The sequence below is a fragment of the Siniperca chuatsi genome, linkage group LG1 (assembly GCF_020085105.1).
Source record: "Siniperca chuatsi isolate FFG_IHB_CAS linkage group LG1, ASM2008510v1, whole genome shotgun sequence".
NCBI lineage: Eukaryota > Metazoa > Chordata > Actinopteri > Centrarchiformes > Sinipercidae > Siniperca > Siniperca chuatsi.
In genome coordinates this window covers 33,952,124-34,024,212 of record NC_058042.1, presented here as the reverse complement: position 1 = coordinate 34,024,212, position 72,089 = coordinate 33,952,124, and the positions used below count along the sequence as shown (strand labels likewise).

Here is a 72,089-nt window from a genome sequence, read left to right as displayed (position 1 = left end):
AGTGCCACCTATAACATTTCTGTGGTATTTTCGGATAGGTCCTTAGTGCGATACAGACACAGCCGACACAGCAATAATAATAACTTAATAAAGATCCGGGCCAGAACCCTACCTCCAGTCTCAACCTCGAATCTGAAGCAGCACAGACTTTTTAAGATGGCTCTTCTCAATGTAAGATCCCTCTCTAACAAAATGTTTATTTTAAATGATTTTATCTCTTCTACTGATTTAGATTTTATGTTTTTAACTGAATCCTGGATACGTCCTGGTGATCACAGTCAGCTGGCTGAATTGTGCCCTCCTGATTTTGACTGCTTTAGTCGCCCTAGGGTCTGTGGTCGAGGTGGGGGCCTTGTTACTGTCTATAGGAAGCAACCTCATAGCTTGCAATGATTTTTCCTCCTTTGAAGTGCTCATGTTTAAACTTGGTGGCCCCCTCCCGGTCATATTTGCTATTATTTATCGCCCCCTAAACCAGCTGGCTCCTTCTTGTTGGAACTCCCTGAGTTTTTATCCAGTCTTGTGTTAAATTGTGATAGAATTGTTCTTTGTAGTGATTTTAATATTCATGTTGATGACTCCTCTAATGCCCTTGCTGCTGATTTTTTAAATATCACTAACTCTTTTAACTTTCAACATGTGTCCGGCCAAACTCATTCTCGTGGCCACACCTTAGACCTAGTCTTTCGTCTGGGCCTGAAAACCCCATCTGTGGAAATCAGGGACATGTTTCTATCTGATCACCTATGCATTGTTTTTAACTGTGAATTAGAGGCTGCTAGTACTGCCTTTGCTGCTCTAAGTACACACGCGTCCTTAATGAGCATAGTGCCATAAAATTGTGTACATTGTTCAGTTCTCTTGGCAGTGTGTTTCCTGATTCCTCCAACACCAACGATTTGGTTGATTATTTTAACTATCTGTGTTCTTCAACCTTAGATCTCATAGCTCCTCTGAAAAATAGACCAAACCCAAAGACTAGAAAACAGCCATGATTAAATGAAGCTGTAAAAAGTATTTGAAGCTGTAAAAAGAAATGCAGAAGAGCAGAACACAGATGGAAGAAATCAGGTCTCCAGGTCCACTTTGTGGCCATGAAAGAGTTATTACGCCTTTATAATAGGATGGTGAAGGATGCAAGAACATGTAATTTCTCTGCACTTATTTCGGCCCATCAGCACAACCCCAGATTCCTATTTAAGACTCTGGATCAGTTAGTTAACCCTGCCTCTCCTTGTGCCCCTGCTGAGTGTGATGCTGATTGTGAAAAGTTTCTTTTGCACTTTGCTGGAAAGGTGGAGTTAATAAAGTCTGATATCACCCCCAATCCTGCATTTTTAGATGTGAATCACCCACTCAGGGATTCTTTGGGCAATTTTTCTGCTGTTACGCTGCCTGAACTCGCAGACATCATGTCTCTTATGAGAGTGTCCTCTAGCCCTCTGGACAAAATCCCAACTAGGTTTTTATTGGAAGTTATGGATTGTATTGCACCCCTTTTACAAATTATTTTTAACAGCTCGCTGTCTACTGGCTGCGTCCCTGATTTCTTTAAAACAGCTTGTGTCCAGCCAGTCCTAAAAAAACCTGGGCTTGATCCCACCCTCCTGGATAACTATCGCCCAATCTCCAAATTGCCTTTTATTTCGAAGATTCTTGAAAAACTTGTATCTAAGCAGCTTCTTGCTGCTGTGGAAAACAATAATACCTTTGAAAAGTTCCAATCTGGCTTTGGTCAACACCACAGCACTGAGACAGCCCTCCTCAAAGTCACCAATGACCTTTTAATGAATGTAGACGCAGGCATGTGTTCAATTCTTTTGCTGCTGGACTTAAGTGCTGCCTTGGACACAATTGATCATAGCATTCTTTTAGATAGACTGAGGCACTGGGTGGGCATATCTGGCACTGCACTAGACTGGTTCTCATCTTATCTATCCAATAGGAAATTCTGTGTCAGCATTAATAACTTCATGTCATCCTTCTCCCATATCAAGTACGGTGTGCCTCAAGGTTCAATTCTGGGACCAATACTGTTCTCTTTGTACATGCTTCCTTTGGGTGATGTAATCCGCAGACATGGTATTTTTTTTCATTGTTATGCGTAGCTCAACTCAAATAAAACTGAAATCCTTGTTATTGGGCCCCAACACATCACTAAACAAATACTGCCATCTACTGGTTACCTGTCACAACATATCAAGCCTGTTGCAAGAAATCTTGGTGTCCTGTTTGATAGCAATTTATGTTTTGAGCAACATATCACTAAGCTTGTCCAATCATGTTTTTATCACCTCAGAAACATTGCAAAAATACGATCTATTTTAAATCTTAGTGATGCAGAAACTGTTGTACATGCTTTTATCTCCTCACGCCTTGATTATTGTAACAGCCTGTTCACTTGTCTTAATCAAAAAACTTTGGCACGACTGCAGACTGTACAAAACTCAGCTGCTAGGCTGTTAACCAGGACCAAGAAGTACGACCACATAACACCTGTTTTAGCCTCTTTACATTGGCTCCCTGTTGGTTTTAGGATTGATTTTAAGATCTTGTTGATTACTTTTACGGCTCTTTATGGCCTGGCCCCAGATTATATTTTAGACCTTGTAATCCCTTATGAACCTTCACGTAGTTTGAGATCTTCGGGCAGGGGTCTCCTGTCTGTTCCTGAGTCCAGGATGAAAACTAAGGGGGACAGAGCTTTTGCTATCAGGGCACCGAGGCTCTGGAACAACTTGCCCAAAGAAATTAGGTTGTCTGAGTCTGAGTGTATTCATTTAAGTCTCGTCTCAAAACACATTTTTATCTGAAAGCATATCCTGATTTTACCTAAACTGGCTGTTTATTTTACTGTTTATTTTATTGCTTTTGTGTATTTTATTTCTTTATATCTCGTCATTCACTGTGGTATTTTATTTCTCTTGTTGTGAAGCACTTTGTACTTGTCCCAGAGTTAGGTTTTATTATTATTATACTGTATTATTATAACTTCTGTTATGAATTGACGCTATATAAATAAAATTGAATTGAATTGAATTTGAGGTAATCACGAAGTAATGAGGGATTAATTAGTAACTCAGAATGCTATAACACTTTACTTGGGGTGTGCAAAAAGAGTAACTAATCATTAAGTAATGAGTAATTAATGAGTCGTAACTAGTTTTGTGCCACTCATTGACTGATTCATAGTTAAGCAGGAATGAAGAAAGTGATCAGTATGTCTATTACTCATATTAGTTCATATTTATGAACTAATAATTCATTAATATAGTATCTCCCAGTCTGTTCTCTAGTAACTCATCATTACCTTGATTCTGAGTTATTTAGGAAATAGGATACTTATCAGGTCATTCCTGATTCGTTCCTTAGTTACTACTCACAATTTTGTGAAGTCTGAGTTAATCATATCTAGTGAGGTCCGAGTTAATCATATCTAGTGGATATCTTGTAAAATTACAGTCTTTTTAGGAGAGATTTCCCTCTTTGTGTTTTCTGAGACAGTTTTTCAGTGCTGGGCTGTGGTGGAGGGATAGAAACAAAAGAGAATTTGGGACTACATATGACTTTGATGGAGACACAGTAGTGTTGAAACATTGGTCTGTTTGCACTGTTAAAGACTGCAAATCAGTCAGTGTGCAGGAGAACCCTTTTTCCTTTAAGTGCCATGGTGGCAGAAACAATTGGAAATAAAACGCAGCCCCTTCATTCATTTGAATGAGGCAACTCCATTGACGCGGTGGCAATGCCATGTTCTAGTAAAAAAAACCTGGGGCTGCAGGTGAAAAAGTTTAAGCTGGCTGAACTTTTGCAAAGGGTAACAATGAACACTGAATTGCTCTATCAGATTACATTTTTAAAATACTTCTCAGTATCCTTTCTTGTACTTGCTACAGGTGCAAATTACTTACTGTAAATTATTAGATCTATATGGAACTTCACTACAAAGTCAACTAGCAAAATCTAAAGTTCTTTATGTTAGGCTATCTGAAAGAGATTACCCACCAAATTTGTAAAATTGCACAACTCAACCCATGGCTTCAGTTACTTGGGAATTGAAATAATCACAGCTATAAATAAACTATCTGCAGATAATTACAGTTACATAATTAGTGATGGTCTAACCTCCCTATCTACTTAATTGACTGAATTAATATTATTAAGATGAATATGTTGCCTAAATTTCTTTGTCTTTTTCAGGCTATTCCTCTGCCCTCTCCATCTCATTTGTTCCCTAAAATAAAATAAAAAATGTAACAGTTTTCATTTGGAACAGTAAGCCCAGGCTTAAGCTTAATGTGTTGTATCACCCCTTTGAAAGGAGTGGGCCGAAAGCTCCTAACTTGATATTATTGGACCGCACAGGTAACAGTGGTGATGTACTGGTATTCAGACAATCCTTTTATTTATTGGGTTAAAATGGAAAACTAGCTCCTCACAGCTCCCTTTATATATTTTCTTATATTCTGATACAGTGACTTGCCTACTAAAAGATAACCAAAACCCATCTGTTAAAAACACAATAACATCTGGTACAATTGGGTTTTTGTTGCATCTTTATAATTTGAGGAAACTGCATTTCATCAAAGAAATAGAATAAGCCATTATCACGTCAGACATTTTGGTGATCCCTCTCTCTGCCCAAATTTTAAATCCAGGGTCTCTTCTACTTGGAATAAATATACATAGTGTCCCTGGAAAGCACTTCAAGTGCCTTCAAGTAAGGAATTATGCATCAGTAACAGTTAGTTCATAAACCACCTCTGTCAAGTCATGGTCATGGCCAGATATATCTGTATCAGTTAATGATGGACAAAGCAAAGGAATCCTTGGTAAACAAAAGGTTAGCTTATGCAACAATCTAAATATTGATATTTTAGAGAAAGATTTGGGATTGACATGCCATGATGCCCAATATCAGACTATCAGTACTAGGTTGAAATTGTTGCAGGATCATGCACATATCAACCTCACTCTCTTACACTGATTTAATGAAAATAATCCAGATACTTGTGTAAAATGTGTCTCAGACAAGAGGGCATTTGTACATTGTATGTGGAAGTGCCGGGAGATGCAAACTTTTTTCGCTTTATGCACTACCGGCAAAGTTACCCAACCAACTATGTATACTACGTTTATTAACTGTGCCACAGCTGCAAGGAGGTAGTTGGTCTGGATGGCGAGCATACAAAACAAAGGACTTTATCACTGGACACAGGGATTTACATCTTGAAACCCACATTTGGATATGTTTAGGCAACAACGGCACTTTGTTTAAGGTTAGGGAAAGATCATGGTTTTGGTTAATAATTAACATTAAACCAATCTGTATTAAACCAAGACCACAATCTTTCCCTTACATTAACCAAATGCTGCCAGTGCCTAAATAGAACCATAAAAAAGTGTATTAATGCTTTAGTTGCTATGAGTGGATATTGTGGGAATAATAAGTTGTACATTTTAGTGATACATTCAGTGTCAACATTTTGTGCCTTGCCAGATACATTAATTAACAACGTTTCCTTGTTGTGTTGATAACAAATGTAATACGGAAGGCATTTCATCCTTTCAAAATGTATTTGCTGTTGCACATTAGTAGCTTATAAACGTAGTAGGAGACAGGGTTGTATGATCAAATGAAACCTGACAGCCGGACTCACTGTGAAAAAACCTGGACGAAAGTGTGGACATCAGTAGCCTCTTGTTACATTTATTATTTATTTTTTTGTTCTTTTCTTGGTACCTCAGCTCCTCACTCCATGCACCTTGTGGTCAGCTATCTTGGTGTAGGCTTTTCTCTGTTCTGGCCCCAGTGGTAGAATTAACCCAACACTGAAGTCAGGACAGCAGAGTCATTGTGCATCTTCTACCACAGGCGGAAAACCACCTTTTCAGGTTGCTATATCAGTGTAGGACTGTTTTTGTCCATATCCTGCTCTCAACTCTCACCAGGCGACTCCTTGGTCCAAATTCCTCAATTAGTTCAACTCCACAACTGACACTCCTCTACAGTGTGATAAATGTGTTTTTTTAGTCAACATATACATATGTTATCTGGCCTGGCTTCTTGACTCTGCCCCCTGACCAGGGTTTAAAGTGGGTCTTGACACTGCTCTGCTTCAATATGAAAGGATGAACATGCACATTTATAACTATTGGATCATACAGGATTAAAATCTGTCATTGGAGATGCTTGTATTGTCTTGTGTTTGAGCATTGCTAATGCGATTGAATTTGCCTGCATTTACATACAGTGCAGACTGCAAGACTGCACAGAGCTGGCCGCCTCTATGTCAGTGGTCAAATCACTAGAAAAATGGACAAGGGAATATGTATTTGTTCTCACACAGCCCAGCAGCAAACTTAGAGAATGTGCTCTCATAGCAGCTGACTAACCAATCAACACAGTGATTCCTTCTAGCAATCACACACAAAGCAGTGGTATTTAAGTCAAGCCACCATGCTGTCTTGTTGAATGTGTGTAATTTTAGTTAAGTTATATGATGGGCTGTTCAGTGTAGGAAGTTTTTGTTATGTCATGGACAGCTTATCGACTTTTATTTATGTGTTGGTGGTTTCACTGGTAGTTTTCTAGACTTCTGACCTTATGTAAAATTCATATGTGGACCTATAATAACAAGACTAGATAAAAACTGTTGCAAATTAAAGGTTTAAATGCATTAAACTGATTATATCGAATGACCTTAATTTTGGAAAGAGGAAGGAGCAGATTTACAGTCAGTTCCGGCTATCTGAATGAAATCGGCGTTCATATTAAATAACAGAATTTAACTTACGTTAAATTCATTTTAAAATGGGGCACCACTCTTTTACCAGGAGAAAATCTTGATAGTCATGTATAATTAATTCATTAATTAATTATTTTAATTATCAATTTAGTCTTGATCTGAAGTTGCTACAGAGTTCTTGTCTCGGTAGTGATCGTAATATTTCATACACACAAACAAACAATAAATTAAAAGACAATAAACCTGAAGTAATTTAGCTATTATGTTGGTGGGAGATCCTAATTTTGATGTACTTAATTGTCCTTATTAAGCGAAAGCATCAACTCCAATATCACAGCAAAAGTATCTGTTGTTTCACCTTAGTTTTGGTTGAGCAGGGCAGGCGCTGCCCTGGAGGGGAGAGGAGAAGATAAGCAGTGCCCTTTCCCTGGGGCACTTGGTGGGCAATCGGTTCCGGATGAAACGCCCCGGAATTCCATGTTTCTGGTCTCTCCTTCCATAATCAGGTTGATGACGTTCGGTTGTGATGGCAATGCGGTGTGAGCATCTGCCAGTTGTTGACTGAGTTTGAACTTTGTTACTCTCCTCGTTAAGGCTTAGGTGCTGCAGCAGAGTGGAGCAGGCCTCTTAAACCTGGTAGCAGCAGTTTAGGAATGCTAATATAAGTTTCTTTGTTTAAGAGTTAAGTCTTTGAGTCTCTTTCGCTCCATTTCTCTACCTCTCTCTATTTCTCTTTCTCTGTGCCACGTGGCTAGTGCGTAGGGCCCAGGATTTCTTCTTTCCTAACTTTGTTGTGTTATCAGAATCAGAATCAGAAATACTTTATTGATCTCTGAGGGGAAACTCTTTTGTTACAGCAGCTCACTATCACGTCAGTGCACACAGGGATAGAAGTTCTAAGCAAATCAGAATATAATACACTATAATACAGGTAAGATAAATTTAGTACCAAGTGGATATGAGTACATAATTAAAATAAGTGTAAAGTACAAAGTTGATTTACCGGTTGATGATTAGTACATATGGTATAATAATCTAATGTAATAATATAAGTAGTAAGTAATAGTGCATGAACTGTCAAGTTAAGTGTAGCTTATTAAGATGAGTATGAGATGGTGGATATTGCACAGCAGTAATAGAAGTATGAATAAATATCAATAAATAGGGAATTTTGAACTGAAAAGAGTATATTGCACAGGAGTATTAAACACAAAATATTGCACAATTATTTCAAGTATTGCAGTGATGTTAATGATCAATGTCCATTTTAATGACTTAGGGTCATGTAGACACTTAAAGGGAGGAGTTAAAGAGTTTGATGGCCACAGGCAGGAATGACTTTCTGTGGTGCTCTGTGGTGCTTTTTGGGGGGATGAGTCTTTCGCTGAAGGTACTCCTTTGTTTGACCAGCACGTCATGGAGTCGGTGGGAGACACTGTCCAAGATGGCATGTAGTTTGGCCAGCATTCTCCTCTCTGACACCACCGCCAGAGAGTCCAGCTCCACCCCCACAATGTCACTGGCCTTACGGATCAGTTTGTTGAGTCTGTTAGCGTCTGCTACCCTCAGCCTGCTGCCCCAACATGCAACAACATACAGGATAGCACTGGCCACCACAGACTCATAAAACATACTCAGCATTGTCTGGCAGATGTTGAAGGACCTCAGCCTTCTCAGAAAATAGAGGCGGCTCTGTCCCTTCCTGTAAACAGCTTGAGTGTTCTTAGCCCAGTCCAGTTTATTGCCCATATGTAGTCCAAAGTACTTGTAGTCCTCAACAATGTCCACACTGACCCTGGATGGAAACCGGGGTCACTGGTGTCTTGGCCCTTCGTAGATCTACAACCAGCTGCTCATGGTTCTGCTCACACCATGAGACAAAGTTACCCACCACAGCCCTGTACTCAGTCTTATCACCACCGCTGATACATCCCACCACAGCAGAGTCATCAAAAAACTTCTGAAAGTGGCAGGACTCTGTGTGGTAGCTGATGTCTGTGGTGTAGATGGTGAAGAGGAAGGGAGAGACGACAGTCCCCTGAGGGGTCCCAGTGTTGCTGACCACGCTGTCCAACACACAGTGCTGCAGACGTATGTGCTGTAGTCTGCCAGTAAGGTAGTCAACAATCCAGGACACAAGGGGGGCATCCACCTGCATCGCTGCCAGCTTCTCCCCCAACAGGGCTGGGCAGATGGTGTTGAAAGCACTGGAGAAGTCAAAAAACATGATCCTCACCGTGCTTGCCGGCTTGTCCAGGTGGGTGTGGATGCGGTTCAGCAGGAAGATGATGGCATCCTCAACTCCCAGCCGAAGCTGGTAGGCGAACTGAAGGGGGTCCAGGAGGGGTTTGACCATGGGCCGCAGCTGTTCCAGCACCAGTCTCTCCACGGTCTTCATTATGTGGGAGGTCAGTGCCACCGGTCTGTAGTCGTTGGAGCCACTGGGATGCGATGTCAAATTGACCATCTAGTTGATAGTGCTGCAGGCTCACTGTGAATGACACTTGATTCTATCGCCCCTCTAAAAAATAAAAAAATAAAACAAAGATGGTTAGCTCCATGGTAAAACCCCCAACCCGCAAATTAAAGCAAACATCATGAAAACTTGAAAGGAAATGGCTTTCCAACAACCTGGAAGAACCTCTTTTAGTCTTGCAAGATAGTCTTAAAACATATAGGAAGGCCCTCCGTAATACCAGAGCAGCTTACTACTTATCATTATAGAGGAAAATAAAAACAACCCCAGGTTTCTTTTCAGCACTGTAGCCAGGCTGACAAAGAGTCACAGCTCTATTGAGCCATATATTCCTATAGCCCTCATTAGTAACGACTTCATGAGTTTCTTTAATAATAAAATTTTAACTATTCATCACGTCCTGCCCTCAACCGGTACCAATTTATCTTCAAACACAGGAACCTTAGAAACAACTGTAAAACCTGATATATATTTTGATTGCTTTGCTCCTATCGACCTTCTTCAGCTAACTTCAACGATTAATTCATCTAAGCCATCAACCTGTCTCTTAGACCCCATTCCAACTAGGCTGCTTAAAGACCTTTTACCCTTAGCACTTCTTTACTGGATATGAAAAATCTGTCTTTATTAACAGGCCATGTACCACAGTCAAATAAAGTAGCTGTAATTAAACCTCTCTTTTAGTCAACTATAGACCTATATCTAACCTCCCCTTTATCTTTATCCTTAAGATCCTTGAGAAAGCAGCCGCCAATCTGTTGTGTGACTTTTATACATAACAATAGTTTATTTGAGGATTTTCAGTCAGGATTTAGAGTGCATCATAGCACAGAGACAGCACTGGTGAAAATTGCAACTGACCTTCTAATTGCATCAGACAATGGACTTGTACTTGTCTTGTTAGATCTTAGTGCTGCATTTGACACCACTGACCATCGCATTCTATTACAGAGACTGGAACATTTAATTGGCATTAAAGGAACCGCACTAAGCTGGTTAAAATCATATCTATCAGATCGATCTCAGTTTGTACACGTTAACGATGAATCCTCCGTGCACGCCAAAGTAGCCATGGAGTTCCGCAAGGCTCTGTGCCGATCAAGCAAGAAGAAACTAATCAGTTAACTAAACGTCAAGCATGCCTTAAGGACATAAAAACCTGGATGACCTGCAATTTTCTGATGTTAAACTGAAGTTATTGTACTTGGCCCCAAACACCTCAGAGACACGTTATCTAAAGATATACTCTAGATGGCATTGCCCTGGCCTCCAGCACCACCGTAAGGAATCTCTGAGTTTGATCAGGATTTGTCCTTTAACTCCCACATAAAACAAACTTCAAGGACTGCCTTTTGTCACCTACGTAACATTGCAAAAATCAGGTGATCAAGAATGCTGTGGCACCTGTACTGACAAGAACTAGGAAAAGATATCTCTCCGATATTGAAATTAATACTTGTCAAATCCCGGTAAGAAACACTGAATTATTTTTTTGTCTGTAGTGATTTCTTCACAATGTACCTTAATCTCCTTGAAAATCTTCAGGGTGATTTGCTCTGCAAAACAACATAGATTATTTATAAACATGAATTATGTTTAAGTTGTCTTAAAATGACAATTAATGTGAAAATTCACAAGATGTCATACCGAGTAACAATTTCAGTCAGGCGGGATAACGCTTTTTTCCCCCCTCTTAATTTCATTTTATGGAGTTGAGAAAACAATAATAGAATGATGCCAAGTACTGTAATAGATTTTCAGACATTTTGCAGCTTAAATGACATTGCAGCATTAAAACATGGGTAAAGAACTAGAACAAGTGGGGTCATGTCTAAAGCAAACACATTATAATGAGAAAAAATAATTGTGCAAGTTTTATTTTCTGAGCTCTAAATATTGGTTATTGTCTCGCTTTGTATATTTATTAAGTATTATTGATTTAAAAAGTTTTAATATCCTGTATGATATTTTGACTGGTGTTGTCATGATTGTCAATTAAAACACTTAAAATACATTGTTTGAAAATAAGATTGTTGTAATAAGTAAATAACATCCTCATAATGGAAATAACTACTTTGATGTGCAGGTTAAACCTATTTTAATTTTTGGCCAACTTGAAAACCTTATTCATCGCAGGTAATTAGAGACCCTGCTTCCGGATGGGAGCCGAAACGTCTTGATTCTGAAAACAGTGTCCAGATGACTACGACTGAAACCTTTTTCTACTGCTATAAATTGGTTTTGTAAATATCAGATCACTGTCTACCAAAGCCTAAATGATTTGATTCTTGAGCATAGTCTAGATATGAATGGTTGATGTGAAACATGGCTGAAACCAAATGATTTCCTACCATTAATTAAGGCTTTCCCAGTTGACTATACTAATGCCCATGTGGCTTGGGCTACTAAACAAGGTGGAGATGTTTCCTCAACCTTAACCTCCAAAAGCGATATTAAATTTAATCCATTTGAAGCTCTGGTATTAAAACCATCTCCATGAACTATAAATAGTTTGTCCAGGAAAATGGATTCCACCTTGAGGTACTTTATAGACCACCTGGTCCTTAGTCTCAATTTTTTAGAAGAATTTGGAGAATTTTCTAGCTTTTCTCATAGACCTTGTTACTCACTGATAAGATCATAGTAATTGGTGATTTCAATATTCCCTTGAATAAGGCCTTCGACCCTCTACGCAAAGTCTTTTTGGCACTTATTGATATTTTTGGTTTCACTCACTTTGTACATGAATCTACTCATAGCAGTGGTAACACCCTGGACTTGATTCTCTCCCGCGGGATAGACACTAGCCTGTCCTTGTAATGTTAGTACTGATGTTTTTACCACTTGGCACATTGGCCCGCCAACTTCAACTGCACTTAGTGCACATTTGCATGCAGTCCTGGTTCCTTTCATGACAGCAACAAAGCCTGTTGAAAATTGTAATACTGACTTAAAGTCAGCCCTTTGTACCCTCCTGGATTCAGTTGCACCTCTTTCTACCAAAACTAGAGGGTCAAAAAAGGTCTACATCCTGGTTTCCTAACATTACCGTTTTGCCGACGATTACAACATAAGTTGAGCTCCTCAGCCAAAGTGCCAACTTAACATTAACGTTAGTCCCTCATGGTCCCATTTTCTTTATGCTAAGATAATATTAGCAAGGTTAGTGCTGTCATAACACGACGTAATTAAACAATTTGCTTTTGGACTTGTTTTGGAACATGAGACTAATTCATGAGATGGTGTAGACATTTAACCTAGCTAAAATGGACTTACGTTACTTATGATATAGTTAAAAGGAACGCTTGTTACAGTAGCCTAATTATGCCTATTACTGAGTAGGGGGCAAATGCCTGAAAATGACAGAAGAATGACAGAATTATCTTGTGAGTTTTTCTTTTACTTGTAGTTGTTGTGAAATTAATCTATAAAAGTCATATCTACGCCCTTCTTTTAATTGACCAATCAGCAGTTGCAATGGCTGTAAAGAGCAAAAAACACCAGCTACCCCCACACACACACTCATTTTCTCTCTCTCTCTCTCTTTCTCTCTCTCTCTCTCTTCCAAAACATAAGATAAGCTGATAAGTGTTTTCCATTTGATTTGTCAGTTGTTGTGCATATTGTATGCGCTCTCTTGACTGTTTTTCTTTAAAGTGCCCTGAATTGATGTCCCCCTTACATTACTTTTGTAGCAGTAAGAATACATAAATTCTATGGTGATCCATATAAATTCCATATATCCTCATACTAAAATCGACTGCAAAGCCACATTTTAAAGCTAATATTTAAGAATTGAAAAAAAATTAAAGAATTGAAAGCTTTTAAAAAATACATTTGCAAATATTTCTAAAAACATGTTTTCACTTTACCATTATGGGTTATGGAGTGAAGATTAATGGGGAAAATGCCAATTTTATTTATTTAAAATAAAATGTACAACACTACAAAATGGAGCCAGCTGATACCTATTGCAGATATATCGCTATCAGCGTATATGTTATCTGAAATGAGAAAATATAAAACTGTTTTCAGTATATTAGGCACAAAGAAAGGCCTATGCTAATATATTGGTATCACTACAAAGTTTATCCAGCAGAGTATACTGTCTCTACAGTGGCAAGCAGCGTAACATCAGAGTATACCAGTAAAATATAGCTGGTGTAATGAAATGTAACAGCTACCTCACTAATGATTAAAACTATAAACCAGAATAAAAAAAACAACTACCAACATAAATCACCATGTTTTGAACAGACACTTTACAAACACTAATAAAAAGTAACATTAGCATTTTGGAACATAAGGCAGCTAACTTAACAAACTGCTTTCAGCACTAGGCAGTGCATGCTGGGAAATGTGGGCCGTTGCTATCGCTACAATACTCTCCGCACCGTGCAGCACATGTAGTAGAGTGCCGTGTGCACAGCTGAGCAGACGCAGTGGAGTCAAAGCGGTGTGTTCATGGTAAGATGCTAACTAGTTTGTGAAAGTATAACTTCAACTTGTAGAAAAGTTGGGCCAACTTGACCTGAGAGAAGTAATTTAGTTGAGCCTACTTAAACTAGTTACTAGCTACAAATCTCCTACAAGATGCTTAAAAAACACCTGAATCAATACCATGACACTGTTAAAGCAGCGAGAACAAAATACTTCTCCAACTTAATATCAAATAACTGCCATAGACCCAAAGTCCTTTTTAGCACTATAAATGTTGCTATTAACCCAACTGGTAATACTATTCCTGACCCCTCCAAACCAACATGTTATGTTAACATGAAAATTTTCTCAACTTCTTTGTTGACAAGATAGTGTATTAGAAAGCAAATCTCATCCTCCTCTCTGGTACCTCTTTATCCTCCTATAGCCCTGTCTGTTTTTAATAATTTTGAGCCTGTGTCTCTCTCCCTTCTGCGGGAAGTAGTTTGTCATCTGAAGCCCACACATGCCCATCTGACTACATTCCCTCACTCCTACTAAAAGAGGCGTTTGATATTGTGGACCCCAGCATCCTGTCTATCATTAATTATTGTCTTTCCACTGGGTGTTTTCCCTTTTGTTTTAAACATGCAGTGGTCCTAAAAAATGTTTAGGCTGATTTCCAAGCTTCCATTTTTATCCAAAATTCTGGAAAAAGTAACAGCAACTCCATTCCTTTTAATGCAAGAATGAAATATTTGAAGCTTTCCGGTCTGGTTCACAATGATTTGTTGCTAACAGCAGACAACGGGGACGTTGCTATTCTTATACACTTAGACCACAGCGCAGCATTTGATACGGTTGCCCATAAGCTGCTTATTACCAGACTTGAACAATGGGTTGGATCTAGGGAGCAGCCATAAAATGGTTCAAGTCATATCTGGAAAACAGAATTTTCTCTGTTAGCGTGGGGAATGCTTCTTCCTCATCGGCCCCCTTTACCTGCTTGGTTCTTCAGGGCTCTGTTCTTGCAACTCTCTCTTTTCTTTCTTTTCTCCTCTATATGCTCCCACTGGGAGCATATAGACTAACTGAACTGAAATTTTATTTGGACCCCCTGAATCCACCAGCATTTTGTGTGAGAAGCTTGGCCCACTGTCATCCTTTGTGAAATCCTATTTAAAAAAAACTTTGATTTGACTCTGATTTTTGACTCTGCATTTACATTTGACAAACAGATAAACTCTGTGGTGAGAGGCAGTTTTTTCCAACTGCGAGCCTTAGCCAACGTAAAACCTAGAATCTGAAACTAAAACATTTGATCATATCACACCAATTTTAGCTTCTCTTCATTGGCTCCCTATGCATGTCAGATCAGACTTTAAGGTGCTTCTGATGACTTACAAAACTGTAAATGGCTCACTCCTTCATACCTGTCTGATCTCCTTAAACCTTATAGTCCATCCTGTGGGCTCTGCTCTCAGAATACAGGACTTCTGTCTGTCCCCAGAGTTAAAAAGAAGTCAGTTGGTTGCAGGGCCTCTTTTCTTCGTGCCCCTTCTTGACCCCCAAATCAGGGGTCAAAGGATTCAATTCAGTTCAATTTTATTTATTCAGCTCCAATTCATAACAGATGAGGAGAGAGACAAGAAAGCACAAAACTACGGGAGAGAGAAGATGTCAAGTTAGTAGCATGCATTAATGGGATAAGAATGCATACAGATGGAGAGTGAGAGGAGGAGAGAGGGAAGAGGTGCATCATGGGAAGTCTTCCGGCAGTCTCGGCCTATAGCAGCATAACTAAGGGATGGTTCAGGACTCACCCAAGCCAGCCCTAACTATAAGCTTTATCAAAGAGGAAAGTCTTAAGCCTACTCTTAAATGTGGAGATGGTGCCTCCCGAACCCAAACTGGGATCTGATTCCACGGGAGAGGAGCTTGATAACTGAAGGCTCTGGCTTCCATTCTACTTTTGGAGACTCTAGGAACCACAAGTAACCCTGCATTCTGGGAGCGCAGTGTTCTAGTCGAGTAATAGATTACTGTGAGCTCTTTAAGGTACAATTGTGCCTGACTATTAAGAGCTTTGTAGGTAAGGAGAAGGATTCTAAATTATATTCTGGATTTTACAGGGAGCCAGTGCAGAGAAGCTAATACTCGAAAAATACTATCTTTTTTCCTAGTTTTTGTCAGTACACGTATTGAGTCTTAAGGGACTTATTTGGACAGCCTGATGATAAGGAATTGCAATAATCCAGCCTAGAAGTAACAAATGCATGGAATAGTTTTTCGGCATCATTTTGAGACGGGATATGCCTGATTTTTTGCAATGTTACGTAGGTGAAAAAAGGCTGTTCTTGAAATTTGTTTCATGAGAGAGTTAAAGGACATATCCTGATCAAAGATAACTCAGAGGTTCCTTACAGTGGTGCTGGAGGCCAGGACAATGCCAACTAGAGTAACTATATCTTTAGATAATGAGTTTCAGAGGGATAGAGGATATGCTGTACAGATTGTAAAACCTCTGCTATGCTACCTTTATGGATGACATCATTTCCAGTGGTTATGCGGAAAAATGTGCCTGCTAAAGACCTGGCATAGAGCTATGTCAAAGTATGGTGTATTCCACACTATAATGTATACCATCCAAAGAAGAAGATCAGAGTTGTGTTTGACTGTGCTGCATCATTCCAGGGTAGATCACTGAATGGACAACTGCTGCAAGAACCTGATCTCACCAGCTCGTTGATTGGAGTCATAACCAGCAACTTCATCCCCAAGCTGTGTATATTTTGCACTTTGAAAGTGTGCAGAGGTACACAGATTCCTTCAGTTCAGACTGTCTTGCTTAAATGCCCTCTTTTTCACAGGCTATAGCTCTCTATTATGACCTTCGAGCCATTTATGCCAGAGGGGGCTTTCAGCTACAGAAGTGGATAAGCAACAGTCAAAATGTGCTGGCTGAATTGGATTTGGACTAGGACATACTTCATGTTGAAAGAGTGCAGTGGTGTGTTCAAGATTGACATCTGACTCATAGAGGAATCCTGTCTATGGTCAGTTCAATATATGACCCACTTGGAGTACTGGTACAGTGGCGCTAAAGGCCAAACAAATCTTTCAGGATCTGTGCAGGAAAGGCCTTTGGTGGGATGATACTATACATGCACCCATTGCAATGGAGTTGACAAAATGGAAACAGGAGCTATACCTACTGGAGGACTTCAAAGTCAGCAGCTGTTTAAAGCCTGTGGACTTGGAAATGTGACTTCTTCTGAGCTACACCATTTTGCAGACGCAAACCAATGCAACACCAATGCAAGTGCAGTGTCTTTATAATGAGAAGGGCCAGGGTGTATCCACTAAAGCCAATTACCGTTCCTCGACTGTAGCTAACAGCAGCAGTGGACAGATTGTGGAGAAAGGAATTGCAGATGCCTCTGCTTGACTCTCAGATTTTGAGCATTTGTGGCCAACAAGGTCTCAAAGATCCTTAAAATATCTCATGCAGCTCAGTGGAGATATGTAAGTACCTTATGCAACCCTGCAGACTTGGAGAGGAGTCATTCCTCACAGATGCAAAATTGATATCTGGCCCACAATTTCTGATGCTGCCAGAGGAGCAATGGCCTACAAATCCAGAGAACTCTGAGGTCAAATCCTGAGGTCAAAGGAATCGATTCTGGAGGAGTTTTCCAGCCTCCAAAAGGGACAGAATGTAAAGATGACAAGCCACATATAAAGATTCAATCCAGTACTTGAAAATGGTGTCTAGAGAGTTGGTTGACGGCTTAGTAGGGCAGCTATGCTTGAAGTCAAAGTATCCAGTCATACTGGCGAAAGATCTCCATAGACATCATCCTAAGACAAATGCACAAGGACGTTGGTCACAGTGGTAGAACCCACATGATGGCAAGGCTACCCCAGAAATATTGGATTACTGGTGCCAGTATGGCTATAAGAAAAATCTTGGCAAAGTGTTGTATGTCGACGGGTACAAGGAGTTCCAGGCAGTCAACAGATGGCAGATTTGCCACACAATAGGATATCTCCCGATGAACCACCTCAGTGGGAGTAGACTGTTTTGGTCCATTTGATGTAAAACGTGGAAGCAGATATGGAAAAGATATGGAGTAATATTCACATGCTTAGCCTTAAGAGCTGTACATATCGAAATAGCAGCATGAATGGATACCGTTTCCTTTATGAATGCCTTACACCTTTCTCACATCCATGAGGAACTTCTGCAGAGAGGTATTAAGTGGACATTTAATCCTCCAACTAGTTCACCACAGAGGCGCATGGGAGAGACTAATTTGCTCCATTAGGAAGGTCCTCAACTCTACTTTAAGGGTACAAACTCTTGATGAGGAAGGTCTCCACACAATGCTCTGTGAAGTAGAAGCTATTCTTAATGGCAGACCTATAACAAAGGTATCCCCAGATCCTAATAACCTAGAGGCTCTGACTCTCAACCACCTCCTGCACCTAAAAGCTCAGCCATCATTACCACCTTGTCTCTTTTATAAAGAGAACTTGTATGCTGTCTGCAGATGGAAACACGTACAGTATATGTCCAATTTGTTTTGGAAAAGATGGGCAAAAGAGTACCTGCCGCAGCTTCAGGAACGTCAGAAGTGGACCCGAATCGAGCTCATCGTGGACTGCATGGACTATGTTGGGGAGAACTTTTGAAGCTGTTCTAGACAAGAGAGGACTTGTGCGACAAGTAAAGATCAAGACCAGGACAAGCTGTCCAAGCTGCAAGATTTCTCTTTTCCAGGAAGCCGGGGAGTCCTGATGGATACTTATTGGTATGACTTGTTTTGACATGACTTGACTATGACTTTGGATGTGACTTTAAGAGCGGTGGTAAAGACCATTCTCAACTAGCCTATGTGATTGTAACCTCTGGCCTAGAGAAGTTTGAAGATATGGAGTGAAGGACATTGAAATTGGACTGCTCGCCTTGTCTTATATATATATATTCCTTGTAAATATAAATTAGTTTTCCTTTTTATGTTTTCTTTTAGTACTACTTATATAGTTTGTTCTATTATATTGCCTATTTACATTATTTATATTCTATTCTAATTTAAACATTTGAATATCTGCTTATACATTTCCTATGTGAATAGCATAAGGGGCTACAAATGCATTTCATTGTGCAATCCTGTATTGTATAATGACAATAAAGCTGAACCTTACCTTACCTTTAAGTTATGTTTAAAGTACATAATAATGACAAATAACTTTTTAATGTATGTGCCATAAGCTACAGTAGCTCATGGCACATTTGTGATCAGTTTATAAAACAACATGGAACTCAGAAATAAAAGTATAGCCTACATGTGTGGCAGCTATTCTCGGATTGTCCATTACTAAGTAAACTGACTAGTCATATTCCTTAACGATTTGATCATAAAAGATAAGTCTGGATGATATAAATGGGAGTTTCCACTGACCTTTTTTTCATATGTACACACAATTTAGGCATGCTAGCTTTATTTTCATCTTATCAAATATTTGCTGTGTAATCTTATTTTGATAAAAAAATTACATTAATATTTCTCAAAAATAAGCCAGGTCAAACCACAGGTGCTGGTTTATTGTGATTGGGTCCAAACCACCAAAGTCTCAGCACAGTTATCACTGTTGGTTAAAGGAGGTGAACGCTGTCCAAACACACTTTGATCCAATGTTGTCACATCTCAGGTTGACTCAGAAAATCTCAATATTGTGCAACTTTGTCACATTACATACAAGTCAGAGCCAAAGCTACTACTACTATCAGACACAGTAGCCAGTGTGAGACAAAATAAATATGCCAATGGGCTAATATAAAATAAAACAAATATAAAAATCTAGTCCAACAATGAAAATTTCTTAAAACTACATTATTTGTCTGGTCATTCACCACATTTTTGTCGCAAGTACATATTTCATTCTCATCCTCCATACTTTTCTCCAGTACTGACTCAGAATCCGTTGTTTCTCCCGGTCAGAAATAGTTCTCACTCCTTCCCGCCATTCCCCAGTCACCAGTCCACATCACGTAATCAGCTTTCTAGAATACATATCCTTTGCCATCCCCTAACACAATTTAGGGGTTATCTTCTTAAAACAGGACTGAAAACCTGGCAACGTTCTTATCAAACAGCTAAAAGTGAAAGATAAGGGTACAAATCTTTCACTTGGGTCAAACTTAACTTACTATTTTGTAAATTTCTTTCAAATTAAACTCTGCACTTATAGAGTGCTCTTAAGAGAACTCCACAGGTCATTTAAATTGGTCAGTAAGGAGTAGCCCAGCCCAGTATCATAGGAATTACATCCCGATTGGACCATTCCACACCTCACAATTTACATCCACTGTTAATGTAGGGAGGTGCAAAGTAAGGTGGTGGATCGACATGTAGCGAGTCAGACTTGCATGTCAGAAACTGTTTGTGTCCCATCACAAACCTGCCAATGATGCTTTTTTATTAAACATAAGCACATTTTTCCTAACCTTTTGCCCTTTCCCTTAAACAAGTGTTTTATCTTGTATCTTTCCCCAACCTTAACCACGCCATGTGGCCATGTACAGATATTGTAGAAAGAGAGAATTCTAAAAACATTGGCATGGCTCTTTATGTAAAATGTTGTAATTGAACGTATTTGCAGAATTGTCCAATATCAGCATTCTTGTCACAACACACTTGTAGGTGATAGGGCTAGTTCACAAAGTGTAAAGAGAACAAGCAATGGAATAAGCAGAGTACAGCGGAGCTTCACAGAACTTTCAATCACAAATATACATTTAAGCACATTAACTTCTCAAACTATTCTGTTCTAAAGCTGGCTAAAGTATCTGCTGGAAACAAGGAGCCACAATTAGAGTTATCACAAATGCTAAATGGACTGTACTTGTATAGAGCCTTTCTAGTCTTTCCGACTACTTAAAGCACTTCACACTACATATCACATTCACCCCATACACTGATGCTCATCAGTACAAAGAAACTAACTGATCAGTCATACAACAAAGGCACAGCCCTCAGGACTGTCTTGCCCAAGGACACTTCAACACGTGGGCTGTGGGAACCCGGGATTGACCCACCGGCCTTCCGATTGGTAGACGACCCGCTCTACCACCAAGCTACAGCCACTCCAAATAAACAAATAAAATCTGAGATACAATGAGATCGCAGATGTAAGCAACCAACAAGTTTCCTTCACAGGGTGTGTGGGCTCACACGTCTCCTGCAATAAAAAGGAGCCAGTTGAGGATGTTTATGCATTGGATTAGGATGCCTCCTGGAAACCTCTTTGTGAAGGTAGACAGACACATTCAACTGAGAGGAGATCCCAAGGCAGGGAGTGATTATATATCCATTCATAAAAGATACTGATGGTAATTAGATGGTGCATGTGTACCCACAGCTTTGGTTTCCTCTGAAATGCACATAATCCTTGACACATGTACTCCTACCCTACAGAATTTGTTCAGTGTGTTTATACATAGGGAATTTGTGGTGCACATCCTTTCTTTCACACAACACATGAAATAGATAGGCATTCAGGGTCCATGTCTTAATCAGGTTGATGATCTTTACAGATTCACTGGGGACATCACAAGGTGATTTTAATCACAGAGCTCATCTCATCTGTCATCCTGCTGACACCCACACAATGATGATGTACTGATTCACAGGCTACTGTTGTTGGTGACCAAAAGTTTCCACTTCACTATCACAAATCCTATAATAGTTAATGTACAATTTTCTGTATCACTGCAAACAAACTGCAACAAATCATTGCAACGAGACAATTTCTGACAACTCACTGTTTGTTTGTAGCAATAACTACTGTCTTATTAATGTCTGTGCAGCTAACAGAAACCCATTACTCACTCTGCAACAGGAAACAATACTTCAAGATGTCAAAGCTAAAAAAAAAGCAATTTCTTTTTTAACCCCTCCATTTGCTATCATCTCAGAATCTGACCAAATGTCCAGTTTTGGAACATAACCCACCAGTTGGGAACCCCTGCTCTTCAGTGAATTAAGCATGTCATTGTATGTAAAAGCAAAATGTTGTTGTCCAGTGAATCTCCACATGTGATGATTTTTGAGTTTTCAAATAGGTTAAAGGATAACATGCAGTGTTGCCAGACTGGGCGGTTTTCCACCCAAATGGGCTACTTTTTATTTACTGTAATTAGGCAGGTAAAATTTAATTTGGGCATGTTGAGATAATTTGAGCTACTTTTTGTACCATTTGGGCGGTTACCACCAATACAAAGTTAGGCTATTCCAGTTAATCTGTCCCTCCTCTCATCCAAATAGTATGATTGAGATTGAAAGGGCGCTGAGTTCAGTAGGCTCAGCTCGATACACAATGACTGATAACTGTTGACTATCAAAACCAAATTCATTTCAGTTTATCACAAATGTTTAAACTTCTTTTTTATTCCAAGTATTATTCCGTCATAGCGCTGCAATAACAGACTGGTAAAAGCATATCTGTTCTGTGAGTGAATGTTTTATTAAACATTATGTATATACATTATCTAAAATACTTTTATAAAAACTCATAAACTCTAAATCTATTGAACCATCTAAAAAATTCTTTGTCTCAAGCTTGAAACAAGGGTTAGTACAAGGTTGGTAAAAGGTTTTAAGTTTCATGGTGACAACCAAGTAATAACGGCTGAAAACGGTGAAAACAGGTGTGGGTGTGCTGATCATGATGTGGGTGTGTTATGAATATTACGGCTACCCTCCCCATTATCTCTGGACACAATACTACTGATACTCTGGCTGAAATAAGAAAAGAATAATAATAGTAATAATATAATAGTAATAATATAAGTAAAAAAACTCATTGTTGAGCTACAACATAATGTATGTTACTATATAAGATAAATATGGATAAAATCACAAGGTACTAAATCCATAATGATGACAGAGAATTAGGAATGTTTTAAATACTACAGAAATTACATAAAGGAATCCAAGTATGTTAAGCTCACTGTAAAGACACTCAACCTACCATAACATGAATTAGTGCCTCCATTTTCTTTTTATATTTCAGTAAAACCAGATATGGTTTCTCACCTGTTCACTACTTTCATTTTTCATGCAATTGATAATATGATAGGTCGAGTGTTCCTCTGCAGATTTGTGTCAGCTGAGGTAAATATTAGTTTGTCTGGAGGTTGATATATCTCAGTGGTGAAACAGAATTTCACAAATAAAGTTTTGTTAAACCATGATAAGGTTTATGATCAGAAGCTGAGATGGCTGGGAGAGGGAAAACCCCCACAGCTCATTATATTTAATTAGATCCCTCTTTTTAGTGTTGTTACCGCTGGCTTTGCACATACTGTGTTTCACATGCTGTGAAACTAGAGGCCTACAGTCTCACCAGTCAGACATGCCGATTCAGATACCTCAAATTACATTTGACCTCAGTAAAACGTTTTTATTTCAGAAAGAAATGATAAATAAGCTGAAACATGCATCTATGTATACGATACATTTGAGGCATTATTTTGAGCTACTGTTGTGGGTGTGATTTACAGAACCTCCTATGAAACAATAGGATTCAAACAGCATGACTGAAAACAATTGCTGATTAGTGCTGCTGTGTAGATGGTGGCTACACCCATGGCTATGCAGCATACAGCCGACCCACTTCAGCCAGCCACATAATCACATTTGGGTGGACAGTAAAACAATACTAATGGATCTGTAATGAACTGAGGTGAATTTAAGTTATCTCTGCTTTCCATTCATGTTGAGTCACTGTTGAGTCTTGCTATTGTTAAAGATGGCTGCTTGTGATAAGAAAACAAAAGACAAAAGTGTTAATCACTCAGAGATCTGAACACACCTTGAATAGGTTTAAGCTGTTATCGCTGTTATTGAGTCAAAATATGATAAAGCAAAGCATATTAAAAACACTCAGCAGAGCATTTAGTGAAGTCTTTATTTATCTAAAGCCTTATATTATACCAATCCATAATTGGTCATAATGGTGGTATATTATTCCCACAGGTCTAAATCAGATTTGTAAGTGTGGGTGTTTCCAGCTTGAACCTTGAATAATGCTTCAGTATCCTTAAGCTCTGAGCCTAGAAAGACAGAACCCTTGCTTTCCTTCTCACTGGTCATTTCAACAGGTAGAAACTAACTGAATACATCTAAAATACAATCTCAAATACAAGACATAAGTTTTGGATTTGAATTGCAGTTTTAAGTAAGGAAGTTATCCCCAAATCTTAAAGTTCCCCTCAACTCACTGTTAAATTCTACTAGGACGCCTACGTTGACGGCCGACATTACTGTCTTTCAGAGGCTGTAGCAGCCTCTACAAAATTAGACAACATTTTGGAGAGCGAGAAACTGGCATGGCCATTTTCAAAGGGGATTCCTGACCTCTCACCTCAAGATATCTGAATGAAAATGGGTTCTATGGGTACCCACGAGTCTCTCCTTTACAGACATGCCCACTTTATGCTAATCCCATGCAGTTTGGGGCAAAAATCATGCAGTTTGTTGCATGAGGTATAAATGTGTTATTTTTCCTATTCTAAAAATAGTGTATTTTAAATTTCTACATACTGGGGTGCCTTAACAGTATTGGAATTGTATCAATTGAGTATCACTGGAAAGCTGAGACTCTTGTGGATTCAATGAGCCGAATTCTATTCATGTGTGATGATGTTAGTCCCCATAGTAGCTATTTCATTGTAGTGAGACCATTTTTTGAAACTTGACTTCACTGTATAAAATGACCTATAGGTCATAGCCTCATTAAATGTTACAACCACAAACTAGAGACCAAGGGCATTCAGAGGATGAATGGCTTTCCTAGGTATATTGACAATAAGGGATTTTCTTAACAATTTCCAGTACAGAATTCTTACAGAAATCTCCAAATGTCAAACGTTTTTTATACCATATCACAGCATGAATTTTTCTATGGTGTTCCGCAAGGTCTTGGTGTCTTAATGTGGTATTTATGAGGGATTGTTGACGATTTTCATCAATTTTCGAGTGGTCAAAAATTATTACATTTTGCACCAGATCTGTAAAACAAATGGTATCAACCCAAATATTGCTGCAACAACTTATGAGACATAATTGTTGTATTAAACCGTAAATACTAAATCAACCTATCAACCTCTAAATCCACTTTGGTACATACACTTATTTTAGCTTTTATACTCATATCCACTTTGTACTTAATTTATCTTACCTGTATTATAGTATATTATATTTTGATTTGCTTAGTACTTCTATTCCTGTGTGCATTGACGTGATAGTGAGCAGCTGTAACAAAAGAGTTTCCCCTCGGGGATCAATAAAGTATTTCTGATTCTGATAATTGAGCATGGGAATGGCCATCATATACTTTCATCATAATGCATAAGCCCTTATACACTCCAAACTTTACAAATTAGGTGCCTTACCAAAACACAATGTTTACTATGAGCTGTGTCTAAAATATATCTGCAGGTTCCCAGCTTTCAGATGATGTATACCACTTCTATGTTGCATGTACTGTTGACCTGCTATCTCCCCCTAAAGATCACCTGTCCCCCCCCTATGAAAGACAAAAATGGGTCTATAGTAGGGAGGGGTGGAGTGGAAAAGGTTAAAAGGGTCAGTTCAATCAAATTACAAAACAATATATTTTCTCAATTCCTTCAAGTGGTATGTTTCCATGCTGTTTTTGCTTTATTTGTCCAGGTTTTGAAATATCTGTCTCCACCCAAATGCAATGGAGGTGATTGGAATTTAATTTGTGGTGCTCACAGCATTAAAAAAATTAACAGCATACTGTCTTTCCAAGAACAATTTCCCTCTTACTCAGGATAATCCACTTAACACACTGTCAACAGTTTTCAGAGGGACTATTTCTTTGGTAGAAAGTGGTTCCACTGAAAACTGACCACAAAAAGCTCTGTGGGTTATCCAGAAAAGACATGGTGCTGTTGAATCTGTTTTTTTAAAGAAATATTTTCAGGAGGTGGAGGCAGAAATCCCCAGAGACAGATATCTCAAAACCTGGACAAATAAAATCAAAACTATCTGCATGGAGAGATAGCACTACACGTTAGTTAGTTAGTTTTTGTATGTGTAATAAAATAATCTAAACGTAAAGGTCTGCTTACTAGGTTGTCTGCACTTTCACATCTTCATTCAGTGAATGGAGTTGGTTCAGTTGTCATCATGTGACCTAAGTATGTAACTTCAGTCATATATGGGAGGAGAGAGTTACCCATGACTCTGTTCAAGATGGTCTCTGGTGTCAATGTGAATGGTCCCTGTTGAGTTAGCAGTATCCGTTCTCATCCCGTTCTCATCTGAAGTAAGTGGTGAGTAAGTGCCCCCCCCCCGGCCTGCTGCACCTCCCCTCTCTCCATTTCTCATCACTGACAATATGTCATGCTCTGTGTAGGAGTGGGTTTCCTGTACACTGTGGTCTTTATGGGGTTAACTTATTAACACTAATTTGGTGCAATACTAAGTTGTGGTGGTGCTATTGGGTCCTATGACAAAATCACAAAGTGTACTGTTAAAAAGTACAACATTTTAGAGAGAGTGACCTTATTTCTACTTCATTGCTGTATGTTATATGGATACAGAAAGTTATCAACCCGTATGATCCAAGAACATATCAGATGGACCTAAGTAAAAACACAATGTTGGTTTGGCCATCATTGTGGACATGGATTCCACATTGGTATAGGCTGTGTCCTTTAGGTGTTTGTCTCCATCACAGATGTGAGGTGAACATCTATTTGCATGCTCTATAACCTCGCCCTTCATATCAGGTGTGTGATGGGAAGTGAACCACAGAACATGGAAAAAAATGGGATGGGCAGGACCAGCAGTCATGAATCACCATGTGAAGCAATGGGAATGCCACTCCCTCACCTGCCACATTAAGACCTTGCCCCTTGGTATAAAGAGCTGGGCCTCCCTCCCATCTTCCTCAGAGTTCCTGTGGAAAAGCAAATGGCTATGGCTAACGAGTGGCTGCTATGGCTGACCCTGTCTGCCATCGTAGCTTCTTGGCACAGTGGTACATACATTATACTCCATTAGGCAGCCTGACAAATATAACAAATGGGACTACTAATAGTTCAAATGTTTACCCATGTGTTACAGCAAAGCTCTGTGTTAATGTAGTTTGAGATTTGATTATTGATTACTTGACAAATAACTTTTACTTCTTTCAACAGAGGCAAAGTCTGCTGTGAACACATTTTCCTCCATGTCCCAGATTCCTGAGAAAATAACAGGTAAGCTTGTTGGTTGTTGGTAGTACCTGTAAACTGACTGTTTGCTTATGTAGGCAATCTGTGAGCATTTATTCATGTAGGTAAAGACAAAATGGGCAAATATGGGCACTGTTGTGGTATCACGTCCTGATCTGTCTTTGTAGGTGTGAGTCCTATCCACAACGGCCAGGTTTGCAGTACGTGGGGCAACTTCCACTTCAAGACCTTTGATGGGGACATTTTCCAGTTGCACTCCACCTGCAACTATGTTCTGACCTCTTCATGCAGGAGCAGTTTTAAGGACTTCAACATCCAGATAAGACGACAGGAGGATGACGGCCATCCCACCATCAAAAACATCATTATGAAGCTGGAGGGTTCAGTGGTGGAGCTCTCCAAGGGCTCAGTGATCATTAATGGCGAATCGTAAGTTTACTCTAAAAACCCAAAACCCTTTCCACTTTACCCGCATAATTTATTGCTTCAGACTGGATAATAATGGAATTACCATGGCAACTTTATTATGTTACTTTTGAAATCTATATGTGGCGTTTCTATAAACACTGTTGAGTACAGTGGTTAGTTAAGTAAATTAATGTTGGAAAATAAATCGTTAGAAGAAAACCTTTGTTCTATACAAATGTTTTGTGCTTTGTTTATGATATTTTATGCAACCTCATCTTGAGAATTGTCCTTTGTGAAACTGCTTGAAAAACATAATGGCCATGTAACTTCTCTTTTTTCTTTTTGCAGAGCCATCCTACCATTCAGTCAAGCAGGAGTACTCATTGAGAAAACTCCCACCTACATCAAAATCAAAGCAAAGCTGGGATTGGTTGCTATCTGGAATGAGGAGGACTCTTTTCTGGTAGGATTATGGCTGCACAGAAAAGCCTGCTATGACCATTATTGTTTAAAAAGCTTTGAATTAAAGTATCACATTGGGTTAGACTGCACACTAAACAAATTATATATGATATCCATGTTGTGGAATGTAACAAGTGCAGTGGTGAGTATAGGTAATTCTGACCACCGTTAGTCTATAGAGAGTGAAAACAGTTAACTTACAATAGACAGACTTGGTGAGTGTCACTAAGGCTGTACGGTAGGTTCTTGCTGCTGTTTAAGGTGATAGTTTTGTTCTCACAGGTGGAGCTAGACCTGAAGTACAAGAACCAAACCTGTGGTCTTTGTGGAGACTTTAATGGGGTTCAGCTCTACAACGAGTTCTACAGCCATGGTACACTTTGACCCACTTTAACAAGTCACTCAGTTTAGGCATGGCCACAGAACTGAGCTATGTTTCTTTGATATTATCCAAACAGGTGTGAAAATATCCCCTGTGGATTTTGCTATCTTCTGGAAAATGGATGGTCCAACTGAAAGCTGCTCTGCTCAAACACTGGAATCAACAGAAAGCTGCAACAACATGGTGAGGCCTCACAGTTACATGATATTCTATATATTGTATACTATATCACTATAGTATATACTATATCACTATACCATGGCCAATACCTGATTTGTTAGAGAGTGTGCATTATTTTCAGATAACTGGAAGTCTTGTGGTGTCAATGCTGAGCTGGAATGCTACTGGTTTTAGCAACTGTATTCTAGCAATGACTTTTTGTCTGTATTGGAGTAGTAAAGTAACAGTTACACGCTGTGTAGACAGACACACATATTGCCAACATAAAGTTTGTTTTGAAGTCTATTAACTCAAAACATGAGTAATGAAAGCTGACCTATATTCTGAATACAGGTTCTGTCCCATTACAGTATAACCTACACCACTGGTAGGACTGTGTATGTGTGTGACCCTGCGTGCATGCAGGAGACGAACAAAAGGGGGACCCACTCATAGAAAACAGCTCCATAGCTCTAAAACTCCACAGGGAACTGTGGAAGTCAGTCAGAGTTGGGGGTGCTGAGAGAAAATCTATATATAGTCTATATAATGACTTCATACATATGCTGTGCGACATTCATATTTTTTGCATTAATTTGAATGGCCAGGATCATTTCTATCTAATAGTTATTAACAACATGTTATACCAGTTTTAAAACGTCTTACTTTACAACAGACAACATACTTTGTTGTCAGTTTTGACATTATTGATGCAGAAGTGTTTAATATGTAGCATTGTCTTGGCTTTGCCTGCCTAATCATTTGCTCCCATTACTGTCTGTCTGTCCTGTAGAAACCGCTGTGTGAGCAGATCCTTACAGGGCCAGCCTTCAACAGCTGTCACAGTCTGCTGGATGTTGCCTCCTTCACTTCTGCCTGTGTTGCAGACCTCTGCCACTGTGGCAATGGCGTAGATGAACACGCAGACCCCTTCTGCCTGTGCAACACTGTGTCTGAGTTCTCCAGACAGTGTGTCCATGCTGGCGGCAAGCCCCACAGCTGGCGAACCAAAGAGCTCTGCTGTGAGTACACTCATTAGACATTGCTAATTAACTATTCCATGAGTAGGAGGTATTGTCTGCTCTGCCTGGGCTTTTGACCACTGACTCAAAACATGCAAGGACCAAAAATCACACTATAATTGAAAGAAATTCGAGAAGAGGCCAAATTAGGGGGAAATCTTTCATGAATGTAGAAAAAAGTGTTTCGGCTATCATAAATTCTGTGAACAGAGTAAGTAGAAGAGTAACTCCAGGCCACTCTTACATAATTTTCAGTCAACACTGAAGTTTGTACAGTAGGCATAATTCAAGCAAGTTGATCAAGAATGTTAGTCAGCATTAAGAGGAGACCATCAGAATGTTGCACCCTTAAAAAATGTGGTGTCTTGGGTTTGAATATTTCAGTCACATTAAGTTTTAAACAAGCAGATATATAGTATATAGAATATAGTGTATATGTTGCTGCATCATGCAATTTGGAATGTTTTTTTTCTCCAAATTTTAATGGAGAAGTGGGAGTTTAAGGGTTAATTCACTTTGCATTAAATAAATCATGAACCTTGACCTTGTGATTAAACCGTCAATGGCAACTGACCAACTTCAGGCCCACCCACACCATCACTGATGGCTCAACTGTTTCTCCAACCAAGAACAAGCTAGACAAGGGCAGCAACAGGGGCTGCATTCACAAAACATCACGAGGCTAAAAATATATCCTAACTTGCTAAGTTAGGAGACTTGCAAAGCTTATGAGTTCTGTGGCAGGAAACGATACTTTTGACCTGTGGGCAGGCCATGCTGGAACCAGGCTACAATTGTAAAGTTAGTGTGAATGAATGTTATCAGAGAGGTTTCGTAAGTCAAGTGGTGAGAAAACTGATGTATTCACAGGGAAGTCATGTCCCTACAAAATGGACTACAAGGAGTGTGGGAGTCCCTGTGCTGATACTTGCTCCAACCCAGAAGCCAGCCACACCTGTGACAACCACTGTATTGATGGATGCTTCTGCCCTGCAGGTACACCAGTGTCACACATACATGCATACAATTGCACACACACAGTGTGTTTCAATACAGTAATACATTGATCGCTTTCAGGCACGGTGCTGGATGATTTAAATGGAAATGGTTGTGTCCCATTGAGTGAGTGCTCCTGCAGCTACAACAGCAAGATGTATGAACCTGGAGAGTCCTACTCCAGTAACTGCAAAAAATGGTATGATATACAATACAGTATGTCTCTTGCTTCAATGCATAATTCATTTTGTCATACACTTTCTGTGTTCATTTAACCCCTGTTGTTGATGCGTGGATTTTAGCTTTTATTCTGTACCACTTGTAATGTAGTGTTTTGTATCTTCTTTGTTTTTATTGTATGTATTTAACTTTGTAACTGACATGCACTTGACATGTAACTTTGCTGCCTTCTTAGCCAGGTCACCATTGAAAAAGAGATTTTATCTCAACTGGTTTTTACCTGGTTAAATAAAGGTTAGAAATGTCAGCCTGTCTGCATGTCAATGGAACACCACACAGCATGGCAACTGTTTTTTTTTTTGCTAGAAAACTCACAGTAAAATTAAGAAATTAATTTCTGTTTTGTCAATGTGTGTCCAGTACAGATACAGTCGGTCCCAGAATACGTGCAGCCTAGTTTAGCCTAGTTTGTAAATAACACTGTTTTGGAGATGGTTGCCAATAAAATAATCAGTTATCCACTGGCAATTAAGATTAAATTGTGTGTGCTGACAGTGTGTGTGAGAGTGGCCAATGGAAGTGTATGGAGGAGAACTGTCCAGGAACATGCTCTGTGGAGGGAGGAGCTCACGTCAACACCTTTGATGGGAAAGTCTACACCTTTCATGGGGACTGCTCCTACGTTCTGGCAAAGGTAGTACATATCATCATCACTGTTGTTATACCACACACACACCCTTGCTATGGTGAGACATGCACAACACTGCTACACAAGCCTAAATACCTCAACCTCAAACCAGTTAAAGCTATTATTGATAGAAGGTTGTGATTAGTGTTGTAGATTATAACAAGGGAGTAGAGTAGTATGTCATCTCTGTATCATCCCATATATTAAATCAGTTCATTTAAATATTAAAAAAGGCTAAATCTAATAAGTGACACAAATATAACCAAAGTGTGTCTCCATCACCTAAGATCGAGGATTGGAAACTGATGTGATCTTTATTGATTATTATTATCATCCAGTTTCACCAAAATCAGTGAATAAAATTATAAAAGTTTTTTGTACAGTAATCTGTGAGGCTATGCCCTCAGAAACACTGTGGCATCTATCATTTTTCAAACATAATTTTTGTCTTATTTGATCTGGACTTGCTGGTGTGTTTTGGATCATTGTCCTGCTGCAGAACCCAACTTCACTTCAGCTTGAGGTCACAAACAGATGGCCGGACATTCTCCTTCAGGAGTTTTTGGTCAACAGAATTCATGGTTCCATTTATCAGAGCAAGTCTTCCAAAAAGTTAAACTTTTGTCTCATCAGCCCACAGAGTATTTTCCCAAAAGTCTTGAGGATCATCAAGACTTTTGGGAAAATACTCTGTGGACAAAAATGTAACTTTTCGGAAGGTGTGTGTCCCATTACATCTGGTGTAAAAGTAACACCGCATTTCAGAAAAAGAACATCATACCAACAGTGAAATATGGTGGTGGTAGTGTGATGGTCTGGGACTGTTTTGCTGCTTCAGGACCTGGAAGACTTGCTGTGATAAATGGAACCATGAATTCTGGTGTCTACCAAAAACTCCTGAAGGAGACTCCTGATCAATCTGCCTGTTAATAAAGGCAGATTGATCATATCCAGTAAAGAAGTGCTAGCTAAGGGTAAAATATCTTTAAGCAGCCTATGAAATGTTAAATGCCGTTTTCATTTTCAAATTGTTAGAATTTTATACCCCAAAAGAGAATGGTGACATGTAAATGTAAATGTAATAGACTAGTGGCGCTGTTTTTCTTATTGCATTGGAAAATTGTTCAAAGTATAGCAGGTTAAGTCTTTGAAAATGAAATGTCAAATGCAGTTTTCATTTTCAAATTGTTAGAAAATTTCATTTTAATTTTGACTTAAATATTACTTGCATAAATGGAAAATCAGGTTACATTGTTTATATTTCATTTTCAAATTTGAATTAACATTTGAATTTTGAACAGAATTTTGAAATATCAGGAAGAGGGGGATTTAGTCTGGAAGTAAGTGATTGGAAATAGTCTTCCACTACATTTATTATTACTACCTCTACTGCTATTGCTAAAACTACTACTATTACTTCTACTACTAATATCACTGCTATTACTACTTCAACCATACTACTACTGTTAGTAATACTTGTACTGGTATTGCTGCTGCTGGTACTAATACAACTGATCCACGGTTCACTTCTTCTACTGGTATTCTGTACCCTATACACTGCTATTTGCAGGTATGTTGTTTCAGTTCAGCAGTAGTTGAATAGATTTGTGTTTGTATGTTTAGGACTGCAGTGGAGCTCAGTTTGTGGTACAGGGAGACCTGTTGCAGTGTGGACTGACAGAGAGTGAAACCTGCCTCAAGTCCGTTACCTTGGGTTTGTCTGGAGGGGCTAATGTGAGTATGATACACACACACAGACACTCACACAGACAACAATATTTATTTTGCTGTTTTAACTGGAAAAAATCTGAAATTATAGCTCCATTATTTTCAGAAGATAATCCTTAAAGATAATAGATGATGTTTTACGGATGATCCTGAATCGTGAATCATGAAATACAATATTACAGATTTAATAATGTGTTTTATGAAAAAATATTTTTTCCTTCAAAATCTATTCAGCATTTTTTGCATTACTTTTGAAAGGAAATGAGGAAAACATAAAAATAGTCTTGAAATACCAAAACTGTGTTTGTACCTATCATTTTCCAAAGCATACAAAAGAGTTGGAGATTGTTGTAAATGTTTTTCTTACATTTCAGACAGCCCTTGGTTTCTACATTTATTTTATTATGCAGTGAAAATAATCTTGCAATTAGGGAGTTCGGTAATCCATCACAGTGAATATCATGTCCACTTTTATTATTTATCAGATTTGAATGCATTGCTGCATGGTAATGCACTGCAAGCAGGATTTTTTTTTCATTACACCATCATTGAACACATACCCAGAATGTAAAGATTTCAATAATAACATTTTGTTTCCTTTCATATAAAGGTGATCACTATCCAGCCCAATGGCAAGGTTTTTGTGAATGGCATTTACGCTCAGTTACCCTTTTCTGCTGGTGAGAGACACTTCCCTCTGGAAAAATATACACTATATGGCCACAGTATAAGCTACAGTACATTTCTCTATGTAATGTATACCACAAACTGATTAGCTGAATGACTGAGGAGTTCAGTTGCTGTCAGGCTTCTCTGTTCCTGAATATTTAATTGTGAGGCCCAAACTATGATATCTAATCTCTTCCTTTACTCTATCAACATCTAAATATTGTCTTAAATTTGTCCTCATGTTGGTGTATATAATACCTAATTAAAGCTGGTTTCTGTATTACATAGTTATTTAATTCTGTAAAGTGAAATACCATAAAACACAAAATCTGGCAATTGCAGTTGAACTGACCTTGCCCTATTATAGAAATCAGTAGGGGCAAAAACCAAGTGAGGAAAGGTGTGATTCAATTCCTGGCAGCAGTACCTCAGCCTTGATCATGAATTCCAGTATATTTTATATGGAAAAAATATTACAAAAAATGGGTCATAAAATTAATAAAAAATAATCAATAAAAAATTAAATTAATTACAAAAAAAACATAAATAAACAGAAATTTGGCCCATGTAGATGGGCAGACAAATATAATAATATGATATTTCATTCTGTCTCCACCCTTACATCCTTTTAACAACTCCCATTCCCAACCTTTCTCTCAACCCTTAGCTGGTATCTCCGCCTTCAGAGCGTCCTCTTTCTACCTGCTGGTCCAGACGTCTGTTGGTGTTCTGTTGGAGGTGCAGCTCCAGCCAGTCATGCAGCTCTACATCACAGTGACCATTGACTACCAGTCCAAAATCTGTGGTTTGTACACTAAAATGATCTGTATGTGCACTCTGTATATGTGAATAAAAATAAGGGAAAATAGGGATTCTGTAAACAAACACAAGTAACAATTCCAGCAAGGCATACCATCATTATTAGGGAAGCTAATATGAAAGCATGGGTTTGCAAGCTACCAATTACTTCACACTGGAAGAAGTTGAACTACAGCAAAGCTACGCTAGGGAGAAATCTAGTTTGGTCAACTAAAGCTACTTAGAAAAACAAGTTTAAATTACTTTGTAAAAATTATAACAACATATTATGCAAAAAAGTCGTATGCCAGCAAATTAGTTTATTGCAAAAAGTGGCCACTTGTTCACAGGTCATACATAAACCAAAGAAATTAAATATCCCACTTTTCATAGGAAAGTGCAAGGCATGCCAGCTTTGAATTACAGTAGAGAAGCAATAGTTAAATAAAAATAAGTAAAAGTAATTTAACTACTTGAATCACTATGCAAATATGAATGTAGTTGAACTACCAGCAAGCTACTGCAAAATATAGTTAAACTACTAGTTTTACATTTACATGTACATGTACTCCCCGACACTGCATGCCATGAACTTGTTTAAATTAAATTGTAAAAGAAAGTCAGTATTACAACATAAACAGCATTTAAAATAGCATCAAACGTAGAGGCAGAAAGTAGAAATACTGAGACTGAAAAAAGTCAAAATATGCTCATTTTGATTTAGGAAATTCTAAGATTTCTGCAATATACAGTATAACCACGAGTGCTAGAAAGGATTATGACATAAATACAGGTTATCCAACAATGTAGTACCAGTTGCCTTAATATCTTTATTTAGTAATTCTTTAGAAGCCAGAGGTGCTTATTCACTGTTTAAAATGGTAATATCAAGCTACCTTAGAACAACAGGCGTGTGCAAACATTACATTTTAATATTTCATGTATTCCAATTTTTAAAGTTTGATTCATTTTCAAACCATATAGAAGATGTACTTGTCCACATCTATGGAGGTACTGACATTTGATTAACTGTAGAAAGTTTTGATTAGTTTTATGGTTTTTAAAAATCTTATTGATGGACTTCATGATTTGCACTATGCTGTAATGAATAAAAGAATACCTTTTACCTGAATTTTTGGGAAAGTGGAAAAACCCTCGCTGATTTCTTGGAAATGTAGATAAGTAGTAGTTGCTATAGTGCCACGATATGGCTAGTTTTCCCCATATTGAATATTTATAGTTTGGAACCAGACTGGACTTCTGTATAAAATGTTCTTCTGTGTTGTGCATTTTTTATCAGCCTGTTTTAGTATGAAAGAAGAAGAGAGATATACGGACAGAAAGACAGAAAGATGATGAAGCCGTAGTGTCAACATTATAAAAATGATTTGTGTAGTGATGATTACTCACAGAATCAATCCAATTTGCCTCTAAAATAAAGGCTTAGGTATTGTTATTAACATGACTTATTATTATTATTTATTCACTGATCTACTGTATATAATTTTTTTTAGTAGTATAAAGGGAAATACAAAACTAAATCTCATTATACAACCCTGTGATGTAAAATGAATAAATATATCTTGTATTTTGTATCTTGTGTCTGCCTGCAGGTCTGTGTGGGAACTTCAACAGTAACCAAGCTGATGACTTTCTTAAGCTCAGCGGTGTTCCAGATGCCACAGCAGCTGGTTTTGTCAACAGCTGGAAAACACATGCTGGTTGCCCTGATGTTAAGAGCAACTTTGAGAACCCCTGCAGTCTTAGTGTGGACAATGGTAGGTCTGACTCGTTTAGATTCTCTCTTATCACTGTAGCTTCTTCAGAATGACTCATGTTGGTCACTTGTGTGTCACTGACAGAGAAGTATGCTCAGCACTGGTGCTCCATGCTGAGTGACCCTCAGGGAGTGTTCGCCTCCTGTCACTCAGAGATCAGCCCTGACTCTTACAAAGAGGTAAGTCTCATACCTACAACTTTTACATATTTCTGTGGACTGGACCTGGACCAGACTCCAGACCTGTGATATGACCTCACAAAGTTTTTTTTATTTTGAATCCTCATAGAACTGTATGTATGACAGCTGTAACTGTGAGAAAAGCGAGGACTGCATGTGTGCTGCAGTCTCCTCCTATGTCCATGCCTGTGCAGCTACAGGAATCCAGATCAGCAGCTGGAGGAAGACCATCTGTGGTGAGTAGTGAGAAATTGTGAAACAGAAGAGTGTTATGCATATGACATGGAAGACTCCACAGCATTCACTTGTCCAAATCATAAAAACCTACGTCATAATCTACTTCGATATGCACATATCAGTTGTAAGTTTGATAAAGCATTAGATAAACCCTTCAGAGAAATCTTTGTTTTAAACGACTTTTGGAACCTCTAAACCTGTGTTTTTTACTACGACTCCCTAGCACTTAGAGTAGTGATGGGAGAAACAAAGCTTTCTAAAGCACTGACTAACCATGAAGCAATTGTGTTAAAAATGGTTCACTGTTTCAAAGCATTTGATATAATCAAAAATGGTATGTTTTAAATCTGAAACCATGATGAAATAGTTTGTCAGAATACAAGTGGTTTTACTGCTTTCATTATTGTTATTTTTTTCAATAAAACTTGTATTAAACAGATCATATTTAGTCTACTGGAACTGTTCTAGCCTGTTCTATTGTTCTAGCCTTTCATTTACATTTTTTAACTCAGCACTGTAGTCATGGACGTGGACTGGTCGGAATCATATTTGCGTGCTGCAAACAATAACACAATAAATGTTAATTTAAATTTTAAATGTACACTTAAATTGAGGATTGTACGTCCCAGGCCTTTAGCCAGGGGCTTGACCTTTAATATTTTAGTTTCTGCTTTTTTATAAGCTCACTGAGTATTCTAACATCTTTCTTGATTAAAGGTGTTAGTTTGAACAGGGAAATAGATGTTTATTTATTTAGCTCTGTGCATAGGAGCAGTTCAATCACTTAGTTTGCCATGTATCTTAAAGTGTAAGTAAACCCCCCAACCACTTTTTTCATCTAAAAACCAATGTATGTGGGTATTTAGTAGTGTTGTTGATGGATTCAGGTCCAGATCTTAACATTTTAGTGCAAAGTATTTGAACCCCTTAGACCCCTAATTAAAAAATTAGGCAAAACTACAAACAAAATCTTGCTGTAATATTGTAGCAAATGGACTAAATTGTGCAAAAACATTGGTATAGGCCTTTAAACATCTTCATGTGGCATGATTGCAGTGCAACAGTTATTCACTGATTCTGTGGTCTGACCGCCTCAGGGAAATATGTCAGCTCCTGCCCTAGTAGCATGGTCTACTCCTACAACATCACATCCAGTAGTCGCACCTGCCGCTGCATTGGCACCACAGATCTCAGCTGTCACTTCACCTTCCCGCCCATCGACGGTTGCATCTGTGCAGAGGGAACCTATCTGGATGACTCTGGGAAGTGTGTCCCACCTCAGGCTTGTCCCTGTTATGACAAAGGCTCAGTGGTGCTTCCTGGACAGGTCATCAACAAGGAAGGGATCATGTGGTATGAAAATTATATATTACAAAAGTTTTTGATTGTGTTATTGCACAACTGAGTGTACATTATACCTCATACCTCGTATCTATCTATCTATCTATCTATCTATCTATCTATCTATCTATCTATCTATCTATCTATCTATCTATCTATCTATCTATCTATCTATCTATCTATATATATATAAATATATATATATATATAATTAAATACTTTTATTCATAAATGGCACTAAGTGTGTTTCTACGCTGATCATAATTAAAAGTACTGACTCAGCGTAGTCCCTGTGTTCAAAGACTTGTCAATTAATGCAAGAGTGACAGCAGTTGACAGGCTTTTTCTCTTTTTGTTTACATTTGGATTGCGAGCTTATAGAATAACAAGTGAATATTTGTTCTTTGACTTATTTGTGATATACTGAAAATATCACACATGTTTAAACTGTGTACTGCAAGGTTATATATGTATATTAATGTGTTTTTTATATTTCCCCACTAGCACGTGTGAGAAGGGCAAACTCAGCTGCATTGGAGAGTTTATTATACAGCCATGTAAGTTACATAATATAGAATCACCTGTAGCAGCCTTATAGTGAGTGATATATTACTTCCTGACAGTACCTTATATAACTCAAATAGCAGAGAATGTTTTTATGGTATTCAACAGCTGTACTCAGTTACTGGAAAATAGTGTCTATGAATGCTGTGAAATATGAAAGAGTAGGCCCTAATAGATTTGAGCTACATGTCCAGCTGTGACAGACTCTACTTCGAAGCCAGATCTGTCAGGTTCTTGTCTCAGAGTCTTGGACAGTTGTTGGCTGTCCACATATCTAAAATAGTTGGCTGCATTATTTCTATTAGTTTTGTATTTGAAATTATGAGAGTGAGATGTTTAGATTTGGTTTGGATACCGATCTAATGTATGTGTGTTAAGTACGGACCTGGAGTCAGGCCATGGTTTAAGACCTGAACCCGAGAGGAAACGCTAGCTTGGCTCTGTTTAAAAATACACCGACCAACACTTCTTAAGCTCATATGTTAAATCTGTACAAAAATAGCTTTAGATGTGTTGGCTTCAGCTCAGTACTTAATACACAGACAGGATGGATGAAAATACAATAACATGAAAGTCCAGGTGAAATTAACCTATAAATATACAACTTGCAGCAGAAGCACTGTAATTTGACAATGTGTAGATTAGAGACTTTGGCACAGAATCAGAAGCAACTACATTTTCTTCCATTTTTTCTACTTTCTATACTAGAAGCATTTTCTGAGCTGATTTTTCAGGAGGAAATAATTTTCTGTAACCTGTAGTGATCAGTGTGCTTTTACAACAGGAAACAGCATTGTAGTGTATGGGGACATAAAATCAAGGTGAAAATCAGTTTAAACCAACATGCTCCTTTTAAAAGATTGAGGTATTTGGGTATGGGTGAAAATTTGTAAAAAATAAAATAAAAATGATGATCCCTAGATATTTCAAACATTCAAACACATCAATTAGACCACCAGACCACTTGCTTGCTTCAGCCTTTAGCCCTGAAAGCTGTGGTGTTCCCTGCTGCCAGGGGGCGACATTTACCACAGTTCACAGTAAACATGGTCCTCTGGAGGCTAGGAATATGCCTCTAGTATCACAGGAATAAAAAGTGAAGAGAAAAATTGTCAGAAAAAGCAACAGAGCAGCTGACTCTCCTGCATCATTTAAATATGATATAACAAATATAAATTACAGAACGTTTGTTCTGCACATTGTATGTATTACTGTGATTCTCAGGCTTCAGATTCATGGGGCTTGTTTCCTTGTCAAAGAAATAAAATGAGTAAATGTCTTATAATATAAAAAGATCTGTGCTCTGAGCTCCATTAATTAAAGCACAAACTGTACTTTCTTGAATGTTACATTAAATCAGGACAACAGTGGTGTAAAATTAGTGACCTATATTTATTTTAGAAATACAGTAAAGTAATTTTTGTCTTTTCTAAGCAGCCTGTGCTCCTCCCATGGTGTTCTTCAACTGCTCTACTAATGGTCCAGCTGCAAAAGGAACCGAGTGTGAGAAGAGCTGCAACACATTAGACATGGCCTGTGTGAGTCACCTCTTCCCCAAAATAAAGGAAAATTTACATGCAAATACAGATTATTAGTTTATATCTCGAAGAAATATTTGGATAATCTGAGCTCTCAGGTAAAGATAAGCATTTTCTCTGCTGGAGCAGAAATGAGGCCTATAACTGTAAGTTGTAAGTTTGATCTTCTCTCCAGGTGACCACAGGGTGCATTTCTGGCTGTATGTGTCCATCTGGGATGGTATCTGATGGTAAAGGAGGCTGCATCAAGCCAGAGACCTGTTCCTGTGTTCACAACGGCATCTCCTTCCAGCCTGGACAGACCACCAAGGTAGACTGCAACACCTGGTAAGTGAATCCCAAGTAGAATGAAATGTTGTAAAGCTAGAAATATGCTAGGTACTTAATTATTTTGGTTACACCTCCATCTGTGACTGACATGTACAAACAAAAAGGCATGTCTTTTATTATAAGCCTGATGTCATCTAAGCTGTATCTGTTTACAGCACTTGTAAAGACAGAAAATGGCAGTGCACTACCAACCAGTGTGATAGAACCTGCTCTGTCTATGGTGATGGACACTACATGACTTTTGATCAGAAGCGCTTCACTTTTGATGGCAGCTGTGAATACATACTCACTCAGGTATGAATGCACACAAAAAACGTTGGTGAACAGAGTGTTATCAATAATGACAGTCTCAACATGCTTTGTGAAACTTACAAGAATGAGCCATCCCAGACATTATCATTGGGGGATTCAAAATAGTAAAACCTAACTCACTAAATCTAACCCTGTCCTGCTAAACGTTTGGGTATGATGCACAAAATTTAAAGGGATTCCATACTCTTGAATGTCCTTGTTTACATTTGTGCATCGTGAGTTGTTGCATGCAAGTAGAGACAGGCACTTAAAATACTATAATATACAATATACAAATTCATTAAACATGATTATTGTGTACAATTTCTTAATATTATGATTGGCTAATGGTGTGTAACAGGCATGCTCGGAGAGAAACGTCCTTTCATCATTTTCTACATATGCATAGTCCTGCTAGAGGCTGGTATAGTACTTTGGCTTGTAACAGAGTTACATTCTCCATGAAAGGATGAATATCAGTAATATAGAAATCATATAATACTTTAGAATTCACTCCCTGTTTATCACCAACTGTGACCTCAGTGCTTCAGTAACAGTATCTTTTAATTTATATAAATACCAATATCCCATTTTTCTGACAAATGAGAGAGTTGAGAACCAGCAAGTCAAGAGTCAAGCCAAGCCACTAATATTGATTATTTGCTTGTGTGTGTGTGTGTGTGTGTGTGTGTGTGTACCCTTCCTCAGGACTACTGTGGCAGTGCTCAGAGTAATGGAACCTTCAGAGTGATCACTGAGAATGTTCCGTGTGGAACCACAGGAACCACCTGCTCTAAGACCATCAAGATCTTCCTGGGGGTAAACAGTCAATATAACACCTTTTCAAAAAAACAACTGCATTGTCTGACTCAATGTGAACTGCTGGCACAAAGCTGAGATTCAAGATAGATTCACACAAATAAACTGATTTGGCGTATCTAGAAGTGCTAAGTCAAAGGCAACTGGACATGCAACTGGATGTTTTGCCTCTCATCCAAAAGACTTCTTCAGTTCTAACTTGACATTTTACACAAAAATCTTGAAAACAAAAAATGTCAGTATGCATACATATACACACAGCTGCAAAAAAGTTAAACAATTGTGGACACTGATTTAATGGCTCCAGTAACATGACATGAGAAGTTTTGATGATGAGTGAAATTGGCAGAATATACAGTATATATAGGTGAAATTGACCAACAAACACATTTTTGACCAACAATCTGTTTCTTTTTTTCTGTTTAGAGTGCAGAACTGATTCTAACAGAGGGAAGCTACCAGCTGCTTTCAAGTGGAAATGAAGAAACAGTTCCATTCCGTTACAGTACTATGGGCATCTACCTGGTAATTGAAGCCAACAATGGACTCATTCTCATGTGGGACAAGAAGACCAGCTTGTTCATCAAGCTCAACCCAAAATATAAGGTAACCCTGCAATATCTGAATGAAAGTTTTGGTTTTAATGTGAGTACAATTGATTTGTTCAGACAACAAAAGACAAGCTTTCTTTTGATATTTAAGTTGAACAACATGATATAAGGAGCTTTACTTTTTCAGGGTCGTGTTTGTGGGCTGTGTGGCAACTATGATGACAATTCAAATAATGACTTCACTACAAGATGCCATGCTGTGGTGGTCAACCCACTAGTGTTTGGGAACAGCTGGAAGGATTTACCAAGCTGCCCCAATGCTCAAAGCATCACCAGCCCCTGCACATCCAACCCTTACAGACAGTCCTGGGCTCAGAAACAGTGCAGCATTATACAGAGTGACGTCTTCTCTGCCTGCCATTCCATTGTAGGTTGTTGTTGAAGTTTTTCTTGTTTTCTTTTTACCCTGCAAGCATGGCCTAATGATGGGGATGTTAGCCATTTTGTCAGTTTCTCTGCCTCCAACACAGATCCAGAATAAGATATGTCAACTGCTGGACAGACAGTAATATGTCAACTGCTGGACAGACAGTAATATGGTCCTCAGAGAATGAATCCTTATTATTTTAGTAACCCCTCACTTTACATTCAGCACCACTGTCAGGTATAAGTCCAGGACCGATGGACATGCAATAGGTGTCCTGGGTACAGAATAGACCAACATAATGAAATTACAGTATGGACAATCATGATGACAAAATTATAAATATATTGTAATATATACTTTATCTTCATATGTGATCCTGCATACAGTGTGTACAGTCATAAATTCAGTGGTGGAAGAAGTATTCAAATCCTTTACTTAATTAAAAGTAGCAGTGCCACACTATAGAAATACTCATTCACAATAAAAAGTTCCGCATTCAAAATCTTACTTAAGTAAAAGTACAGAGTAAAAGTACTATTATATAGTACTCATTATGCAGCAGAATGGCCCCTCCAGAATGCTTACAGTATATTATTTGATAATTATTACCAATACATTAACATTTATGCAGCATTTTAATGTTGTTGTTAATGAAGTTAAAAAAAACCCTATTAAATACTGTTGGGTAGTTTAATCTCTAACAATGTATCATATTCTATAAACTGTTCATATGTTCTGTAGTAAAATCTTAATTTGCAAAGTAAATAGTAACTGTAGCTGTCAGATAAATGTAGTGGAGTAAACAGTACAATATTTGCCTCTTAGATGTAGTGAACTAGAAGTAGAAGTGCAGCAGTGCCGTTCCTGCATAAAACATGTTGTGTTGTGGAGTTGCTCTTTCATTCCCATTTAACTCATTACTGTATCACTTGTCTGTAGGTGGATCCTGCTCCATACTATGAAGCATGTGTGTTTGACTCATGTGCTTGTGACACTGGTGGAGACTGTGAGTGTTTCTGCACTGCCGTGGCTGCTTATGCTGAATCCTGCAATCAAGCTGGCGTCTGTATACGATGGAGAACCCCAAAGATCTGCCGTGAGTAACCAGGATGACACATTCCTTGTTGAAAAGCTACATTCAGCATGCGGTTCATACAGTTCTTATGAGCTAAACTAATTTTTATGAGAAAGGAAGAGATGAGTCTATCAGGGTTGCTTAAGGTAAAGCAAAAATAACCACTTTTTTTTTTAAATGTTTTTTGAAATGGTATTAAACAAAAGCCTTTATGTTTTCAATGAAGTTTTCTTTTAATAGAAATCACATAGGCTTATATATATATCATATATATCATTGAGTAAAATTACATGATATTCAGCAAAAGCCTTTATGATTTCATTTTTTAAAATCATTTGTGTGAATTATTGATTATTTTCAGCAGCAATTAACACATGAATTTAACAACAAGCTACCTCCAACCATTTCAATAGGAACAAAATAATAGGAAATTGGCTGAAATGGAAACAACAGCAACTACTAAAAATAAAAGTTCCAAAATATACCTACCAACACCTATAAAACTCACTAATTAACACATTGTATCTATTTTGTTTAATTCCTACATAAATAGAAATGTAAAAACAACTGTTTGTGGTTTTAGGGGGAGTTAGTGGTGAACAATAATAGGGCACAGTTTGGTACCTTAATACCTGTAGAGAGACCTATACCTGAACTGTTGTTTGTCCAGGAACAACAACATTTTACTCCCCCTAAAACCACAAATTGTTGTTTTTACAGCAGGGTGCTTTCCCCTTCCTAATTACCACCACTGAGGTGCCCTAGAGCAAGGCCCTTAACCCCCAACTGCTCCAGTGTATAACTGCATGACAGTGAGGTGGGCATTCCCTAAAAAAGAGAGCACTGCTTTCAGCAATATAAATTTGCCACCTGGACTTGTAAATTTGAATTTGAATTATGTCTTTGTATGAGCTAATTTCTAATTAAAATGAATAGCTATTAATTGAAAATTGCTTTGTTCAAGGTCATTTTCATCATCATTGCAATGCTCTGGCTTCTGGCCAAGGTACCATGTCTGCTTAGTATAAAGGTAAAAATAATAATAACTTTATTTGTATAGCACTTTTCAAAACACAGTTACAAAGTGCTTTACAGAACAAAATAAAATAATACACATAGTCAAGATTAAAACAACAAAATCATAAATAACAATATAGAACTTAAGACCTGAATAAAACAGTGTGTGTAATAAAAACAGGTTAAATACAAGTGATAAAAGAGGGATAGAAACTAGACAAACAACGGTTTCACTGTAAAAAAAAAAGCCTTCCAATAAAAATAAGTTTTGCGAAGAGATTTAAAAGGAGGTACTGAGTTTGCTAACCTAAGTTCTTCCACAGCAATTCCACATCTGTGAGGCTCTAACGGTTTCCTTTTGTAACGAGGCGAGCTGTGAAAACAGTTAGGAGGGATGGGAGTGATATGGTTTTGTCTCTTAGAATTTCTTAAAAGTCTGGCAGCTGAGTTTTGAACGAGCTCAAGATGGCATATGGCCTTTTTGCTGAGCCCTGAATACAAAATAAAAATAAGGCTATGTACAACCACATGTCTAAAATCATCAGTATGCTCTGTGATTAGTCCAGTCTGGAACATGCCTATACTAAATAAGTATTATTTTTCCAGCTCTCTTCTGTGATTACTACAATCCCCCTGGTGAATGTGAATGGCACTACATGCCATGTGGATCTCCTTGCTTGAAAACCTGCAGGAGCCCCTCAGGCAGCTGCTCTACACAGATACCTCCTCTAGAAGGTACAAGATTAGGATTTTATGACTTACTCTTATCTGCTAATGAAATTAAATTATAGATTCAAGATTGAACAGATCAATTGTCTTTTTTACATTGGCTATATATTTTATAGTTGTGTTTAAAAAGTGGCATAATAATATCACTCATTCAACCACAATGTCAGGTGAACACAAAAAAGTTTTAGAAAAGTTATAACTTTCATTTGGTGGTACCGGTGGTTTTAATAATGCCAACAAGTATTAAGAACCCATTGCATGCCCTCGATGTGTGAGTGTGTGTGAATGATTAGTTTCTTTCAACTGATGCAGCAGTTGGCACCTGCCATCAGTGTATGAATGTGTGTGAATGGGGAGAGTGTTATATGTAGTTAAAGCGCTTTGAGTAGTCAGAAAGACTAGAAAGGCGCTACATAAGTACAGTCCATTTACCATTTACCATCTACCATTGCTTACAGTGAATGAACAGCTGTTTGTTTTCAATTAGGTTGCTATCCAAAATGTCCACCTGCTCAGCCATACTTTGATGAGGATACAATGACATGTGTTTTAAAAGAACAATGTGGCTGCTACGATAAAGAGGGGAGACACTATAATAATGATAACAAAGTGCCAACAACCGAAAACTGTCATACATGGTAGGTCCTGCATATATTACATGTGCTAATCAAGGTTATATAACTTTGTGGTGAGTTCAAATTAGCTAAAAATAAATCAAAAATGACAATATTTTTCATGTTCTCTCTCTTGAAGTACATGCAGTTCAATGACCATCCAATGCCATTACGATGCCCAAGGTATGCAAAGATTTGGAGAGATTGTGAGTATTAAATATACATAGGCCTACTTATTTAAAGTTTATATGTTAATAATAGATCTCCTTTCTTTACAGCCTGTACTTGCACATATCATGGAAACAAATATCCCCCTGGCAATACCATCTACAACACAACAGATGGACATGGTAACTGCATCACAGCAGTGTGTGGGAAGAATGGTACCATTGACAAGAGGTCATACCCATGCCCAGTACCTACAACACCGACAACACGTATGCCCACTACAACCACTACTACAGCCAGCCAGTCTCCAACCACCTTTGTTTTTACATCAACCACACCAGGTATGTGCAAGGTATTTATTTTGGAAACTGAAGACATATTCACTTGTATAATGTAAGATTTGCTACATAACCAACACCTGTATTATCTGTGTCCACAGAGCCAGTCACAGTCACATGTAATCCTTGTGAATGGTCACCTTGGTATGATACCAGCTTCCCCACACTGGGAACTCCAGGAGGAGACAGTGAAACTTACGAAAAGATTAGAGGGGCAGGGCACAAGATATGTGAAAAGCCAAGTCAGATCCAATGCAGAGCTGAGAAATTCCCTAATGTCACCATTGACAATGTGGGACAAGTTGTGCAATGTAATCTGGCAAAAGGGCTGATATGCAGAAATGAAGACCAGTCAGGACCACTGGCCTTGTGCTTTAACTACCAAGTCAGAGTTCTGTGTTGTGACTATAGCGCATGCCCAACAAAACCTACTCCTTCTACAACACCTCCAAGCTCATCCGTAAAACCTCCAACAACAGAACATTTTACTGAAACACCTTGTCAGGAAACATTATGCTACTGGTCAAAGTGGATAAATTCAGACTACCCTGAATATGGTCCTGGAGGTGGGGACAATGAAACCATCAAACATATCATCCAAAAAGGATATAACATCTGTGAGAATCCAGTGGCAGTGGAGTGTCAGGGTGTGCACTATCCAGGGGTTCCCCTAAAACAACTGGGACAAGAAGTAACATGTAATAATCAAGAAGGACTCCTGTGTAAAAACAGCTTACAATATCCCCCCATATGTTTAAATTATGAAATAAAGGTAAAGTGTTGCAAGACAGTGCAATGCAGCAAAACACCAAAACCTACAACCATTAATTTCACAACTGAACCACCTACAACTACTACCACAACCACTGCACCTTCTACCACAACTGAAACAGCAACTACTACTCAGCCACCTACAACTACACCTTGCCCTGGGGGACATGATGTGACATGTGGTTGGTCAGAATGGATCAATGTGGGAAAGCCCACACCAGGCCCTGATGGTGGAGAAGATGAATCCATCCAGAAGATAATCTCTGCTGGTCATCTTGTTTGCTCAGCCCCAGAAGAAGTCCATTGCAGAGCTGTTCTTTACCCAGGTCTTTCCATGTCACAGGTGGGACAAGCTGTGACTTGCAATAAACATGTGGGTCTTATATGCAACAACAAACAGCAAGGGCTTCAGCAAGAGTGCTTTGATTATGAGATTAAGTTGAAATGCTGTGGGTGTCCAACACCTTCAGCTCCTTCTACTACAGTTCCAACTGCAGCACCTTCAACTACTACACCCACTACACCTTCTACCACAACTGAAATGACAAGTACACCTCAGCCACCTACAACTACAAACACAACCACTAGACCCTCTACCACAACTGAAACAGCAACTACACCTCAGCCACTGACAACTACAACTACTACACCCTCTACCACAACTAAAACAACTACACCTCAGCCACCTACAACTACAACTATTACACCTTCTACCACAACTGAAACAGCAACCACACCTCAGCCACCAACAACTACAACTACTACACCTTCTACCACAACTGAAACAGCAACTACACTTCAGCCACCTACAACTTCTACCACAACTGAAACAACTACAACTCAGCCACCAACAACAACGACTGCCACACCTTCTACAACAACTGAAAAAACAGCTACAACTCAGCCACATACAACTACGCCTTGCCCTGGGGGACATGATGTGACATGTGGTTGGTCAGAATGGATCAATGTGGGAAAGCCCACACCAGGCCCTGATGGTGGAGAAGATGAATCCATCCAGAAGATAATCTCTGCTGGTCATCTTGTTTGCTCAGCCCCAGAAGAAGTCCATTGCAGAGCTGTTCTTTACCCAGGTCTTTCCATGTCACAGGTGGGACAAGCTGTGACTTGCAATAAAGATGTAGGTCTCATATGCAACAACAAACAGCAAGGGCTTCAGCAAGAGTGCTTTGATTATGAGATTAAATTGAAATGCTGTGGGTGTCCAACACCTTCAGCTCCTTCTACTACAGTTCCAACTACAACATCTTCAACTAGTACAACCACTACACCCTCTACCACAACTAAAACAACTACACCTCAGCCACCTACAACTATAACTACTACACCTTCGACCACAACTGAAACAACGACTTCAACTCAGCCACCTACAACTACTACAACTAATACACCTTCTACCACAACTGAAACAACAACTTCAACTCAGCCACCTACTACTACTACTACTACAACCACTGCACCTTCTACCACAACTGAAACAACAACTACTACTCAGCCACCTACAACTACACCTTGCCCTGGGGGACATGATGTGACATGTGGTTGGTCAGAATGGATCAATGTGGGAAAGCCCACACCAGGCCCTGATGGTGGAGAAGATGAATCCATCCAGAAGATAATCTCTGCTGGTCATCTTGTTTGCTCAGCCCCAGAAGAAGTCCATTGCAGAGCTGTTCTTTACCCAGGTCTTTCCATGTCACAGGTGGGACAAGCTGTGACTTGCAATAAACATGTGGGTCTTATATGCAACAACAAAAAGCAAGGGCTTCAGCAAGAGTGCTTTGATTATGAGATTAAGTTGAAATGCTGTGGGTGTCCAACACCTTCAGCTCCTTCTACTACAGTTCCAACTGCAGCACCTTCAACTACTACACCCACTACACCTTCTACCACAACTGAAATGACAAGTACACCTCAGCCACCTACAACTACAAACACAACCACTAGACCCTCTACCACAACTGAAACAGCAACTACACCTCAGCCACTGACAACTACAACTACTACACCCTCTACCACAACTAAAACAACTACACCTCAGCCACCTACAACTACAACTATTACACCTTCTACCACAACTGAAACAGCAACCACACCTCAGCCACCAACAACTACAACTACTACACCTTCTACCACAACTGAAACAGCAACTACACTTCAGCCACCTACAACTTCTACCACAACTGAAACAACTACAACTCAGCCACCAACAACAACGACTGCCACACCTTTTACAACAACTGAAAAACAGCTACAACTCAGCCACATACAACTACGCCTTGCCCTGGGGGACATGATGTGACATGTGGTTGGTCAGAATGGATCAATGTGGGAAAGCCCACACCAGGCCCTGATGGTGGAGAAGATGAATCCATCCAGAAGATAATCTCTGCTGGTCATCTTGTTTGCTCAGCCCCAGAAGAAGTCCATTGCAGAGCTGTTCTTTACCCAGGTCTTTCCATGTCACAGGTGGGACAAGCTGTGACTTGCAATAAAGATGTAGGTCTCATATGCAACAACAAACAGCAAGGGCTTCAGCAAGAGTGCTTTGATTATGAGATTAAATTGAAATGCTGTGGGTGTCCAACACCTTCAGCTCCTTCTACTACAGTTCCAACTACAACATCTTCAACTAGTACAACCACTACACCCTCTACCACAACTAAAACAACTACACCTCAGCCACCTACAACTATAACTACTACACCTTCGACCACAACTGAAACAACGACTTCAACTCAGCCACCTACAACTACTACAACTAATACACCTTCTACCACAACTGAAACAACAACTTCAACTCAGCCACCTACTACTACTACTACTACAACCACTGCACCTTCTACCACAACTGAAACAACAACTACTACTCAGCCACCTACAACTACACCTTGCCCTGGGGGACATGATGTGACATGTGGTTGGTCAGAATGGATCAATGTGGGAAAGCCCACACCAGGCCCTGATGGTGGAGAAGATGAATCCATCCAGAAGATAATCTCTGCTGGTCATCTTGTTTGCTCAGCCCCAGAAGAAGTCCATTGCAGAGCTGTTCTTTACCCAGGTCTTTCCATGTCACAGGTGGGACAAGCTGTGACTTGCAATAAACATGTGGGTCTTATATGCAACAACAAAAGCAAGGGCTTCAGCAAGAGTGCTTTGATTATGAGATTAAGTTGAAATGCTGTGGGTGTCCAACACCTTCAGCTCCTTCTACTACAGTTCCAACTGCAGCACCTTCAACTACTACACCCACTACACCTTCTACCACAACTGAAATGACAAGTACACCTCAGCCACCTACAACTACAAACACAACCACTAGACCCTCTACCACAACTGAAACAGCAACTACACCTCAGCCACTGACAACTACAACTACTACACCCTCTACCACAACTAAAACAACTACACCTCAGCCACCTACAACTACAACTATTACACCTTCTACCACAACTGAAACAGCAACCACACCTCAGCCACCAACAACTACAACTACTACACCTTCTACCACAACTGAAACAGCAACTACACTTCAGCCACCTACAACTTCTACCACAACTGAAACAACTACAACTCAGCCACCAACAACAACGACTGCCACACCTTCTACAACAACTGAAAAAACAGCTACAACTCAGCCACATACAACTACGCCTTGCCCTGGGGGACATGATGTGACATGTGGTTGGTCAGAATGGATCAATGTGGGAAAGCCCACACCAGGCCCTGATGGTGGAGAAGATGAATCCATCCAGAAGATAATCTCTGCTGGTCATCTTGTTTGCTCAGCCCCAGAAGAAGTCCATTGCAGAGCTGTTCTTTACCCAGGTCTTTCCATGTCACAGGTGGGACAAGCTGTGACTTGCAATAAAGATGTAGGTCTCATATGCAACAACAAACAGCAAGGGCTTCAGCAAGAGTGCTTTGATTATGAGATTAAATTGAAATGCTGTGGGTGTCCAACACCTTCAGCTCCTTCTACTACAGTTCCAACTACAACATCTTCAACTAGTACAACCACTACACCTTCGACCACAACTGAAACAACGACTTCAACTCAGCCACCTACAACTACTACAACTAATACACCTTCTACCACAACTGAAACAACAACTTCAACTCAGCCACCTACTACTACTACTACAACCACTGCACCTTCTACCACAACTGAAACAACAACTACAACTCAGCCACATACAACTACGCCTTGTCCTGGGGGACATGATGTGACATGTGGTTGGTCAGAATGGATCAATGTGGGAAAGCCCACACCAGGCCCTGATGGTGGAGAAGATGAATCCATCCAGAAGATAATCTCTACTGGTCATCTTGTTTGCTCAGCCCCAGAAGAAGTCCATTGCAGAGCTGTTCTTTACCCAGGTCTTTCCATGTCACAGGTGGGACAAGCTGTGACTTGCAATAAAGATGTAGGTCTCATATGCAACAACAAACAGCAAGGGCTTCAGCAAGAGTGCTTTGATTATGAGATTAAATTGAAATGCTGTGGGTGTCCAACACCTTCAGCTCCTTCTACTACAGTTCCAACTACAACATCTTCAACTAGTACAACCACTACACCCTCTACCACAACTAAAACAACTACACCTCAGCCAACGACAACTACAACTACTACACCTTCGACCACAACTGAAACAACGACTTCAACTCAGCCACCTACAACTACTACAACTAATACACCTTCTACCACAACTGAAACAACAACTTCAACTCAGCCACCTACTACTACTACTACTACAACCACTGCACCTTCTACCGCAACTGAAACAACAACTTCAACTCAGCCACCTACTACTACACCTTGCCCTGGGGGACATGATGTGACATGTGGTTGGTCAGAATGGATCAATGTGGGAAAGCCCACACCAGGCCCTGCTGGTGGAGAAGATGAATCCATCCAGAAGATAATCTCTGCTGGTCATCTTGTTTGCTCAGCCCCAGAAGAAGTCCATTGCAGAGCTGTTCTTTACCCAGGTCTTTCCATGTCACAGGTGGGACAAGCTGTGACTTGCAATAAAGATGTAGGTCTCATATGCAACAACAAACAGCAAGGGCTTCAGCAAGAGTGCTTTGATTATGAGATTAAGTTGAAATGCTGTGGGTGTCCAACACCTTCAGCTCCTTCTACTACAGTTCCAACTACAACATCTTCAACTAGTACACCCACTACACCCTCTACCACAACTAAAACAACTACACCTCAGCCACCTACAACTACTACAACTACTACACCTTCGACCACAACTGAAACAACGACTTCAACTCAGCCACCTACAACTACTACTACAACTAATACACCTTCTACCACAACTGAAACAACAACTTCAACTCAGCCACCTACTACTACTACTACAACCACTGCACCTTCTACCACAACTGAAACAACAACCTCAACTCAGCCACCTACTACTACACCTTGCCCTGGGGGACATGATGTGACATGTGGTTGGTCAGAATGGATCAATGTGGGAAAGCCCACACCAGGCCCTGCTGGTGGAGAAGATGAATCCATCCAGAAGATAATCTCTGCTGGTCATCTTGTTTGCTCAGCCCCAGAAGAAGTCCATTGCAGAGCTGTTCTTTACCCAGGTCTTTCCATGTCACAGGTGGGACAAGCTGTGACTTGCAATAAAGATGTAGGTCTCATATGCAACAACAAACAGCAAGGGCTTCAGCAAGAGTGCTTTGATTATGAGATTAAGTTGAAATGCTGTGGGTGTCCAACACCTTCAGCTCCTTCTACTACAGTTCCAACTACAACATCTTCAACTAGTACAACCACTACACCCTCTACCACAACTAAAACAACTACACCTCAGCCACCTACAACTATAACTACTACACCTTCGACCACAACTGAAACAACGACTTCAACTCAGCCACCTACAACTACTACTACAACTAATACACCTTCTACCACAACTGAAACAACAACTTCAACTCAGCCACCTACTACTACTACTACTACAACCACTGCACCTTCTACCACAACTGAAACAACAACCTCAACTCAGCCACCTACTACTACACCTTGCCCTGGGGGACATGATGTGACATGTGGTTGGTCAGAATGGATCAATGTGGGAAAGCCCACACCAGGCCCTGATGGTGGAGAAGATGAATCCATCCAGAAGATAATCTCTGCTGGTCATCTTGTTTGCTCAGCCCCAGAAGAAGTCCATTGCAGAGCTGTTCTTTACCCAGGTCTTTCCATGTCACAGGTGGGACAAGCTGTGACTTGCAATAAAGATGTAGGTCTCATATGCAACAACAAACAGCAAGGGCTTCAGCAAGAGTGCTTTGATTATGAGATTAAGTTGAAATGCTGTGGGTGTCCAACACCTTCAGCTCCTTCTACTACAGTTCCAACTACAACATCTTCAACTAGTACAACCACTACACCCTCTACCACAACTAAAACAACTACACCTCAGCCACCTACAACTATAACTACTACACCTTCGACCACAACTGAAACAACGACTTCAACTCAGCCACCTACAACTACTACTACAACTAATACACCTTCTACCACAACTGAAACAACAACTTCAACTCAGCCACCTACTACTACTACTACTACAACCACTGCACCTTCTACCACAACTGAAACAACAACCTCAACTCAGCCACCTACTACTACACCTTGCCCTTGGGGACATGATGTGACATGTGGTTGGTCAGAATGGATCAATGTGGGAAAGCCCACACCAGGCCCTGATGGTGGAGAAGATGAATCCATCCAGAAGATAATCTCTGCTGGTCATCTTGTTTGCTCAGCCCCAGAAGAAGTCCATTGCAGAGCTGTTCTTTACCCAGGTCTTTCCATGTCACAGGTGGGACAAGCTGTGACTTGCAATAAAGATGTAGGTCTTATATGCAACAACAAACAGCAAGGGCTTCAGCAAGAGTGCTTTGATTATGAGATTAAGTTGAAATGCTGTGGGTGTCCAACACCTTCAGCTCCTTCTACTACAGTTCCAACTACAACATCTTCAACTAGTACAACCACTACACCCTCTACCACAACTGAAACAACAACCTCAACTCAGCCACCTACAACTACTACTACAACTAATACACCTTCTACCACAACTGAAACAACAACTTCAACTCAGCCACCTACTACTACACCTTGCCCTGGGGGACATGATGTGACATGTGGTTGGTCAGAATGGATCAATGTGGGAAAGCCCACACCAGGCCCTGCTGGTGGAGAAGATGAATCCATCCAGAAGATAATCTCTGCTGGTCATCTTGTTTGCTCAGCCCCAGAAGAAGTCCATTGCAGAGCTGTTCTTTACCCAGGTCTTTCCATGTCACAGGTGGGACAAGCTGTGACTTGCAATAAAGATGTAGGTCTCATATGCAACAACAAACAGCAAGGGCTTCAGCAAGAGTGCTTTGATTATGAGATTAAATTGAAATGCTGTGGGTGTCCAACACCTTCAGCTCCTTCTACTACAGTTCCAACTACAACATCTTCAACTAGTACAACCACTACACCCTCTACCACAACTAAAACAACTACACCTCAGCCACCGACAACTACAACTACTACACCTTCTACCACAACTGAAACAACAACTTCAACTCAGCCGCCTACAACTACTACTACAACTAATACACCTTCTACCACAACTGAAACAACAACTACACTTCAGCCACCTACAACTACTACTACAACCACTGCACCCACCTCAACTGAGTTACCTCCAGTGACAGGAGGAACCTCTCAACCAATTACTAGGCCACAGGTTTGCCATTGCCTTCATAATGGTAAAAAGTTTCACCCTGGTAAGTTCTGATTAATAAAGTCAACCATCATCTTGCACTTGAGTCACATCTATGGCAGACACCATTGTGATTTTCCATTTCAAACTGTGGTTTATTGCTCTTCTTTTCCGTTACTCAGTTTTCGGAGCATAACTAAAATAAGCCTATAACAGTCTTGTGCTCTGAAGTAATAGTAACAAATATCCCTATTAAAAAGTAAAGAGAAACAGAGCGTAACAGAATATTGGAATTTGAGAACACAAAAAATACACTATGTTGGAAAACTGTTTTCCTGTGCAATTAGGTTTTGTTTTCAGGTTTTCACTTTTGATTTTACATCCAAATAAACATTTTTGGGTGTTCTGGAAAAACCATTAAGTTGCTTACAACTGGTGTCATCCTCTGACTACTTGTGTTTCTTGCCAGGTTTGACCATTTTTTATGTTTTGTCCTGTTCTTAGTTCTCATATACAAGTCTACCTATATGGGATATGGGATATTTATGGGATATACAGTATATAGTGTATACATCTGTGTGATATGTGAGAGACTCTGTAATACATGACATCATGGATGTGATACAGTATGGGACAGACTCATTTTCAACAATCTTCCTGTGCCTCATTTTCAGGCTCCATTGTCTACAATGAGACGGACTATGATGGCTACTGTTACATAGGGTACTGCAACGAGAGCTGTCATGTAGTGCTCAAACATCACCAGTGTTCTATACCTGGAAAAGAGTGTGTTGATGTAAATCCTCCAAGAAAGGTACGTCTTTATTTCCATTCTGTAGCTATTTAACTTTGTTCCTATATGCAATTAACAATACTGCTCAATCCTTAAAATGCTATCATTAAATTTGCTATAGTTTTCTTAATAAGGTATTTTATGGCAATACCAACCCCCTCTTTTTTTCTTAAATTACAATCTGTGATTCCCCTCATAGAATGGTGAAAGTTGGAAGGAAAATAACTGTCGTGTAGGAACATGTGATAATGGCACAGTGACATATAATCACACACACTGTCCAACTCTGAAGCCTATAGTGTGCACAAATAACTTCCCTGCTATTGAAGTGAAGGATGATGATGAATGCTGCTCCCACTATGAATGCCAATGTAAGTCTAACCTACTAAAATGTTGCTTGGTCACAAAATCCTCATGTTAAAATATGTAAAAGCATTATAGCAATGTTTTGTTTTGTGTTTTTATATAACTTATATTTTATTTGACTTATATTATCTATTTTTAACCCCCCAAAAATATCTGTATTGTATGAAGGTATCTGCTACGGATGGGGAGACCCCCATTATGTCACCTTCGATGGAACCTACTATGGTTTTCAAGGCAACTGTTCCTACTGGCTGGTGAAAGAGATATTGCCCAAATACAACTTCAGTGTTATGATCGATAACTACTACTGTGGTGCAGCTGATGGCTTGTCCTGTCCTCAGTCCATCACTGTCTTCTACAAAAGCTACAAGATCTTTATTACCCAGAAGGATATCAATGACATTTTCACAAACCAGGTACTTTCTCCATTTTTAATTCAAGCTCTAGTCATTATCCTAGCAGCGACCCCCCCCCCCCTTTGCCTTCGCCTTCAGTGCAAATGCAACCACTGGTTTTGACTTACAGTATATACAAGATACAAGATAGATTTATTCGTCATTTTACAACACAGGGTTGTATAATGAGATTTTGTTTTTGTTGTTCCCTTTATACATACCTGACGTGCGCTTAATTTGTAAAATTTTCCAAAGAAGGGCTTTCATACCACCACTGTAGATGCATTGAGCCTTACAAATAAGTTTGTAAAGGGCTATCTCTGACATTTAAAACATAATGCTTTTTGTTTTAGATTTCTGTGAATGACAAACTTGTAAGTTCTGCATACCAGAATGGGGACTTCCGTATAATCACCACCGGTATTGATACAGTGCTCGTCATCCCTAAAATCCATGCCAAGATCACCTTCTCAGGGCTCATATTCAGTATCTACCTGCCCTATAGTGAATTTGGCAACAACACCCAGGGACAGTGTGGTGAGTTCTGTAGTAGAAATTAATAGCATCTTACTGTATGTAGAGTTTGGAGATCAGTTGATAATGTATATCTCCAGAAGTTGAATATTTGTGGACAGTGCAGGATTGGAGTTGTGTCATGGTTTTACTAATGATGAGGGTTTCTCTAGGCACGTGTGACAACAACCGAACAGATGACTGCATGTTGCCCAGTGGTAAAATTGATCTTTCATGTCCTAATATGGCACACGGGTGGCATGTTAACAACAGTCACTGTGAACATCCAATCCAACCTACACCAACACCTACACCTAATACCTGCAATACAACCATCTGTGAGATCATCAAGAGCAGGTACTGTAGAAGGAAAAGGGGAAAATGTCAAAAATGGCACCAGTTATCTGTAACATCAGGTTCAAATATTGGTCAGTTTATTATTTTTTTATTGCATTTATTTTAATTTTACCAGTAGTTAGAGACAGTCTTTATAGTAATCTGTAGGGACACCGCACATTAGCTTGACTAAATTTCATCTGCAAGCTCTTGCCAGAATAATAAATGGTTCTACCTCCAGAGATTCTCTATTCACTCACAATTCATTATTGACTAAAGCCCCTTTCAGACATGCTTCTCATAACACTTCCAACACAGCTCAAGTCTGAATTAAATGCTGTCACATTAACATAAAGCACAAGGAGATGAGATTAAATACAGGTCTTGTTTTACTCTCTTAAGATCACTGTAATACATTTCTCACCAACTAAACAAAATTAGTTTATATACAAAAGGAAACACTGTGAATTAGCCAATTTTAAGTTGTAGGAGAGATTCTTCTCATGTCAGATCAGTCTATAAAAATGATTTTTCCTTTTTCCCTCACTGTGTGGGGCAAAAGATATTTTAAAAAATGTATTTATCCCTCATACAACCTAAATAATAATCAGATCTGCAGTCTCCTTCCTTATATTTTCAACTTTTGTCCATGCCATCTCCATGGATGAAACTAAAAACCTTACATACATCATGTGAGCAAATAGAGTTTAAATGAGACTTCAAACTTAACATCTTGTCATGCTTGTGCAATGCCAGACATTAAAATAGGAAGCAGAATTCTCTAGTAAATGATAAAATTTAGAGGATTCACTAGAGATAAGTGGGGCTAGCATCAGTCACGCTCACAATGGCCATTAATCAAGGCTTCGATTGCAAAATAATCTAAAATCCATCACTGATGCAGCCTGAAAGGGAACGGAAAACACTCCTCTTCCATCATATCAGTGCTTTTCAGCTCAACGATGTTCTCTAAATATCATGCGAGCGTTGTGACTCTTTCCATAACTGTCCTGTCATGTCTAAATAAAGCCATAACAAACATTTAGATAACAGACACGACTGTCTGAATGACAAAAAGGCATTACTTAAACAGATAATTGAAGCCACCACTGTTACAGATTGGATCTTTGAAAAAGGCCTTGTTAAAAAAATTATATTCCAGTTTTGAAACACACCTGGCAAGCAACACATTACTGGTTTATTTACTTGTCTGAGCTTGATACTGTGTAATAATGCATTCCGTTTGTGTCCTGTGTCCATACTGACTATAAATCCTATTTTCCCCAGTGTGTTTGAAGCTTGCCACAAAATCATTGACTACAATCCATTTGTTGTGGCCTGTGAGTTTGATGTTTGCCACATGCACATTAATCACATTGGCTGCACCAGTTTGCAAACCTATGCTGATGCCTGTGCTGAGGCTGGAGTGTGTATTGACTGGAGGAGTGCCACCAAAGGAATCTGTGGTATGCAACTAGAATATGTAATGTCAATGTCAAGCACTATTACATATTCATAATTTCACAACTCACCAACAACATCTCAGCAATGACCTCTACTAAAAAACATGATGTTTATTCTCTCTTCATCTCTTAATAGAATATAGATGTCCAAGTCCCAAAGTGTATCAGGCCTGTGGCCCTGTGGTGGAGCCTACCTGTGATTCCTGGTACAGCAATTCACCAACACAATGTTGTTGCTCATCACAGTCAATCAAAAATTTTCATTAATTTATGCTTTGACTCACATGCAACAACAAGGTGTGGCAACAAGTATGCTGTTTTTTCTGCAGGTACAACCAGAAATTCATCTACACCATCAATGAGTTCAGCGCCATGACAAATGTGAAGCTGGAGGGGTGCTACTGCCCAAATGATACCTTCCTCCTCTCTTCCAACTCAAATGAATGTGTGCCCACCTGTGGTAAGAGCAGACAGCACTACTTTATGGTAACAGCTATGTTGGATTTAAGAATGCCCTGCACTTTTTGATCCTATTTGTTATTCTATCACCTCATCTTAGACCAACAAATAATGTTTTAACCATGATGCCAATGTATCCCTTTAACCTGTTTTAGTCTCTTTTAGTATATTTATGTTAACAAAACATATTTAGCTTTAGATGGAGCTAGACTAGCAGTGATTTAAGAAAGCTGAGACTCAAGCCATGAAAGCTGTAGCTGTAGCTGGAGTCTGACTCTGTTTTAGCCAATTAAAAGAACAAACATGCAATCTGACTATCTGCAGCTGAGGAAGTACAGCAGCCCTTGGCTACCACACAACTCAGTGCCTTAGCAATGGATTAAGGACTGTTAATCCAGTTTTAATGGTAAACCAATGTTTAAAATATGAAGTGGTAAAATAACAAAAAGGAACAGTTTTAAAAAATCATAAAAAAACATTTTTAAACATGATTTCAGAGAGGATATGTTCAGCATTTACTAGCATTAGCTCTTGAAGCAGGCTAACAAAAGCTGTAATGAATGGAAATTAGTTAATGCTTTATATTTTTTTCCCAATAGAAATTTGTCGGCTGGCAAATGGAAAATGGACAAAGGTAAATTATTTGTCAATGCCAGTCCCATTTTATGTAACCTTTTGACGAGCCAGTAACAGCTGATAATGCCATGCCTCCTGCCATAATTCTAGAATAAACATTGTGTCCTCAGGCCAATGCAACATGGACAGAAGGCTGTGAGGAGTGTATATGTGAGGAGGATACACTGCAAGTCACCTGCCGTCACGTGTCCTGTCCAACACAACCACCCCTCAGCTGTGACCAAGAAGGTCAGGTCAAGGTCACTAACACTGTAGGCTGCTGTCAAAAGGAGAAGTGTGGTAAGTGAGCACCAAGGAGGTAGCAACTCCTAATACTGAAGTCAATACACACTGAATTTATGTATTTAACTGCGTAATCCATCCATTTTCGAAACTTGTGTTCAGGATCACAAGGAGTCTTGAGCCTGTCCCAGTAATCATTGAGTGAAACATCCTGGTCAGTACTTTATATCATAGCCACTGAGAATTTCTCGATCCTGATAGGCTGGCAGGTGTCCATTAACTTCTAGGACCAGACAGTATAACAGGACACCTCTGACGCAGGTTTTGTAAATAAATGCTCCAATTAAATTCTTTTCTGCTATCAGCTGTTTTGTATACCAGTAATGCAAGAAGCCGGAATTCTAATATGCAGGAACTCTGTCTGTGAATATTTATAACCACAAAGATAGATGTGGACAGAAAAATGTTATATGATAGTAAAAAAATGTTTTATGTTTTTAATTGGATTACATATGGCAGGTTGTTTGCAGGAGGCCATGGTAAAAGTGGTATAAAACCCTGGGACATTGTATGTACCATATTTGTAATGGACAACACAGAGGCAACAAACCAAAAATGTTCACAACATGCTCTTTTCTTGCCTATGGTGAAAACCAAGGCCCTTTTGAGTAAGGACTTGTTTCTCAATGAAAGAGCTCCTCAGTTGCCATTTGCTGTCCTTCATTCATCCATCTGTGTCTTTGAACAGAGTGTGATGTGAAGCAGTGCTCTGGTTTTGTGCCGTCTTGTCCTGTTGGTTTTACTCTAAACACCACTATGGGAGGCTGCTGTTTCAAATACTCCTGCGGTGAGTGTGCTTGTGTGTGCATATTACTGTACCTGCATAACCAGGTTTCATTTTTGCCACTGTGACTGTTGCAACACATTTAAATGCATTCAGTGATTAGTCTGTTTCCTTCACAGTGCCTAAAACGGATGTGTGTGTTTTCAACAACCATGAATATCAGGTGAGATCTCACATCTACCTCCTCCATGTGAAACTGATGTGAAGTGACTACAATACAATACAAAAGAGTACGGTCTAGACCTGCTCTATAGGAAAAGTGCAATGAAATACCTTCTGTTATGAAACTGGTGCTATATAAATAAAATTGAATTGAACTGAACTGAAAAGAACACAGGAGGGCTTTGTTTAACACAAACTGTGGGATTGTGTCATTTTTCTACAACCAAAAAACGTATGTCATCAAAAAGATTTGAAATCACATAACATTTCTAGACATAATAACTGGTGATAATGGTGAACAGTTATGCCATAGTTTTTAGAGGTTGCCTAAATCTTGTCTGGGAATAATAGGCTTTGTACAGGAAGACAATTTGGCCACAACTCAGACTTTGTCACATCTGACAGAATGACACAGTCTCCCTTTTACAAATCAAACGTTGAATTCATAAGTCATAAAAAATCCATGTGGAGCCAGTTAATATTTTAATCCTCTTTCCATCCCTACACAGGTTTTTTATGAACATACACTCAGTAGCCAGTTTGCTAGTTACACCTGTAAAACCTAATGCAATCCAATACAAAAGCTCAGCCATAAATTCTCCCTCAAGATAATAATCAGTTTCTGAGTAACACTGTCAGAGGTATTCATTCCGCTATTTGTTTACCTTCTCACCCTGTCCATCCAGGTTGGAGACCTGGTTCCCATGAAGCAATGTGACAAATGCAGTTGCAGTAACGAGACAGATGCCAGCAGCAATCTGCACACAATAGAATGTCAGCCTATACCATGTAACACACACTGTCCTCTGGTAAGACTTGTCTCTCTCTCTTTACGTCCCTCTCACTTACTTACTTTCTCACTCAGACACACAAACTTTTACACACATTTTTTAAAATATATTTTAAGTTAATTCTCGCATACATTCTCTATGACTTTAGTGATGAGCACAGTCATTGACCACATTATCTCCCAAACATTTGTGGATTTTTTAAAACATTTTTAAACACTGGTGTCATTGTAACACTGACCTCTGACAGATTTGCCATGCTCTTTTTCCATTCTGCTTATATTGTCTTTTAAAGTTTTCCTTCCTTACTTGATATTTGCTGTCAGGAATGCGCAAATAATAGCAAAATACGTGGTTAAGATAATCTGTATACAGTGCAGTACAGTACATAGAGAAACAAAATTGGAGATGCTGTGCATCAGCAATGTGCACACCAAGAAACTTGGTGCTCCTGACTTGCTCCATGCAGGATACAATGATGAGAAGAGGGTGCTGGGCAGTGTGAGCCTTCCTGAAGTCAATTGTCATCTCTTTCGTCTTATTGATGTTGTGAGACAAGTTGTTTTCTTGACACCAGAGTACCAGCCACTCCACCTCACCTCTGTATGCTGTATCATTGTTGCTGATAAGGCCCTCCTGTATTGTGTCATCCGCAAACTTGATAGTATGATTGGAGTCATATTTGGCAGAGCAGTCGTGGGTCATTAGTGTGAACAACAGTGGGCTGAGCGCACATCCCTGTTAGTGAGGTGATGTTCCCGATGCATACTGTCTGGGGTCTCTGAGAAAGTCCAGAATCCAGTTACAAAGGGAGGTGTTCAGACCCAGGGGGCACATCTTCCATACCAACTTCTGGGGAATGATTGTGTTGAAAGCTGAACTGAAATCAATAAACAGCATTCCCAAGTGGGTGTTTTTTTATTCAGGTGTGACAGTACTACGTGGAGGGCGGTTTGATACGATATGCAAACTGGAGTGAGGTTTGGACACAGGATTTGGTGTGACCCATAACTAGCATCTCGAAGCACTTCATTGTGATTTGTGTGAGTGCTATATGCAGAACACTTTTGGCACTGGGATGATGATGGTGGTCTTGAAGCAGGAAGGGACAACTGCCTGGCTCAGGGAGATGTAGAAGATGTCGATGAGCACATCTACCAGCTGGTCTGAGCACTCCCTAAGCACTCGTCCATGCACAAATGGTTTTCTGAGGGGGGTCTTCCTGGTGGGAGTGTTGTTCATCTTCGAACCATGCACAAAAGTCATTCAGTGCCTCCGGGAGGGAGTGTGTTGCTGTGTGGCACGGTCTTGCAGTCAATGATGGCCTGCAAGCCCTGCCACATACGCTGTGTGTCATTTGTGTCCATGAGTTAGCTCTGGATTTTTCATGCATATGTGCGCTTTGCTACCCTGATGGCCAGGGACAGGTTAGAGCTAGCAGATTTAAGGGCTGCCATGTCCCCAGCTTCAAAGGGTTTTCAGCAGTGCATGTACCTCGGTGGACATCCATGGCTTCTGGTTGGTGCACAAGGTGATGTTCATGGAGTCAGTCACATCATCTGTGCACTTACTGATGTAGCCCGTCAAAGATGATGGCAGAGTGCAGGATTTCATTATCAAAATTATTGTAAAAAGCCCATCTGCCCACTCAACTAAGATTGGTACACAAGCCTGCTGTGAATTTAGATAGAACAAGCTTTTCCTTTAAAGGTCCAGTATTTAGGATTTAGTGGTATCTGGCAGTGAAATTGCAGTTTGCAACCATGTGAATACTGCTCAACTCACCCTCTCATTCCAAGCATGTAGAAGAGACTACGGTGGCCAGTGATTGGTTTGTCCGTTCTGGGCTAATGTAGAAACATGGCGGTGCAACATCTGTTTTCTTACAGCACGTTTATTTTCAATACTCAGGGTAGCCAGCCCCGACAGTCTCTCTTGTGTCATGGTGCTTCTCAGATATGTTTTAATTAGTTTCAGTTTTGACCATGGACACAGGAAGTAGTGGTGCTGAGGGGGATGCAGCACCCCCTAAAACCAGGCATTTTATAAACCATCAATTGATAAAAAAAGTGTGATGAAGACTCGCAGCAGAGAGAGAGAGAGAGAGAGAGAAAAAGAGCACTCGTGGACGAGTGAGAGAGAGGGAGCATGCAAATATCGACAGAAGTGTTGACATGATATACCGGTAAAAACTTTCTTTCATCATGAAGCCTAATGTTACTATACAATTCTGTGGTTTATCAGTGTATGTACTACGCTGCAGACTGGAGTCTCTGTTAGTGACAAACAGATCTGCGTTATATACGCTCGTCTCCTTTATGAAACATCTGTATCCTCACTGCACTGCATTATTATAAACTATGATGAACTGGTCGTGGGTCACATCTCTCGCCCGCATCCAGGCACTGTTCCTCCCTCTTCATCTCCTTGCAGTTCTCATAGTTCCTGTTGTTGATTGTGTAGTTGCTTGCTTGTAGTATGTTGGTGTTCAGGTTTGCTGTCTGCTGTAGTGTAAAACGTTCTCAAATTGTTGTAAATTGTTGTTAATAACTAGCCTATTAGATGTAAGTTATCATGGCCATTCTAATTAATACAAAAAAACATGATTATCGCGTACTGTTTAGTATGACGTCATTATAGACTGACCTTCTCTCAGCACCCCCAACTGTGACTGACTTCCAGTGCCCCTGGTTTTGAGAAGGGCGCTCGCAGGTAGAGTAAGAAATAGTTTAATTGCCGTGGCTACATCATGCACACTTGATAATAAGGAGCTTTATGAATACAAGCGGGGGCGGGTCTTGTTTTGACTGCGGGGGCTGCAAAGGCTGCGGGGGTATACTTGGCATCTCTATCTACACTGAAAGAGGTTAGTCCGTAAAGGTGAATGGTAAAGTCGGCAATGTTCACAATGTCAGACGGTCGTAGAAACATAAAACCAAACGTTAGATTTTTAAATTGTGTATGTAAATCAATTGAGCAAAACTATCAGCTATAAAAGCACAAAACAAATTTAAACTGGGATCATTTTACAAGTAATGTTACAAGTCCAGATCTGAGCGTGTACACCAACAGATTTGTAAGTGCAAACAAGATTTTGAGAGTGAGAGAATGGTGAGTGTGATCAACATGTCTCTAGAGTTGTGTCCATGGATTTGCAGCATTACTGCCTTTTTAGTCACTATTCAAAGCTTAAAGGGACAGTTCACCCCAAAATATAAACAAAAATTCATATTTTTCCTCTTACCTGTAGTGCTATTTATACATCTAGATTGTTTTGGTTTGAGTTGCTGAGTTTTGGCGATGTCGGCAGTAGAGATGTCTGCCTTTTTTTAATATAATGGGACTATATGGCACTCGGCTTGTGGAGCTCAAAGCGCCAAAAACTACATTTGAAAAACTCAACAGCAATGTTTCTTTCCAGAAATCATGACCCAGGTTACTCAAGATAATCCACACACCTTGTTGTGAGCAGTTTCATGCAGCCACTATCTGTAGAAAGAAAATAGTTCCTACATAAACTAGTCACAACACATCTGTGGATTATCTTGAGGAGGGTTGGGATTTTTTCAATTAGATACTTTCAAAATCTAGCTGTCTCTTGCTAGTTACCTACCCTAGCTTTAATTGTGGAAGAATCTTTTGTGGATGAAAACTTGCAGAATGTTTAATGTTGAATTTGGTTTGTGCTCACCCAATATTAGGTCATTTAAACATTTCCACAGGCCTAAGCCTATGTTTTTTGAGCACTAGTGCTTGGATACAAATTTGTCTTTTGACCACAAACAGTATTAATCAAAGACTGTCTGAGACGTTTTGTGTTCTGTATTTGCCTCAACTTTAACTGCCACTGGAAATAACTAATAGAAGTAATGAAAATATGTGAATGTTCTATTCATAGTTACATGTTTGATAAAGCCATACTGTAAACCCACCAGAATACTAATGTCAACCTTAAATCCAAATCCTGACATTGAACAGCCTCATCCAGCCTGATATTGTGCTGGATTTGTTTATATGATAAGTTTTTCTTTGTGTTGCAATTCAGGGTTATGAGTACCAGATCATCTCTAGCCATTGCTGTGGGAAGTGTGTCCAAACAAGCTGCGTTGTCACACTGTCGATCAACTCCACACACACATTAAAGGTTAGTATATGTGTGTGTGCATACAGTGTGTGTGTTTGTTTGGATAGAGAGAATAAAAAGAGGAGGAGATAAGATTTTACATATCATAAGGTCACTAAGGTCTCTAACATCTCTATTGTCTTAAATACAATAATGATGCTACCAGATCACATTGTGTTCATTTGTACAGGCACCAATTTTTTTGCTATTTCAGCATAAGATAACATATGTCACACATATGATGGCAGTTCAAAATAAAATAGGCCACTGATGTGCAGTTGAAGACATCCACCAGGAGGTGTGGCAACACCACAGGATAAACGAGAGAATGAAACAGTATGACATCATTAGGATTGTATAGAATTTCTGCTTTTATTGTTTTGAAATGTACAGTATGTTAAGGCACTACAGGCTTTTCAAATCAGTCTGAAGATGACATGTTGTATTAGCTTTCTTAATCAAGTTTTAAATCTGAGAAATGAAATCTGAGTGAAATTATTATCCACCAAAGGTTACCTGAAATGGAGGCAAACCTAATTCAATAATCTCGACTTTTGGAAAACGTTTAGCAATAAACTATGTGTAGAAAATGTACTAAAACATACAAAACCTCCCTTTAAGTTTCTTCAAGTTTAACTTACCATGTCACTAGAATCAGCACAAATCAACAGGAGGTGGGTCAAGTGCATCTTGATTTCATGATACTAACAATGAGAAAGCTATATCAGACAAAGGCAACAGAGAGGCAAAATGGCTCAGAGTCAAAGGATATAAAAGCCGGCAAAAGAATAGTCCACATATGTTTTTATTGAGTTGATAGGTACTCTGATGCAGTCATGTTACAAAATTCTGTTGTTATTCTTCAGCCTGGCACCATTTGGACACCCGCTGGGAACCCCTGTGTGAAGTTTGAGTGTGTGAAGATCGCTAATCAGTTCATCACCGTCGAGGCCAAGAGCATCTGTCCTTTCTACGATCCTAATGAATGCATACCGGTAGACTGCATGCACACACATACACACACTCACTCACACACACAAACCATTGTCAATGTAGCTTCTTATTATTGGAAGGTTTGAGTCCTTCAGGTTGGAATATAAAACACGCACATGATGTTCATATTTCAGGAAAGGAGGTAGAGCCACAGGAAAACAGTGGCAGTGGGCTGAGCATACTGCCACCTATTTTCTAATGTGAAACTCTACAAAATGAATCATGACCCAACAGAATACTGATGTGAATGTGTGTTTGTATCCTGCAGGGAACAGAGACCATAGCTCCAGATGGATGCTGCCATGTCTGTATGTATTGCTTCCATGAGTTTTTCATACCTGCATATTATTTACACTCTGGTTACACAAAAGCCCCATGATGTCCATTAGAGCTTCTAACCTTTCATGCAAAATGAGCAGAACCATTGTGATCAGTTACGATACCTGGCCTTATTAAGCCATATACTCATGATGCCTTATGACTGCTCATATTAGACACAATTATGCATTAGGAAAATTTATAGTAACTCTTAGAATGTATTATGAAGGTATCTGTAATACATTAGATTTATGGGCCTCAGAGAAATTATTACCAAATATCTTATGGTTAACTAGATGAGACAGATCCTCCATTCAAGGCATCATTGATGTATTGGCCCACTTCATATATAATTTGTTCATGTGTTTGGCTATGGCTGTGTTCATGGAGGCGGCTGTGGCTTAGTGGTAGAGCGGATCGTCCACCAAGGTTGACAGAAGGTCGGCTTCCCCCAGCCCACATGCCAAAGTGTCCTTGGGCAAGACACTGAACCCCAAATTGCTCCTGAGGGCTGTGCCTTCAGTGTGTGTGTGTGTGTGTGTGTGTGTGTGTGTGTGTGTGTGTGTGTGTGATTAGTTAGTTTCTTTGGACTGATGAGCAGTTAGCATCTGCCATCAGTGTATGAATGTGTGTGAATGGAGTGAATGTCATATGTAGTGTGTGAAGCGCTTTGAATGGTCGGAAGAATAGAAAGGCGCTATACAAGTATAGTCCATTTACCATTCTCAGCCGGTTTATTGGTATTCATCCAGAGTAGTTAACTGAGAACAAAGAGCTTAAATAGCTTCTTCATGCTTAGTTAAAATGCAATTAGATTAGGTTTTACTTCTCAAAACAAACACAAAGATGCAAAGTCAACTTTTCCGTCGTGGTTTGCATCCAAGAAAACCAAGTGTAGTTGTGCTTGCACCATAATCATCAGTAGTACTAACAATTTTTGTCCACAGATGCTATGATCATTAAATCCTGTCAAATGAGATGTTATGCCCTTTTCAACATGTTTCTCCTGCCTGCCTCAGGTATTCCGAAGGGTCAGCCATGCAGTGTATCCACCACTACTGTGTACCTGGAGAGCCAGGGCTGCCACTCCAAAGAATTAGTCAATGTCACATCCTGTAGTGGTGCATGTGGTACCTTCACCTTGTGAGTCCCCTTCATGTCATTTTCCTTCATCAGCATTGTCAAAAGAAAAGAAAAAAAGTCTGTTGTCCTTTTCATCATGTTAAAGGGGCATTTCCATAAGAGGTAAACTTGTGTATTTTTCAACCTGGACCCTATTTTCCCATGTTTTTGTGTACAAGTGACTAATAGGGACAACACGTTTTGAAATTGGTCCAGTATTACGACTGTTAGGCTCAAATTGGTATTCTAAGTGTCTGACAACATTATGGAAAGGGTTCCTACAGAGATAGACCTTTTTGTTAAAGAGTAACATCTCTTTGTTTAACCAGAAACAGCTGATATATGGCTCTCCTCAAAGCCACCAGACTCCATTGACAAATACAATCATTTTACCTTGCAGATCATCGTAACACTAATTCAAGGAGGATTACTTTGCAGCCCGTTTCGCAGCTGCTGGCTGCAGCCCTCTCGCTCAATACTGGACCACAAATTGTTGTCGCCATTAGTCACTTAGACACAAAAACATGGGAAAATAGGGTCCAGGTTGAAAAATACACAAGTTTCCCTTTAAGTTAGGGGAATTGTAAGAGACAGAGTCAAAAAAGAATGCTCAAAATCTGTGTAGTAGAGGCCCGAGTTATCCTGACTTTTATAAAAGTTCATAATATTGGTAAAGTTTCAAAAATGGTGGATCCTACACTTCCCATAATATAACTCCATACTGTCTATTTATTAGACCCTCCTGGTCTGTTAAGTGACCACATATTTTATAATTCACAACCACAGACTGTATCTCAGGATTTGTGCTATAAATTTAAAACCTCCAAGATGATATTATACTGTTTTCAAAGGCTCGGTAGTGCTAACCATGAGTAGTAAACTGATCTTGATGTGTAAAATTGTTGGAGTGCCTCTTTAATCATCTACATCATAAATGATTAAAATTGAAATTGTAGACTGAAAAAAGTTTAGCTCAATTCTGTATAAATGTGACTTAAAGGGTATATATGAGATAATGAACTTATTGAGGAGCTTTTTAAACTTTGTAGCTCTGTAGTCTTAAATTAGAATTTTCTTGAACTGAAATTAATATCTCCCAATTTCTTTTTTCTTTCTCATCTCCCTCTTTTCCCTTTCTTCACAACGCCCTTTCTCTCTTCTCTCAGCTATTCTACCAAAATGAGATCCTTGCAGCATACCTGCTCCTGCTGCCAGGAGTTGGCCACATCTGAGCAGCAGATCCAGCTCTCCTGCCCTGACAACACAGAGATCACCTATACCTACACCCACATCAACGCCTGTGGGTGCCTCAAGACAGAGTGCTCTGTGCTTGGCCACAGTGAAATGGCAACCACTCCCTCCAGCGTCAAGTCACGCCGACGCAGGAGATAAGGCAAAGTGAATCAGTGTCAACTTCATCTGCATACATAATTCCTCTATTTATGTCATATGTATTAGCATACTTAGTTTTAGCTTGATAAGATTGTAAACCCACAAAGATCTCATTAATAAAAATCATACTGCAGCTGCAGGCTGAGCATGTCTGTTTTTGTCCAGGAGTGTGAGTGTGTATGTGTTAGAGTGTGTAACTATCCAAATTTGACTAATTAAACTCTTTTCTTTTAAAAATAATCTAATTTAGAGCCAAATAAAATCAAACCTCTACAACAAACATCAGTTTTAATACATTTAAAATGCATTAATGACGGCTGTTGTGTAAGCTATGGAGGTAGAACTTACTCCCAGGCTGTGTGATACCCTGATGATTCAATTTAATGTAGTGCCTCACATGTTTACTGTGTGTTCATCTGTAGTTGAAGGTTCATTACAGCACATTTTTTCACACTTGGCAACTTGGAAGAAAACAGGTTGAGCAGAGAGATGTTCTTCCCTGAGCACATAAAAAAAATGTTTTTTTTTGTTGAGATTATTCTTCTTCTACTTGCAATGCATTTTTGAGTGCTTGAAAACTCACAAAAATTGGCACACACGTCAGAACTGGCAAGTTCTGCAGTGATTGGGCATGGGCATGGCCAGATAGTGCACCCAAACGCACGCCAGGGTTGGGATAAAGTTGCTCTGATGATCACGAAATTTGGTGGGATCACTGGTCTTTGGATTTTGTGCGTTAATCGGAACTTTCTAAATAGGTCGATTGTGAAAGCAGCTTATTATGACCCATATTTACGTTTAGTGTTAGGCCGTGACCTCTAGTGGCCATAGTAATTATGACAGGAGCAAAGGAGGAAGTCAGGTGACGTATAAAGAACGACAAAGTCCATGCTGGGAGGAGGTTGATGGGTCAAACAAACACAGGACTTTCATCCAGGAGACCGGGGTTCGTGTCCGGTGTGAAACCAAGTCGACATTGACTTATTAAAAGTTTTAGGTTAAATAATGTTACGTTGTTGACTAACGTCACGTACGTTAAGTCACGTGACTTACGTTACATCACATGACCTACATAACTTACGTAACTTATCTTAACTCAAACCATGGTCTTTTCCTAAACCTAATCAGGTAGTTTTGTTGCCTAAACCTAAACAAACTTGTGTTTAATGTTATGTGATTTACATCACGTGAATTACGTAACGTTCTTAAGTGGTACACCTGTCTCTGGTACTTTGCACCAGTCATATGTCGTTTTGGTGAACGGTTGTATATGTATTTGACAATCGACCTATTCTGTCGTTTAGGTATGAGGACATGCTTGATAAGAGTCCAGGCCTGAAGACATGTACATGCATATACATCATATATTTTAGACCTTTATGTCACAGTTCTAATAGGTAAAGCTGAAATTATTTCAAAATTTTCTGTTGTGATACAAATTCCATATGTAGTAGTAGAGAGGAGAGATTTTATACTGTAACCAAGCACACAGGTGTAATTCTTTGAGAAGCAACATTCCTTTCACCCCAAGAAATCCCAAATCCAACACTGCATGGCTTATGGGCTCAGAGCAATCTTACGTATCAGAAGTGGGTGGTGCTCAATTTTATGGGTCCAATTTACTAATGATTCCTAATTACAGTTTAGTTAGTGGTATTGAGTTCAAAAGCAGTCGTTGGTTTCCAGAAAAAACTGCTCCATTTAATCCCAAGTGAATATTGATTTATTATTAATTCATGATCTGAAACTTTATTCTTCATATATGTTGAATTATGTTTCCCATTATTTCATGTTCAGCTGACCTGATGTACTGACTAAAAGACTGTCTAGGTTATGCTACAATTTATTTTTAATTAGTATAAACAAAAAAATTCTCTGTAATTAACACCAAATTACTTTTTTTCATATCAATTCCTTTCTAGGAAATTATATTTTACCTGTAAAATAAAGCATTACCTTAAAATGCTGTTCAGTAGAACTCTAGCTATGCACTGTTTGTTTTTACAGCATATTCTAGCTTGAAGGACTAAGACCTCCGGTTGCAACTGGAAGTCTTATAGTCCTGGAATTGGAATTGGGCTCAGCCTTGGACACATTAAAGCCTTTAACCCAACTTCTATTGACTTTTCTTGCTAAATCATCTCCAGTAAAACAGAATACAATACCATGTTTGTTAGGATTACAATGTACAATTTTTACTGACAGGTGTT

General features: G+C 39.3%; 1 protein-coding gene across 1 annotated transcript; it reads left to right on the top strand.

Moving 5' to 3' along the window:
* Positions 1–26,635: 26,635 nt before the first annotated feature.
* On the top strand, positions 26,636–70,018 carry LOC122877529 (mucin-5AC-like). Its single transcript, XM_044199197.1, has 49 exons — positions 26,636–26,724; positions 26,885–26,944; positions 27,088–27,349; positions 27,677–27,791; positions 28,073–28,163; positions 28,249–28,355; positions 29,125–29,353; positions 30,224–30,349; positions 30,431–30,548; positions 31,085–31,223; positions 32,841–32,951; positions 33,556–33,625; positions 34,282–34,419; positions 36,026–36,190; positions 36,275–36,369; positions 36,479–36,605; positions 37,704–37,959; positions 38,452–38,504; positions 39,946–40,049; positions 40,225–40,376; positions 40,535–40,673; positions 41,379–41,489; positions 41,916–42,095; positions 42,228–42,467; positions 43,407–43,563; positions 45,166–45,294; positions 45,776–45,926; positions 46,042–46,085; positions 46,181–46,411; positions 46,510–49,498; positions 50,310–55,018; positions 55,629–55,768; positions 55,947–56,118; positions 56,282–56,529; positions 56,862–57,045; positions 57,195–57,378; positions 58,645–58,823; positions 58,957–59,026; positions 59,150–59,280; positions 59,879–59,913; positions 60,026–60,194; positions 60,886–60,984; positions 61,101–61,144; positions 61,830–61,952; positions 65,977–66,075; positions 66,921–67,049; positions 67,316–67,355; positions 68,385–68,508; positions 69,654–70,018. The coding sequence occupies exons 1-49, from the start codon at positions 26,658–26,660 to the stop codon at positions 69,877–69,879; spliced, it is 14,061 nt and encodes a 4,686-aa protein (XP_044055132.1). The 5' UTR covers positions 26,636–26,657; the 3' UTR covers positions 69,880–70,018.
* The last annotated feature ends 2,071 nt before the right edge of the window (positions 70,019–72,089 follow it).

What these genes read in the sequence shown, in the direction of transcription:
- LOC122877529 (XM_044199197.1), top strand. Translation starts at nt 26,658, where the DNA reads ATGGCTATGGCTAACGAGTGGCTGCTATGGCTGACCCTGTCTGCCATC. An exon ending in GCGAACCAAAGAGCTCTGCT is followed by an intron (nt 29,354 to 30,223) that starts GTGAGTACACTC and finishes ATGTATTCACAG; the next exon opens with GGAAGTCATGTCCCTACAAA. An exon ending in TGCCACCAAAGGAATCTGTG is followed by an intron (nt 58,824 to 58,956) that starts GTATGCAACTAG and finishes ATCTCTTAATAG; the next exon opens with AATATAGATGTCCAAGTCCC.